The sequence below is a fragment of the Hylaeus anthracinus genome, unplaced genomic scaffold (assembly GCF_026225885.1).
Source record: "Hylaeus anthracinus isolate JK02 unplaced genomic scaffold, UHH_iyHylAnth1.0_haploid 12001, whole genome shotgun sequence".
Taxonomy (NCBI): Eukaryota; Metazoa; Arthropoda; class Insecta; order Hymenoptera; family Colletidae; genus Hylaeus; species Hylaeus anthracinus.
Window position 1 is genome coordinate 12,832,087 of NW_026534348.1, and position 60,948 is coordinate 12,893,034.

General features: G+C 31.7%; 11 protein-coding genes and 1 long non-coding RNA gene across 20 annotated transcripts; 5 read left to right on the forward strand and 7 right to left on the reverse strand.

The window, feature by feature from the left end:
* Positions 1 to 6,328: 6,328 nt before the first annotated feature.
* On the reverse strand, positions 6,329 to 12,624 carry LOC128891479 (pro-corazonin-like). Its single transcript, XM_054150982.1, has 3 exons — positions 12,521 to 12,624; positions 6,961 to 7,182; positions 6,329 to 6,892 (listed from the first exon to the last, which is right to left on the reverse strand). The coding sequence occupies exons 2-3, from the start codon at positions 7,180 to 7,182 to the stop codon at positions 6,776 to 6,778; spliced, it is 339 nt and encodes a 112-aa protein (XP_054006957.1). The 5' UTR covers positions 12,521 to 12,624; the 3' UTR covers positions 6,329 to 6,775.
* Positions 12,625 to 13,065: 441 nt separating this feature from the next.
* LOC128891473 (mitochondrial fission regulator 2-like) lies at positions 13,066 to 15,982 on the reverse strand. Of its 2 annotated transcripts, none has more exons than XM_054150976.1 (5): positions 15,639 to 15,982; positions 15,246 to 15,526; positions 15,010 to 15,146; positions 14,685 to 14,919; positions 13,066 to 14,541 (listed from the first exon to the last, which is right to left on the reverse strand). In XM_054150976.1, the coding sequence occupies exons 2-5, from the start codon at positions 15,416 to 15,418 to the stop codon at positions 14,382 to 14,384; spliced, it is 705 nt and encodes a 234-aa protein (XP_054006951.1). In that variant the 5' UTR covers positions 15,419 to 15,526; positions 15,639 to 15,982; the 3' UTR covers positions 13,066 to 14,381. The 2 variants fall into 2 exon arrangements, with proteins under 2 accessions (XP_054006951.1, XP_054006950.1); XM_054150975.1 differs by having other exon boundaries at positions 15,246 to 15,418; positions 15,639 to 15,976.
* A 724-nt stretch (positions 15,983 to 16,706) lies between these two features.
* On the reverse strand, positions 16,707 to 24,787 carry LOC128891450 (ER degradation-enhancing alpha-mannosidase-like protein 3). The gene is made up of 17 exons (XM_054150937.1): positions 23,765 to 24,787; positions 23,651 to 23,696; positions 23,409 to 23,509; positions 23,297 to 23,336; positions 23,112 to 23,224; positions 22,869 to 23,022; positions 22,651 to 22,779; positions 22,410 to 22,581; positions 22,169 to 22,326; positions 21,985 to 22,089; positions 21,567 to 21,911; positions 21,315 to 21,479; positions 21,139 to 21,237; positions 20,743 to 21,060; positions 20,463 to 20,676; positions 20,286 to 20,398; positions 16,707 to 19,825 (listed from the first exon to the last, which is right to left on the reverse strand). The coding sequence occupies exons 1-17, from the start codon at positions 23,884 to 23,886 to the stop codon at positions 18,455 to 18,457; spliced, it is 3,765 nt and encodes a 1,254-aa protein (XP_054006912.1). The 5' UTR covers positions 23,887 to 24,787; the 3' UTR covers positions 16,707 to 18,454.
* A 326-nt stretch (positions 24,788 to 25,113) lies between these two features.
* LOC128891477 (multifunctional methyltransferase subunit TRM112-like protein) lies at positions 25,114 to 26,270 on the forward strand. The gene is made up of 3 exons (XM_054150980.1): positions 25,114 to 25,415; positions 25,546 to 25,647; positions 25,914 to 26,270. Exons 1-3 carry the CDS (start codon positions 25,338 to 25,340, stop codon positions 26,106 to 26,108), a joined length of 375 nt encoding a protein of 124 aa, XP_054006955.1. The 5' UTR covers positions 25,114 to 25,337; the 3' UTR covers positions 26,109 to 26,270.
* Positions 26,271 to 26,503: 233 nt separating this feature from the next.
* Positions 26,504 to 34,453, reverse strand: LOC128891457 (uncharacterized). Of its 4 annotated transcripts, none has more exons than XM_054150951.1 (11): positions 33,929 to 34,453; positions 33,455 to 33,593; positions 33,115 to 33,237; positions 32,618 to 32,817; positions 31,845 to 32,054; positions 30,303 to 30,471; positions 30,159 to 30,225; positions 29,919 to 30,078; positions 29,717 to 29,854; positions 29,516 to 29,629; positions 26,504 to 29,443 (listed from the first exon to the last, which is right to left on the reverse strand). In XM_054150951.1, exons 1-11 carry the CDS (start codon positions 34,000 to 34,002, stop codon positions 29,221 to 29,223), a joined length of 1,617 nt encoding a protein of 538 aa, XP_054006926.1. In that variant the 5' UTR covers positions 34,003 to 34,453; the 3' UTR covers positions 26,504 to 29,220. The 4 variants fall into 4 exon arrangements, with proteins under 4 accessions (XP_054006926.1, XP_054006928.1, XP_054006927.1 ...); XM_054150953.1 differs by lacking the exon at positions 33,929 to 34,453 and adding an exon at positions 33,768 to 33,916; XM_054150952.1 differs by lacking the exon at positions 33,115 to 33,237.
* LOC128891481 (uncharacterized) lies at positions 33,600 to 34,889 on the forward strand. Its single transcript, XR_008460833.1, has 2 exons — positions 33,600 to 33,829; positions 33,890 to 34,889. It is a non-coding gene; the product is annotated as an uncharacterized LOC128891481 (long non-coding RNA).
* Positions 34,572 to 36,734, reverse strand: LOC128891480 (HIG1 domain family member 1A, mitochondrial-like). 2 transcript variants are annotated; one of them, XM_054150984.1, is made up of 3 exons: positions 36,596 to 36,734; positions 35,121 to 35,260; positions 34,572 to 35,014 (listed from the first exon to the last, which is right to left on the reverse strand). In XM_054150984.1, the coding sequence occupies exons 2-3, from the start codon at positions 35,251 to 35,253 to the stop codon at positions 34,830 to 34,832; spliced, it is 318 nt and encodes a 105-aa protein (XP_054006959.1). In that variant the 5' UTR covers positions 35,254 to 35,260; positions 36,596 to 36,734; the 3' UTR covers positions 34,572 to 34,829. The 2 variants fall into 2 exon arrangements, with proteins under 2 accessions (XP_054006959.1, XP_054006960.1); XM_054150985.1 differs by lacking the exon at positions 36,596 to 36,734 and adding an exon at positions 35,626 to 35,810.
* Positions 36,735 to 37,247: 513 nt separating this feature from the next.
* Positions 37,248 to 38,504, forward strand: LOC128891472 (MKI67 FHA domain-interacting nucleolar phosphoprotein-like). Its single transcript, XM_054150974.1, has 4 exons — positions 37,248 to 37,518; positions 37,602 to 37,829; positions 37,910 to 38,018; positions 38,101 to 38,504. The coding sequence occupies exons 1-4, from the start codon at positions 37,381 to 37,383 to the stop codon at positions 38,343 to 38,345; spliced, it is 720 nt and encodes a 239-aa protein (XP_054006949.1). The 5' UTR covers positions 37,248 to 37,380; the 3' UTR covers positions 38,346 to 38,504.
* LOC128891469 (homeobox protein Hox-C6) lies at positions 38,463 to 42,242 on the reverse strand. The gene is made up of 5 exons (XM_054150970.1): positions 41,976 to 42,242; positions 41,358 to 41,640; positions 40,744 to 41,042; positions 38,746 to 38,903; positions 38,463 to 38,586 (listed from the first exon to the last, which is right to left on the reverse strand). Exons 2-5 carry the CDS (start codon positions 41,633 to 41,635, stop codon positions 38,497 to 38,499), a joined length of 825 nt encoding a protein of 274 aa, XP_054006945.1. The 5' UTR covers positions 41,636 to 41,640; positions 41,976 to 42,242; the 3' UTR covers positions 38,463 to 38,496.
* Positions 42,243 to 45,161: 2,919 nt separating this feature from the next.
* On the reverse strand, positions 45,162 to 46,389 carry LOC128891478 (probable small nuclear ribonucleoprotein Sm D1). The gene is made up of 4 exons (XM_054150981.1): positions 46,232 to 46,389; positions 45,968 to 46,044; positions 45,648 to 45,845; positions 45,162 to 45,381 (listed from the first exon to the last, which is right to left on the reverse strand). Exons 1-4 carry the CDS (start codon positions 46,243 to 46,245, stop codon positions 45,299 to 45,301), a joined length of 372 nt encoding a protein of 123 aa, XP_054006956.1. The 5' UTR covers positions 46,246 to 46,389; the 3' UTR covers positions 45,162 to 45,298.
* Positions 46,390 to 46,940: 551 nt separating this feature from the next.
* On the forward strand, positions 46,941 to 48,928 carry LOC128891461 (probable malonyl-CoA-acyl carrier protein transacylase, mitochondrial). Its single transcript, XM_054150958.1, has 2 exons — positions 46,941 to 48,013; positions 48,447 to 48,928. Exons 1-2 carry the CDS (start codon positions 47,214 to 47,216, stop codon positions 48,886 to 48,888), a joined length of 1,242 nt encoding a protein of 413 aa, XP_054006933.1. The 5' UTR covers positions 46,941 to 47,213; the 3' UTR covers positions 48,889 to 48,928.
* A 606-nt stretch (positions 48,929 to 49,534) lies between these two features.
* Positions 49,535 to 59,601, forward strand: LOC128891466 (uncharacterized). 4 transcript variants are annotated; one of them, XM_054150966.1, is made up of 3 exons: positions 49,535 to 49,589; positions 56,967 to 57,172; positions 58,457 to 59,601. In XM_054150966.1, exons 2-3 carry the CDS (start codon positions 56,992 to 56,994, stop codon positions 59,182 to 59,184), a joined length of 909 nt encoding a protein of 302 aa, XP_054006941.1. In that variant the 5' UTR covers positions 49,535 to 49,589; positions 56,967 to 56,991; the 3' UTR covers positions 59,185 to 59,601. The 4 variants fall into 4 exon arrangements, with proteins under 4 accessions (XP_054006941.1, XP_054006940.1, XP_054006942.1 ...); XM_054150965.1 differs by having other exon boundaries at positions 49,541 to 49,599; XM_054150967.1 differs by lacking the exon at positions 49,535 to 49,589 and adding an exon at positions 52,640 to 52,761.
* Positions 59,602 to 60,948: the final 1,347 nt, after the last annotated feature.

The following is a 60,948-nucleotide window of genomic DNA, read 5'->3' on the forward strand; positions in this document are numbered from 1 at the left end:
ACGGGAAATTCAGATAATTCCGTGATGGTAAGATTATCTCTTTCTTTCTCTTTTTCTTCTGTAAACTATTTTCGTATCAACACAGAGTTCAACCATTAAACCATCACTGGATCGTAAGTTAATGTAGTTGTGCAATTAATTACGTTACGTGCTTTATTTTTTAAAATTCATGCTCGCAGAGGAAATTCAAATAATTGCATGCTGGTAAGACAATCTTTCAGTTTTCTCTTTTCCTTTTATAAATTGTTTTCGCTTAATCTTAGGTTAGTGTAGTTGTGCAATTAATTACGTCTATAAATAGACAGTAAACCCCAATAAAACACCCTTTCGTGTACATCAGCCCACTACAGATCTAAATAGGTACAGAACACAAGGAAATACTGGTAACGCACTAGTGGCGTCGAATAATATTCTTGGATAATATTCTCGAAAGTTTCTGCCAACAATTTTGCTAGTTCTTTCAAATTTCCCTTATAGTACACGTACATTGTAATAGTATAGTGTAATGTAGTACACGGGAAACAATTACGAGGGCTACTGAAATGATTATTTCGTAACTGCCGAATGGTTTAATTCTAAACTGCCCCCACCCGATGTTCATTATCATTTTTGTTTACTACCAACACATCATCGTTTTCCATATTTCCATCCACTAACCTAATTTTTGCTCGAACAGACATCAGAGTCTCTGTAAAAAAAAAATCGCCAAAAGGGCGCATTAATCTTGGAAAAATAGGGTCCGATGGAAAATCGTTCTTCTATACTTTTTTTTCGTTTCTTTTTTTATTTATTTTCCGCCGTCAGTGAGCGTAGATCATGGTAGCCGCACGCGTGTGCACGCAACGGGCGCGAAACGCGTTTATAAAATCATGAGAAGTGCGCTGCTCAGGATATTTACGCAACCGTGGCAAATTTATTGTGATTGCGCTTCAGCCCAGCCGCGAAAACCGAGTTTTTTCCCCGACTGTTGAGAGAGAGACCCTCGATCCTGGTATAAAAACGACGAGGCGAGCTTATGGAAATTGATAGTTCCGATGAAAAATAAATCGAAACAGATCCGAAGGCTTTACGAGCGGTCGAAGACAATGTTTTCCACGCGCTGGGTGCATCTTCTCCAAGCGTCGCTAAAGTAACGTGTACTCTAAGGGGAATATTGTTAAAAATATCAAAATTGTTGGCAGAAATTTTCAAGAATATTATTCAAGAATATTATTAGATTGTTAGTGTTGGCCTTATTTTTAAAATTTAAATTATATTTAAAATTGCCATAATTTTAAGTGTAGGATTTCTTTTTTAAATATCTTTTGGACTCATGCTTAATACCATATTCTATTTTCTAATATACTACACCTGCATTCTTGTCCATTCGAGTGTGACTTCAATATCAAACTATTTGATACAAAATATTACCAAAAAATATGTACCTACGCCAATTAAAGCGCACTCTTAATTTGGTTTCTCAACTGACCACAGCATCGATTAAATAATTTAACAGACAAATATCCTACAAATTTTATTTAAACAATTCCTGGCATTTAATCGTCAAACCAGAGAAATCCAACGTCGATAATTTTATGGTAATCCAGCCGGTCCACGGCAGAAAATGGCCCCTTTCCGTTGAAAAGGGTAGTTACGCGGTGATTCGACAGGGAAGGACGATCAATTTTTGTGGCCATTAACTGGTCCGCGCGTTTCCTGAAACACTATGTCTAAACGCCGTTCGTTTCCTGTCCGTAAAATTGGTCTATTCGTAACTATTTCTCCGGCTGTTTCTTTATTTCCGATCGTTTGCGGTCTCTCCGAGTCGAACGAGTCGGGGGCGTGTTAAAAATCGAGAACAACGTTCCTTCGCGACTGGTAGACAATGGCGATGGGGAGGCGGGCGGAGGGGATAGTGGGGGGTCTACTTAAATTTTTATTTCCCCAACGTTCGTTAATGACGCGCCCCTGTCTCGGAGGTTCGAATCGATTTCACTTCAGAAAACAAGCGAAAATCTTTGGCGAGGATGTAAAAACGTGAGGTGACGAAACAACGCTTGGTGTAGGAAGAAGATAATTGAGAAGTCATAAAATGTGAAACGTGCGATTTCCTTGGGTCATTGAATAACAGAGGAATTAAGTGGGGAAGATGGAAACGGTCGATTCTCGAGAAAAATGATGCATTCGATGCGTTTCATTGTTCAAAGAAGGACATCCTTCTGTTTCGAGTATTACAAGGCTAAAATCTATATCCAATTTACATTTTAAAATTGACAGTACCATGCACTGAATGGTTAAGGGGACATCGACGCCTTCAAGCTTGAAAGCGAAGAAACGGAAATGTTCATCTTCGTTTGCAGACCTCTGTTTTGCTTTGAATTAGTACAACTGTTCAATTAGCTGGAAATCGTGTCGTATAAGGGTAGATTCGGAAATCTTAGCTTTTCCTGCTTATTTCCACAACGCCCCAAACACAATTTCATCCCCTTAATTTCGTCTTCTCACACTCCATCTTACTTTGGTCTCTAGAACCATCCCTTACAAGGATGCCCACCTGTAGGCAAACCATATCTGTATACCCTTCCGTTTCATTTCTTTTCGAGTTTAACAATTTTCCCTAGCCACTAATCTCGCTAGAACATTCCCTAATAAAGGTGGAAACAGTTATAAAAAAATGCACACATTCAACGTAAGAAATAACTGCTCCCAGGAAAAGTCATTCCATCTTCGCACTTTTGAGTTTAAATTTTCGAGTGCCACTACCCTCGATCCCTACGCGAAGATCAATTCGTGGCATCCAAAGTGTTCACATTTAACGATTAATCTATTCCAGATATTTTATCCAAAGGATTAACGATACTCCTCAACCACTAATCTCACAAGAAGACCCCCCACAAAGGTCCAAACTGTAATAAACGATACCAAAAAATCACTACCCCCAAGAAAATCCCTTTTATCTTCACACTTTTGAGTTTAACCCTTGGAATGCCACTACGAATGACATCCAAAGGGTTCACATTTAACGATTAATCCTCAACCGCTAATCTCACAAGAAGACCCCCAACAAAGGTCCAAACGGTAATAAACAATACCAAAAAATCACCGCTCCCAAAAAAATCCATTTCTCCTTTCCACATCCTCGTGGATCACCAGTCGTTGAATCCAAAGGGTAAATATCTCGTCCCTGCCGACTAATCAGAACCACCCAGTCGCGTAAAAGTCGACGTCGGAGATCGTCCAGCCCTCTGGCAATTGCACTAACACCGTCCCGCCGGCACGCGTACGTTTCAAATCGGTTTATTTCGCGATACGGCTGATCCGTATCGCAAAAGAATCCCGGAAATCCAGGATAATATTTCACTTTGAAATTGCATCGCATTACGAAGTTGAACGCCGCCTGTGCCAGGCGCTTTAGCGCGGTGCTCGCTGCGAAACGAATATCAGCGATACAAGGAAACCGCCTGTACGACGGCGACACGGCCGCGCACCAACACTCCCTGTATAAATACGTAAAATCAGGCAATCATCCTAAATGGCGTTTCGCTGCAGGAAACGAGAAACGTCGCCTTTTTCGAGCTGTCGTCTGTCGGCTGTCGTTTGTCGCGCGACAAGGGAGGCTTCACGGTGAAAACGAAAAAGCTGCGAAACGACGGGTAAACCGTTTGACGAGTACAATTTCGGTCTGCGCTGATGTCACAGTCGTTCGCTGCTTTTATTACTTTCCCCCGTGCCACCTTTTTCAGACCAAAAGCGAGCGTTACCCAACCCCTGTGCGTTTCGACTCGTTGAAATCAAGTTTTAGTTGCGATGAAAGCGCGACGATCGAAGGGTAATTGCGAGATATGAGGTTTACAAGTTTGCGGAAAAATTGGAAATTCTGCATAGAGTGCGCTTGTCGTCTAAATCTATGTCACAGATGATTGCCTTCGTTATTTTTCCTCTAGGCAGCTTTCGGCATGAAAAGTGCACTTTATCAATTCGAAGAAGCATTAACAAGTAGACTGCTGACCTTTGCAAGCGTCCCTTCCAAAATTGAACCTAAACAGGAATTCATTTTGCTCAGCAAATATTGTAATATAAACATTACTTTCAATATTTTCTTATATCATTGCATACTGTGTGCATGTTTCTCGTCCATCAAAAAAAATCCGCGGTGTAATTATCCAGTAAACTCCTAATCAGCGTTCGTGCATGAATATCGGAGTTAAGCGTCACTCCGTAAAGGACATTGGCGCGGGGATGGCTGGTTATTCCCGAGGGTATTAAGACGGAAGAGCGTTGCACACGTGGCAGCGTGCGGTTCCTCCATGACTCGCTGGTGGAAGAGGGTCACCTATGGCGGTACACCTAGTCCCCATGGTACCGTGACGACGCTTTAATATTTAATGCGATTAAACTCATTTCAACCCGCCTCCCGTAATTGGTTTCTGATTAACAGCCAAGTTTTAAGTGCATTGCCCGTGCATGATAGTTACACGCATCCTGACGCTATCAACTAATAACCGTGAGTGCTCTAGCCTGTAACGCGGATCGTCGCCATTGTTTTTGCATTTTTAATTATCAAGGAATCTTCTTAATCGCGACGTGACCCCTTCCATCCGTTTGCGAACGACTAAATTGATTGTGTTACCTTGTTCATTGACTTCTCGAATTCTGTAATTATATCGTGAATAGGCCATGAATTTATGACATAAGTGACGAGGTTGTCACAGGGAACAGACCGCAAGTTTTGATGAATTTGTATGAAATTTGAATGTGCAGGAATATCAAAAGATATTAAAAGTAACATTTACGTTATAATATTTGCGGAGTAGAGTAGAATAAATTCATGGTTAGGTTCAATTTTTATTATTGGCACGTATGCTAACATTTTATTTTACATAATGATTAGCAATTTAGTGATAACAGGATATGTAAAAGAGGAGAACAAAGTATCTAAACACGTTTTATGAAGAATACCCAACGAAGACTCGCCGAAAAACTGTGTTTCGTAGGTGGTAGAATGAATATTCTTGTAAAAGTGTAATAGATCTGCACGATTCGCGCACTGGGTTAAATGAATCAATTAATTCTTAAATTATCTAAATGATCAATATTTCCTGATACACTGAAACCTATGTCCCAATTGTGATATAAATATAAAGAAATACACAAGCAAAGTGGATAGTATTTACCTTTACACTAAATATTAGAAATAAAAATATGTTCAATTCGCAATTTTCTTGAACCAATCCAAGGTCCCCCGTGGTCCAAGGAAAATTTGTTAAACAACTTCATTTCATCGGTTTCCTTTATCCCCTCTACCTCCCCTCCCCCAGTCTCTTCCTTTTCGACAACGGCGTCTTTTACAAGGCCACCCTGTATAAAGTCCGCGAATTCAGGTGCCGAATTGCAGTTCGAGATAAGTTGTCCGTAGGGATAATCCACGGACTCAGCAGGTGTCTCGATTCGCCAGGGTTTCACTCCATCTTCCGTTGACAGACAAAATCCCCTACGTCGAGCGGCAACGGCCGCCGCGATCTATCCTATTGACCGTCTGTCCAATTAGGACAGCGAAAACTTAATTAACCGTTGCGATGGTCCCGATGAAAACTGGATAACCCGCGAGAAAACTCGATAATTAATACAAATCCGGTATACGCTCAATAAAAACAATTACCAAGCTAACCATGATTGATAAACAATTAACAAGGCCGTACCGAGTGACGTCTCAACTGCACGAGTAAATTATATAAACGATGAATAAGTGATTCATTAGCGATAGGAAGGCGATGCAATCGCACGGTGGAAATAGAGACGGCTAAAAACGTCGACGACAAATTGTACAACGGCGAAACAACCGTTCGAACAACCGTCGAGTTCAGTGACGTTGATTTCAGCGGATATGGGGAGACTGGGATCACGTGAAACCGTGGGCTAATGGAAACTAGTGAAATAAGTTAAATCTTTACTGAGAGGTAGCCTATTAATCGTCATTTTCTTAAATGCTTCAACTAATAACGTGTCAACTGCCAGATAAATATTCTTGAAAATTTCTGCTAGGCTTAAGTATTATTTAAACTATTGTGGATTCATTTATGTAACTTCATCAAAATTCATGAATTTCGTTTAAATTCGTTACTTTTGATGCATGATTATCAGAATTAATTCGTTTAGTTCTTCAGTGGAAAGCACTATCACAAATGGATATAATAAAGACTAATTACTTGAACATAATTCTTTTAATTTTCTGTTTATAGATGTTTCTATTGACCCAGGCACGGGGTCATTTGATAAGTTTGTCGAGATCCTTCTAAAAAAAACTTCTATTTCAATACTATATTTAGAACCAAATCAATAATGCTCTTTTAAAACTAGGTAGCTATAATTAAAGCTCATTCCTAAGCAAATAGGACACAAAATGAAATCTGAGTAAACTATTTTGTCAGAAACGTTCCAATTGATCCCAGTTTTCCTTATACCTAGATTTTCATCTTGCCTGTATGTGAATCTAGCATCGAATCGAGCTTGAAGTTTATCAATTTACTAGGGCGCTGTGATTGGTCGGTGATTTTCGTTAATAATTCAAAAACGAAGTATCATCCGATATTCCTGCAAAGGAAATGTCCTGAAATTGTGGTTCAGAATCGACTCAGCTACCCCCATTTCCAGTTCTTACACTAATTCTGGGACATCCTGTAGACTTGCATTATAAAGGGGAACGAAAATCAGGTTTTTCAAAGGTACAGCCTTTTATTTGATCGGAACAAATCAGCGATTAATCGTAATTGGGACGAGGAACACGGTACTGGGACATTTAGTAATTGTTGTTCGCAGATGTAGATTGTCGTCGTAAATGGTCCACGTTGATGATAGCTTCTGGGAAATTTCTTCTCGGAGAGTCAAAGAATTCGCAGGGAAATTGCTGTAATATCTACAAAATTCGTTCTTTATTATATTGTTCTGTATTATATTTTATATCGCAATATTTACTAGACTTACTTGGCTGTTAACGTTTCCTTGAAGCAATAATCTCAGCTTCTGTAGCTCGCAGTTGACAAGGGCATTGTCTAATTGACCTGCATTTCTACTGGCTGATTCCTCCACCATGGACGATGATCTCTTACCGTTCGTCCAACCGCGACTGTATTGGAACGTCTGGCAAATAACCGTTGTCATCGTCAACGACAAAATGAAGAAGGTCAGTACGTTTGAGCTAGCCATCTGAAAGAATCAAGAAATGTGCATGTTGTTAATAATAGAAAAAGAAGAAGTTGCAGAGAAAGGAAAGTAAATGAAACTTTTTTATAATCCGTCTCATAAGTATTTATACTCTTCGTGTCTATTGAAGAAAGTCTAAAGTAAATGATAGGTTTTGCGTACCCAAATAAATGTTTTATTGTAAATATGTACATAAATAAACTTCACAGTCGTATATATTTATAATGAAACATTGATTTGTAGACATACAGTGGGTGTAGAAAGTATTCGTACACCGATTAATTTCCGATTAACTTATTTTTTATTATCAATGATATTCTACATATTCTTGGAAATCTCTAGAGTAGACACAGTACAAAAGAAAATTAGTTATTTATATAAAGTAACGAACTTTAAATTAACTGAATGTTCACATTATTCGAGATGGGATTTTCTTCCATTTTCCTATTTACTGGAAATTTGATTTGTACGAAGCAATTAACTGATGAGATTTTTCGTATTTTCTTATTAATTTCGCAAACTATATAAACTAATAATTGTTGTTTGGACTATATCTATTCTAGATTTCCGAGAGTATATAGAAAATCATGGATTATAAAGAGAAGTTAATAAACTAAAATTTCACACAAAACTTTTTGAGAAATTGACCGGTGTACGAATACATTCTACACCCACTGTAGAATCTGTAATTAAATCAGTGATTGAAATCAGTCAGCTTTCGTTCGTTTTCTGACGCAAAAATAATGCAATCAAGGCAGTTTATAAGAAGGAAATCTGACTGCGTTGTAATCGAATTCTCTCAAATCGCGGCTAAATTGAACGAGCCTACACGTGTACGTTCATTTCGCTTCACGACGTTCCGTCGACGACTTCGTTTGAACAAAGCGAAAATTGCGCCGTTGAATTGCATAAGAGTGTATTGTTTCATTTAATCTTTTATTGCGCCACGTCGGATATCACGTTCGATTCTAAATTGTTCTATGAGATTACTCAAGATACGAACATTCCTCTGCGCGTTCTTAGCTCCTAGGAACGGTTGTTTTTCATTATTTCTGTATTTCATTATTTCTCTCATTTCTGTATTTGAATTTTGTTTAGACTAATATAGTTCGGAAATACCCACCTTACTACTTTATTTACAGGTAACCTATTTATAGGCTTTTCAATTACAGTATTTAACTATTCGAATTTATTTACTGTGTTGATAGTTGTCTACTAGGCCAATCAGTAGAGCATTTTTGTGTGACAAAAATAGTAACAGCAAACCGATTGTGCAGTTACATAAAAGGGGATGCGTAGATTAATAGGTATATGTTTTTCACTCCCAACTCTGTTCCGTTTTCTTGTTATTTACAATTTAATGGTAAAAAATCGTGATTTTTGTCGTTTATTGCTTATAAATTTTAAACTAATGCAGCAATATCAATGCTCCAATGAGATAAAATGTAGGTGATGAAAATACCTACACAATGAAACCTCGAACGTCTCGATCGGATAATGAGGAACGGAGAAAAATCTGGAAAATCGGAAAATTTAGCGTTTTTTTCAAAAATTCGTATCTCCGCCATTTTTTAAACTGAAGCGCTGGCCTTTTGGAAACAAGTAGTGATTGATATGTCCTTTATGTGTGCAAAAAGCGGGGATTGTCGAATAGGTGGTTTTCTCACAATCGCAATTTGAAGTTTTCAGTGCGCGTTTTTTCATCGTGCCTCTATGCACAATCGGTTTGCTGTTACTATTTTTCTCACAAAAACGCTGTTTTAATTCTCTACCGATTGGCCTGTACTTACAATGATCAGTGTTTGGAAACAGACTTGGCTTTCAATGTACCCAGTAACAGTATGGAGGAATTATTGTCAGCCTAGATTGGCATATGCTACTGTAGAAAATTCTTTTTCGACTTAAAGACTGTTTCTAAATAGCCCGGTAGATAAAGTGTTAAGACAATAATAGCTTGTCGAACCGTATTCCTAATGTTGGAGAGGGTATTTCACGCTGGATATGACATAACGCGATAGGAAACTACTTGTATAGATCGTGCAAGCATTCCTGCTCCTTTCGTGAGCTCTTTCCCTGCGGTCGAGCAGCGAAAAACGCAGTTTTAACTCGCGATGCTCAGCGATCGTGAACATAAAACAATGGACTGTTCAAGTGTCACGGCTGACTTGTTGGATCAACGATCCGTTCGAAGTCGTACAATTTAAGACCGGGCATAACCCGGCCTGTTTAATACTTCGGCCACCTGTTTCGTGTTCCAAAGCGTTACGTCGCTTTTTAACGGCACGTATAAAATTCAAGTTTTCCATTCGTTAACGAACATTACTCGAGTTTAAATTTAACGACACATTTTCTGGCCATTTGGACTCTCGTATCGGGACTTGGCGAAGTTCGAATCAATTTTACTGAATTCTTTTCAGGCTGAAAACTATTATTTTAAAGAGAAATCCTTTTGTTTTCCATTCTACATATTCTTGGAAATCTCTAGAGTAGACACAGTACAAAAAAAAAAAATTAGTTATTTATATAAAGTAACGAAATTTAAATTAACTAAATGTTGACGTTATTCGGGATGGGATTTTCTTCCATTCCCATTTCCCTAATTTGTACGAAGCAATAAACTGATGGTTTATGTTACAAACTAAACTGTAAACAGTTCGTCATAAGAACAGTACGAATATTGCTTCTATATTTACAGTACGAATAAGAACGGAAGAATTAAGTGACGAAGGTATACTGGAGAATAAAAATAAAATATACAGACAGTCTCATAAGTATTCGTACCCTGTTTGTTACAGAAATTCGTCTAAATTTAACACTTTATTTACCGGGAGCCTATCTATAGACTTTTTAATTCCAGTATTTACCTATTTCAATTTATTTACTGTGTTGATGATTGTCTACTTACAATGTTCAATGTTTGGAAACAAACTTGGCTTTCAATGTACCCGGTAACAGTATGGAGGACATATTGTTAGCCTAGATTGGCTTACGCTACTTTAGAAAATTCTTTTTTGAATTAATGACTATTTCTAAATAGCCTGGTAGATAAAGTGTTAAAATACCTTGAAGAGCAAGGAGAATTAAACGAAACATTAATTTCCCTTATTTTCTAACAGTGCCAAAAGAGCTATGTCTCAAAAAAAAAAGGGGGGGAAATAAATACAAAAAAAAAAGTGAGATATCCCTTTGGCACTTAATCGAGGAAGGCTCCATAAATATCCTCGAGAATTGCGCACACTTGATTGCATCCCATTCCACAAATTAAACTCGCAGATTCCCCGATTCCCAACCTCATCGAGATGAAATAAAAAACAAAGTAAGCCCTCGATTTCACGAAAGTTAAGATGCATTTACTTAACATTCACGCTTTGGATTCGAAGCCGGCGACTTTAGGATTAATGGCCGCCTCCGTCACTCCAGAATCGCGGCTCGCGATAAAAACGTAAAAATAAAAGAACAACCGGGCCGTTTATCTGCGTCCATTGACTAGCCGGTGTGCGCACCGTCGCGTAAGGATTTTTCGAAAAATGTTAGAGTACCCTCGTACGTTTCCACGTGCTAATTTTAAAGGAACCATTAACGCTACGCGCGTCCCCGGTCATTAAGATAACAGTAAGTGCTACTAAGTGTCCCGCGGATAAGAAACGTGACCAGCATCTTCTGTCGCATAGAGACGAGCCGTTTCTGGATGTCGTTAAAAAGACGCGAAACGTGTCCGCGTTTCTGCATTGTTCGAGCATTATCCGAATAATGGTAGTGCCTCGATGCACGCGATTCTTTTGACACGGAAATCATCGGTCAGCCGCAGTTTTAACATCCTCAACGCCCGCCCTTGCGAATTATAAGCTAAAGAAAGTGCCACAGTAATATTTTCTTTAATCACTTTCCTCCAATTTGACTGTTGTTAGGCGTAGAAGTTAATTTTTCGTTATTCTATCTAGTTCAAATTTAAATATATATGTCCGCCATCTTGGTATGCATGGTAGTAAAGGTATTTATTGTTTTTAATGATTTTAATTGACTCTCGTTTATGTAAATAACCGTCTAGGGTGTAGGAAAGTACTAGAAGATTGTATTTCTTATTGAGAAGATACCTAAATTCGAATTTTAATATGAATTAACGGTAATTTATTAAAAAAAAAACAAAATTGTTCATTTACGGGCACAGTATCAAAAAAGTGCACTACATATGAGTGAATAAAGTAGATCTGTAAGCACTATGAAAACAAACTTTTTTTTTCAATTATTTTTATAGTATTATTATATTCTTTTTAATTCAAAAAATAGAAATAAAAATAAAAAAAGCAAACGAATGGTACGGTATCGCCATCTAGCGGTGAAAGGGTCGAATTAAAATTCCGACCTCCGTACAACGCACCAGCGGGAAAATGCCCAAGTTTGTCCTCGAATAGTTCCCGTTTTTTACGCTAGATGACTCCAGATGATACTTTATACCGACTTACAGTTTTCTTTATTATAATTTTGATTTAATTTATGTTTAACTTGTTCCTGTACTGTAAAATTATATTTCCCATTAATAACTACATCCATTGGATGGATTGAGAATCTACAATCCGTGTTTGTTTTAATGAAAATATATATTTCATTACGTATGATAACGAATTTGTAATTGTACTGAAACGTGTTTTAACCCATTTTTACGCATAAACTAAACATTGGAAATTCATGATATTGCCGATTATGCTTAAGTAATGTAGAATTGTAAAACATGCAAGAAAAATTAAAATAATTCATTAAACTGTAAAATCGGTAAAAAAGTATCCTCTGGCGACAAACTTGACCATCTTCCCGGTAGGGGCGCTGACCAAAGGCGGGAATTTTAGTTCGACGGTAACCGTAAATGAACAATGTTTTTCTTTTTAATAAATTAACGTTATTTCATATTGAAATTTGAATTTAGGTGTCTCATCAATAAAAAAATACGCCCTTGCAATGCTTCTTTATAGCCTCAAATACTTTTTTTCTGCAGAAAACTTCAAACGACGAAATTATACATGAAATTTTGATATTCTACAAAAGTATAATTATTACAGGAAATGGAATAAAAAACAAGGAATGAAATAAATGAAGATTTTTAAATTGTCTTTGTTTGTAGTTTATTCGAATTCATACACAGAGTAACACTTTAAACCAATATCTTTTATAATGAAGAAATTTGTTTTAATTATAGACTAGTCTATAATACAGTTGTAGCACCTCTGACTGTACAAAGAAATATAACTCTACAATCATAGTACAAAAATCATGTCAACGTATAAATTAACGATTTAGAAAAATAATATTTAATATACGTAATGTTAACATAAATTTGTATTGTTACCTTAAAATTAATCAGAGACAGCACAGAGGTCGGCAATAATGTGACGAGTAGGTATCGTGAATTTCAGATACTGATACGTATGATAGTTTGGTCAAGCTTTATATAGGGAAACTCTGAATCATCCTTAATTTAATAGGGCTCTTATTAAGAGCCTGTCAATTGATTCACTCTATAACTTATACCATATTATCAAAAGTTTGGGATATCCTCCGATAGTAACTGACAATAAACCAACAATTTGGCATTAATTATTATTAAGCCATATTGTAGTCAACCATGTCAGCTATAGGAAATTGTATAATAAATTTTAATTGAGCCATTAAAAGTTTCAACAGAGTTATTAAATCCTTAGAATAATAATCTATTGGAGTGTCTCTTAAGCTTCGTTAGCTCATGACCCCTTCTAACTAAGTTTTATTTATCCTTGTAGCCCCCACCTTTTATAATACACAACATATAATAAAATAGAAATCTTTGGTTATGAAACAGTCAAGCATAAAAAAAAAACATGAGTAAAAATACCAAGTAAGGAAATAAATGTAAGGTTTGTTGTTCAACAATAACGTTTATTTTTCAATTATCGATAAAAGCTTCGTGTATAAAACAGATATTCTGTACATTTGTAATATCGTTAAAGATTCACTCAGTCTCCAAAATCTATTATGACGTCCCTTTGAAACGAAAATTATACATCCTAAAAACGTAAACATTACTAGTTACTTCTATAAAGAATATAAAGAACTTAAAAATGTTCGATTCTTAACAGTTTGCATACTACAGTGACAATCTTGTATTAAGATAGTTCTTAAATTCTTTATAAGAGCAGCTGTAAGTCAATTAAATGTAGAATTCATCACACAGTGATATTTCAAGAGTATAATGTCGTAAGACATAATTCGTGTTATCTTCTCATTGTGTGTACATACTATGTTCATTCCCTCATTCTTATGAAACCATGTTTCACATGACAAGTGACACAAGTAATAATGTGAGTATTTATTGTGTGACAAGCCTGTGCTAATTATATCTATTGAGATTATATGTACTGTTTTCTATGGCTGGATCTAATGCTTGAGAAGTCATGGTACGACTTTGATATCACAACATTTTCGTCTAGGAATCTGAACAAGAAATGTTAAATATACTTAATATCAAATAAACTATCGTGGCTCTATTGGACAGTGCTCGAGTAGCTGCATCTTATCAAAATTAGAATAAAAATTAATTCTGTTTACTAAATTCAAACGCGATTCCCGCTTAGAAATAAAAATTATATATTGAATTGTGAACTGTATTAAAGTATTACGGTTGCATATATTATACAATTTTATTTGCATACGTTAATATAATGTGCTTGAAATTATTTTTCTGTTAAGAAATAACAATTATACTTCACGATTTGAAAATATTGATATGTAGTATTATTCAAAAATTTACTAATAATAGTATATATTTTCCATTCTTAAAAACAAAGTTTCTCGTATTTGTTGTATGAGAGTTAAAAAATAATGAAAACCTAATAGTTCACAACTCAATATCTTTTTCCATGCAAATATGTAATAAGTTATGTCTTTGGTTACTTTATATACATATATTTTGATAGCAATACTCTCTGAAAAATGTGATTAATATTACATTTTGGAAATCAGCTTGCAATGTGAATTTATTAACCACAATTTCAAGAGTGTCGGCCACGTTTGTTTTCCATCCCTTTTACTGTTTCCCATATGCTACTCTTGTCTTAACATTATTAGAAGACCAATCAATCAGATTCATTATCCTGTTGTTAGTATAGTCCGAAATGTTACATGGCACGTTAATTTCACACAATGCACGTTGAGAAAATATCTATAGAATGTCTTTATGCATCACTGGAAAATGAATCATCCATTGTCAAATTAGTCGAAGAATTCCTGCTATCGCCTGAATTCATTGCGACATATCGTCTTCTTAGTATCTCTTGTAAGTCGTTACATGGACTATTCTCACGTTTAACACGAAGAGGTCGTCCTCCAGGTGATCTAAAAAACAATTCATATTATGACTCATACTAAAAAATAATAAATAAATGTGGCAACAGAGTTAGGCATTATGCAAATAATGTATCTGAATAGTTGTCTAGATATGCTCAACTCTGCATAGCAATTATAATAATAAATATTACTTAGCAACTGGCTTCAATTGAACGTTTTCAATATTCTTAAGCACATTGCCCATAGACCCTTGAGAATTTAATAGAGCCTTTCTACGTTCTTCGACTTTATGATCTTGCAAACTTGCTCTTCTTGCAATATGAGGAGTTGTAGGTGGTGGTAGTGGGGGTGGTGGCGGTGGTGGTGGTTGCATTTGCATTACATTTTCACTATCAGTTCCATTTGCTAAAGATGCAGTAGATGTATCTGAAAAAATATTTAAATTAAAGGTATATTTAAGATGTATTTATAACATAATAAATAGTGGACTGAATATTATTTCTTATATATACATACATCTGGACTGTTTGTTGCTTTTAACTATCGCTGAAATTTGTTCCCTAAGCTCTTGAAGTTCTTGCTCTAGCGCAAGCAATCGAACTTCTGACCCAAAACTGATGGGTTCTAATAAATCTGGCCTAATACTAGAAACCCTAGTACAAACAAATATTATCAAGTTAATAGACTGCTAAATTAGAGAATTAGGGAATGAGATTTAACAAAAACTATACAGAAGCTGTGCCTGTTCATACCCATTTGTGTCTTTATAATCGCTACTGGTTTCTTCGTTAATCATAGAACTTGTCATTGAATGCAAAGGTGTAACACTGACATATATTTTCGGTGGAGGTTTCAATGGCAGTAATGAACCAATTCTACGAACGATACTTCTTCTTCTCCCATAGTATTTTGGTGGTTCACCCATCTAATACAAAACAGGTTTGCCTTTCACAAATTTCGTAATATCAAATATTGTCAATAATTAGAAACGAACGAGGAAACAGTGTAATACAATACACAAACGCCCACTGATCTACGATGAAAATACAATTACGTAAACACAATAAAATTACAAATTCGTGTTAGTAAATTAGATGCATGGTTAGTAACACATGGTATTCACACACGAAGATACGATATCTCACCTTCGAAATGGCCTGTCCCTCTGGAAATCTTTGATTTTACTGCTCGATCATTAAAATGTATTACTAATGTGCCGAATATCTGATTTAGCACATCAGGGTCGTCGGAAATTCGAAATTAAAATAGCTCCCTTACCATTGACGCAAAGCCAACATCTGACGACAGGTTGTCGTAACTCGAAGACGCAAACTCCATTGCAAAGCGGCCTAAAGTAAAACCGCTAAAATATATTTTATTCTTTAGAATATAATTCAAAAATGAATATGGAATCTTCCTATTGCTTCTAATTTTTATCTAAATGTTTGCTATATGTATTCCCACAAATCAGAAATTAGCAATTTCCACAATCGTATTATACGAAGATTTAAATATTCAAATGCGATGAAATTTTGAAACTCTGCACTTATTATTTCAATTATATTATATAACTACATATTGGATATTGTGGTTTAGATATACCTGATTAGATACGCTTTCATACGTATGTATGTATACTGAACTTTGTATATCCTGTCTTGCAAAACTTAACGCAATCGTCATAACTATTTTTTTGCGAGAAGAAAAATTCCAATAAAACAAGTCGAAAAGTTTTAATACTCTACTTTCATCATACATAATTTATATCATTCGATACAAAATTAAAAACTCGATGGTTATAACATATATTAACTTTTAAAAGAGAATAATTGTAGTTTAGTTTTTTCCATTTTATCACGAAGATAAAAGAACTAAGATTTCATTTGTATTAAAGAAGATGGAGAGAAAGTTTATATAATTTTGTTATATGAAATTTAATTCTCTTTAAGATTTATTTAAAATATTTCGAAACATATTTACAAATAACGTCTATCGTTCGACGTTATCAATCGTTTTAACAGACACACATACATATAAACGTATATTGGAAAAATTATTATGTACTTGTCAAAACGTTATCAGATATTTTCACATGTATTTCTGCAAAAAAAATGTTTTTAACATTTTTCTCGATTACAATACTTTCTTTCCTTATAAATCGAACAGTAGATCTAATATTAATTATAGAAAGAGTGGGATAGCAAATGAAAATATTTTAATATAAGTAATATACATTTTTACTCTGTTTGATACTTTCTTTGTAACAAGAAGTTATGTTTCTCCGTAACAAAGATTTTATTTATATTTCTCATTATGACGTTCTATTTCTGTACCAAAAATTGTTAACATATTACTTCTATCATACATACCTATTTTTCTTATGTATTTTTATATGATAGACAACAAACAAATCAAGTGATACATACATAAATACACATATATACAAACGATATAATATATATGTATGTATGTGCGTACGATGTATGTTATACACACAACTTATACAAAATTGTAACTAGTTTAATGTACAATAAACTTTTCAGTGTTCATTTTGGCAATCATTATACAAACTTTTACATAATAATCATAGAACACATACTTATTACCTACTTATTTATATAATATTTACATTTACAGTCAAAGTCACATATTACACTGGCTTAACTCAAATACACGCAGTATCATTCCAAATTGATTTAGTTTAAAACATGCGTATTTTTTGTGCTTTTATATGGCACATAATACAACTAAATTCTTGCATTGCAAACTTAGAACTGTTTTACATGCCGTGTAATATAAAGATTTTAAACTTAGAAAAGAGAATAGAAGTATATAATTGTAAGGAAACTTAAATATTTTTAATATTGACCATTATTTAGACTATTATAATTTCCACCACTAATAACTTTGTTACATACCATATAACATGTATATACACTGTTATTTGTACAATTTTATGTACACGTAAGGCATATATTAATAGATAAATTTCAAATTAAAGAATGTTTGAATCACGTATAATTGTTGCAACAATATTGAATCAAAAATATATTAATATTCTCAATATTGGTAAGTGTAATTCAAACCAGTAGCAAAAATTTCTATAAAAGGACATACTTTTGAAAAAATATAGAACATTACACTTACTTCACATATTTGAGAGTATGATGTGATATCTTTTCTTTTGATATTAACAAGATATGACATGTTTTAAGCGAAACAAATACATTTAAGTAGAAAACGAATCTACCACCGTTCTATCTAAAAAAATAAGATATAAATTGCACAGTTATACATAATTTAAAACTATTTTCTAACAAAAATTATCTATGTTTTTATTAAAAATGTAAGATAAAATTGCACTTCGCAAAAATAGCACAATAACCGTTATTTGTTGAAGTATTCATTTACATATCATGGCACATGTTTGAAATACAGAAAAGTGAAGAAAAAAGATAGTAGAAGTATAACCCTTTTCCTGAAGAGAAAACAATATGTTGTACTGTGTTGTATATAAGAAATATACTATATTAATTATTAAGTAGTATATATAAAATTTACATCTGTTGAAGCCTTAACTTTTATACTCTTTCACAACCTCGTTAGGAGAAATATTTTGCGCTTGCTATTTAATTGTATCATACATTCCCTTGTAATTTCACTACTCTTTTTCAAATAACAAATGAAATTGGATTCTCTTCTGAGCACCAGTTTAACAGACTTAGTAGTATTCTGATATAATCTGGTCGTTCATATTATTTTTTCTTTATTAAATAATTAATTCTTTTTTTAAGAGAATTTTTTGTATATATAAACCTTAAAGCTCACTGCACATACATTTGAGTTTTAGTGCAAAAATATGAAACGCAGTGTAGGTAGGATTGCCAGGCTTGTAACATTTAGAAATCTATTTATTTTGTTTTTAATATTTATAATTCGTCCTAACAGTTGAAAGTTTTTATTATAATTCATCGTCGATATGTTTGCCACCATGCTTCTCTACATCGACTTTCTTACTTTTAACTTCGTTTACATATTTTTGATTATTTTGTGATTTACTTTTTTCTATAGAATTATAATCTGAAGTCAAAGTTTCTGTTTCTTGTTTAACGTGAATTCCTTCCTTTTCACTCACCCATATTCGATTTTTAAATTCTTTTGGCAATTCATTATTTCTCATAAATTCAATGTGATACTTTATTGCGTTTCTTAGTTCAGCAGATTCGCTTTGGGAAGAAATATTTAATATAATATTGTTCAAGTTAACAACTTCTTCACTCGTATTATCTGCTGTGTCTCTCGAAACATCAATATGTTCTTGGTATTTTTCGAAATTATTTTGTTTTGCATTCTTTATTGCTTTTTCTATTTCTGTTAATATAAAGTATTCAAAGTCTTCGAAGTTCCCAATTTTAATATCTTCATTTTCTGTAGGCATTTTAAAACTGTCTGTAGATTTAATTTTGATCTCTTTCATTTTCTTTAGTATGTCTAGTTTTTCTAAATTTTTTGGAGAAGCTCTCCCCCAAGTAGCGAGCTGTTTATAATAATACGAATGTTGAGGTATTACTGACTTTTGTAAAATTTCTTGTACTGCATCAGTTAATATCTCATTATATTCTTTATAATACACAACACTGTAATCTAATAGGACAAAATGATTCTGAATAATTTCATCTTTTATGTCAAAGATACCTACCAGCAACTGTTTCAGGAATTCATAATTATTAGCTTGCGAAGTAAAAAGTTCCAGAATCTTGAACAATTGTTCAGTATTTTTTGGGCTTTCAGATTTTATTGTTTTCAGCATTGTCATGGTAGTTTCCATATTTAAAGCCATAACATCCATTTTTGTAAGTAAATATTGTTTTAGCAATTTTTGCTTATTCAAATTCGTTAATTGGTCCATTTTCATAATGGACGGATTTGGTACAATTTCAGCTAGTTCTTCTAAGAACCATAAAACTTTATTTCGTAGGGGTATGTTTAGTACATCGCGAATTTCGCCTCGCGACTTTACTATCCAATTATAATAACTCTCTAATATAAAATTTCTGATTTGTAAACCTGTATTATGCTTTACATCTGAATATATCTGATTTACAAATACTTCTTTCAACTGATGCCATTCTTTTTCTACTTCTAATGTGTTGTCTTTCGACTTCCTCGTAAGACGGCTAGGTGTGTACGTCGATGTAATTCTTACTTCCCCTTCAAGTGAATCTTTGATCATTTCTGCACGTAAATCATAATAAATGACCACATCCTTTTCATCTTCTTCGTATTTGATTTCAGGAACCACATCCAAATTTGTTCCACTGCTTGAAGATGTCTGTTATAAAAAAATATCTATCGATCTTTAGTTTCACTTTAAAATTACATGATATATGTAAGCATTTGACTTTGGAAAATACTTATATTAATTAATAATACAAAATGGAGTTATTGCAATCGTATTTCTAAATTACTACTAATGAAATAAAGAAGTAAATAAGAATATAATAAAAATATAGTAAATATAAAAAACAATTATTTAATTTCTTTAACAAATATAAAACCTCAAATAACAATTTGCGTTAACAATATTGAAAATAAATAAAAGATATATATCTCGTTAACATAAGTTATAAATATTAAATAAGAAAATATAATCATAAGGTATTTGATTCCTATCATATAGAAATAATCGTTACAAAATTATAATTATTAGATCAGTGCCGTTTTATGTGAATTAAAATCCATAGGAGAACATATTCTATGAAAATTATTGCCAAACACCAAGGGATACAAACCTGTGGTGTCATTTGTCGTGTAAGGAAAGATTTGAATGATCCCTTCAATCGCTCAAACATTGATGGATCAGTGGGCGCTTTTAATTGAACGTCGTCTTTTGGGAAGAAACTTCCTGTAAGATAAAATATAGTTATTTATTCGAAAGTAAAAGAACGTTTGTAAGTATAATCTCTTACCAAGAGTAACTGTGAGATCGCCATGTGCAGCACCAAGAGCTTTAACTAATTTGGAAGCCTCAATGTCAAACAAAAACACAACCGGAATCGTTACATCGTCTACTTCTTTTCCGTCTCCTGACATTGCAAACATCGGTGAAGTTGCAGCACTAGACCCTGCAGCATTATCGAACACGATTCCAGCAACAGCACCAGCTTGTTGAATTCGTCTTGCCTGTAATAATAAGTACATCAACATTGTTCTACAAAACATTTAAGAATATTGAAAGACAATGTTTACCTTTTCTATAAACATACAATTGCCACGATCCATTATTGCTATTTTGCCCACAAGTTCATCTGCATTAAGGAGATCGGTACACGCGGCAGGTGGATATGTAAAACTAACTTTCCCGGTTACTTTATTTAACCCTTGTAATTCCAAACCAAAATGTGCAGGTCCAGCTAATAATGTAACTTTTTGAGGTGGATTTGTATTTGGTTTTATAAACGAAACCGCTTGTGGTTTAGTTTCAGCTTGTTGGGTCTGCATTCTACTTATCTCTACCATTTCTTGCATGAAAAGTAAACCTTCTTCCGAATCTTGTGGTGTTTTTGCCTGTAAAATTAGTATAAATATACTCTTGCTTTACTATTAATTAATGAAAATAAACGTAATAAACAAACTTTATTTTACATTAGAAAATGTGTGCAAAAGTTGAACGCGTCCATCTGCCAAAGTTAAAGTTGTTATTCCCATATCACTTAACAATTTTAAATGCTCCAAATTATTTGCCTACGATGAAGAAAAATAATTGTTGATATTTATTTAAGCGATACAACTAATTAGAATGCTGTATAATATTTTTTTACTTGAAATTGTGCAGCACTTAGTCTTCTTTTTATTGCCCGTCTTGGACATACGTCTTCAACCATATTTCGCAAAGGTTGCCGCACCGATGCAGGAAATAAATGTAGACTGTTAGGACAAGTGCGATCCATTTCGTCCACGTGTACGATATCACGCTCAAAATCTTGCTTCATTTTGTAAAATATAAGAATTGTGAAATTGTAATATACAATAAAACTTCTTAATATTTTTATTAATATTATTTATTTACTTACCGAAGAAACATTAGTCCTTACAGAAGCGAGTGTCAATGGCAATAGATGTCCTTCGGTTGTAAAAATAAATTCATCCAAGTCTAAAACTAGTTCGCCTGGCTCCGCGAATAACAGAAATAAGTATTTGAAAGTTTCTGATAATACAAAACTATCCATTGTATCATCATGTTTATTAGTTCTAACATCTGATACAGCTGCATAACCGCACGGTACCCTCGCATAAGTTTGCAGACTTTTGAGTACCTTACGCCCAACGCCTAAATAATAGTGATCGCCCGTAGCACGATACAGGAAGTACGTTGATTCTAAGAATTCTGGCCTTAACGGATGATGTCCCCAGTGTACCTAATTTCATAAATTGAAAAATATTTTTAGAAGCAAATAAAAATTGCATTTATTAATGAAAGAAATTATTAACCTGAAAATCGGTAGTAAATGCCTCTGGTATAAAATTATGTCTCTGCATAACTTGATACAACATTTCATGGGTTTCAACAGCAGGCTTAATATCACCTTTTAATACCTGAAATATAAGACAACAATCAAATAAATAAAACAATATTAATAAGAAAGGCTGTGTCAAAATAATGACCAAAATTTACCTGCAGCCCAGGCCAAAAGGCTAACAAAGCATCCATGAAATTTTTGGAATTTGTATTTGGTCTGTGCATATGTACATCTAGCAACATCGGTCCTTGACTTACATACTTCATTACAGCTTGATAATGTTTATTAAATCGCCCAAGATATTTTTCATCACCTAGAGAAAATTACAAATTAAATTATCTTATCATAAATTTTATTGTGAAATTATAAAAATACAAGTAACGTCGTAATAATTACCTAATAAAATATATGCCTTAAGGCAATATTCATAGTAGGAATCTATACCCGCTCCTACTCCAGAATCTCTTCGTACCCAATCACCAGAATGAACATTTAACACAGAACCCATTAAATCGGTACCACGATGACGCATTCTCCATAAAACGTCCATTGCTTTTTGTGCTTTTTCCTATCTCATTCAATAACATATAATAAAATTTCTAATATATATTCGTGAAATGTCAGAACAATACTATACCTCAAAAATTGATTCTCCTGTTAATCTCGACAATGCAGCCATTTCTAAAATCATGCTACCTGCGCAGGCTGTACATGTTTCTCTTGATACCTCTATAGATACACCTTTCATACCATGCTTTAAATTTACCTATAAAAAATACATTAGATAGGGTCTTCTAAATGTTAACGATTTTTATACTTTACTAAATATAATATGATAAATAAAATTTGTATTACTCTTCCATATGGTATTCCTGTAGTTGTGTTAAATGCAGGTAAAAATCTGTATCCTAAATCTTTGGCTAAATTTAGAAGTTCACCACGATACCATGGCATTATATCAGCCCTTTGTTGTAAATACTCTGCTAGTATGTGACCACTTAAAAGACCTCTAATAAACAAATTGTATAAAAAATATTAATTGTTAAAAAATAAATAATGTAAAAAGTTGAAATGTATCATATACTCTATCTATCTTACCCAAGCATCCTAATATTAGTCTCAAATAGGGAAACAATAACATCTGTGTCAAAATTAACATCTCTGGCAACAAGCTTAACTGCATTTTCAAATTCCTCTAAATCTCCCAATACCTAACATATGTTAAATATTAGTAAAACAATGTAAATTACCAATTAAAATAAATAATTTTCAAATACACTTACCACAAGTGTGTCTAATGTGTCAACCAATGTAAGCGAAAAACTGGAAGTAGATAATACATAAGCATGGTAATATATTGTTTAATGCAATTATATAATAAATAAATGTTCTTACTTTCCCAAAGTTGAATCTATATCACCTCTATTTGGTTCTGATCCTCTATACCGTCCTTTGCAGCTTAATGGCATTAATTCATCTGCAGGATATGCATTATCCTTAAACATAAATTTTTATTGCCTTTAATTCTTCACATTGAAGTCAAAAAATAGATTCAAGAATATTAATTATATTTATTTTACTGATTTATCTTTAACTTTATTGAACTAAAAATTTATCAAAATTTGTATTAACTTTACCATATAAGCATTATATGCATGATAAAACATATCCCTTGCCTCTTCTCTGCAATTAAAATGATACATATAACAAACATCTGACAAAATTACTTCATAATACATGATAATACAAACTTTAATGCTTCTCGTTCTTCTTTGATCATATATTCCAATGGATCATCTTTGGATGCAGCTAACAATGTTTGTATGCTGCATCCAAACATAAGTAACCCCAACATGAGAGAATCGTAAGCCATTTCTTTATATAAAACAACGTGTTCCTTTTAATATCAAGATCTTGTGCTTGTAATAGTACATATTGTCTTTCATAGGCTTTTGTGATTTATTTCCTCAGAGAATCACTCTTGAACAAAAATCAAATACGATCCATTGTAGATTGCAAATGCACCGATTTGTGGCACTCTTTCGTCTTATTTGCAATCTTTATCTTTCTGTTTTCTGCAGCATTTTTTGTAAAAAATTACACAGACACCATAAACTTATCAGAATATAAATCTTCCATGAGGTATTAGCTCATGAGGTAACAGTATAATGAGAATTTACACCGTTTAACCATCGACATTTATTAACAATAACTCGAAGCACACGTGGAAGAATGAAAAATTAAGAAATTAATTTCAAGTGGTTACACTGCCTGTGTTAGGTTATAAAATTCTCGATCATTTTTCGCACAAGTAGGTGATGTGTCAAAATATGACTGACAGATGGTAGGAGGAATATATATTTAAATATGATACGACAAAAGATAAACAGGCAGTAACAACAGCTGATTTCGTATTTTCATCAAGGCCAGATGATGTGGCTACTGTCAGTTTGCTATTATTCAAACGATTTTCCACCTCGACTATGATATATACATGTTGCCAGTAACACCATATGTTTCATAACACTTATAATATTTTTCGATTAAACATAATATTTCGTTGATTCGATGGAATTATTCTAATAATTGTATTCGAAGAAGATCGAACGAAATGCAATGGACGATTCACAATTAAGACGACAAGCGTTTCCTTTGAAAAACTAACCTCGTAACAAGAACAGAATTGAATACAAGAAATCACGTGACTGGTCGGCAATTTGTGGAAGTTAATCTTAAATTTAAACTATCATAATGTATTTTGACATTACCACATTGTACTGAAAATATATTAACAATTAGATACATTAAGATGTAAACTTTCAGATACATATAAAATAGAATTTCTGAATATTATAGAAAAGATTCATGTAGTACCTCTTTCTAAATAGATTACCAGAAAAGATTAATATTTTATAAGATAACTATTGTTAATTTATGCAATATTTTTATAGTATTAAGTCATTGCCATTAAATGTATATAGATATTTGATAATGTATGCATTCTTATTTTGTTAGTATATATTTCATTAATGTAAAAGATTGGTCAAGTACTTTTTATTTGATCCACATCACTAATTCGTGTGCTACGTTTAAAATGTAAAAAAACGATTCAATAATGTATTAAATTAATACAATTAACTAATTGGACGTTTTGTAATAAAATAGATATCGAATGCGCATAAGCTGCAAAGCCGGTATCCTGCGGTATCCAAAGTGGCGTGCAATGAACTCTCAGTGAGAATCTCTCACTTCTAATACAAATCCTTGGCGACAGAAAATAAAATTTTCTATATTAATCGTTAAATTAACATCATTGATACAAAAATGAAGCTTCTAACGCATAATATGTTGACATCTAAATGTTTGAAAGGTGTAACTGTTGGATATCCCTTAGGAATTGTCGTAAGTTTTCAATTTTTCTACAATGTTGAGGTTATATTTCATTCAAATAAAATTTACCATATCTGAGACAGTTTTAATCACTGTTGAAAAGCTTTTCATTTAGCAATAAATTGTTTGTATGAATTTTTAGGCAAAAGATATTAAAGTATCGGAAGTGGATTTCAATTCAGAATTCATTGCAAGAATAATTCCGAAACTCGACTGGGCTACGCTTTGGAAAGCCGCGGAAAGTGTAAGTTACTTGTTATACTAATTTTTAAAATCAATCATTAATAGTTCTTAAACATATTAAATAAATAAAATAAGACTATTATATTTTATGATTGATCTACCAAATGATTTTGCAAACAATTCTAAGGGACCAAATGAAATTAAAAATTTGGAATAAATGGGTTACTTTTTAACTTCTATTGTAAATTTGTTTGCTTCAAACTTAAGCAATAAAAAGACTCGAATTTTTATTTATTTTCACAAGCATTGTATGGATTGTTAAAACAGATAGGCCATGTTGGAGAATTGCCACAAACTTTAATTCAAGACTTTGAAACAAATGAGGATTTTCTGAAGAAAGTTCATCACGTATTACTTGAAGTTGAAGTTATTAATGGAGATCTGTTATGCCCAGAATCTGGTAGAAAATTTCCTATTAATGATGGTATACCAAATATGCTTTTAAATGAAGATGAAGTTTAAACACTGATATTACATTAAGAAGAGCTTAAATCCTATCATATACTTTTCTTTGTATAATTAGGAAATGTTTACATGTATATAAAAAGTTTGTTTTTATTCCAATATGTACAAATTTGATTTAATATTTGTGTTAGCAATTAATATTGAGTAGCTAAAAATGAGTATCATTTAGAAATATTCTATATGATAAGGCTAATAAAATAAGTATGTTACATTGATCAAATTGCATTTTTTAATATTATAGACTAGCGACAATTGTATATTATATATTAGTGTGTAGTACGTAATAGTACCAAATAGGTACTATATCATCTCTAGATATATATCGCATTATGAATGTAAAGAATTACAAACTATACTTATAAAACTCTATTAATAAATTATTACACAAGAACAATGGTTATGGATGTCTTTATTGTACAGATATGTGTAAATACAATGAAATACAACTTTGCATTAATGTAATATTCAATATATACCATCTGCATTTACATCACGTTTATATTTCTAGTCATGGGTTGTTTTTGTTCATTTTTAAGTATATCATTTAGTTAAAGGTATCTAGAATATAATCTTTCGACCTAAACATTTACCCAAATACCAGGATAAACATGATTTTTAGCAATATTGCAGTGACTATATTGAACAAAAAATAATTCTCAAAATATCTAAATATATTTCACGTATTCTTATCACATAAAATCTGTTAAAAATAGTTTTATTTCTGCAAATAAAATAATGCATATGTAAGAGAAATTGCTTGGAACTTGAAATCTTAATCGCGAAATAGGGTAACACCATTAATATTTAACATTATTGGTTGAGTATATGAATATCTTATGTCATTAACATAACAGAAAATCCACCGTAGATCAACAAATTTCATATGGTAAAATACACTTATTAGTTTAATGATAGCATAATTGAACTAACATCTATTGCACACAACCTCCTATAACATCTAATCTATATTTATGTAACTTGAAAGAATAGTATAACCTTGTAAAATAGTATTTGAAAAAAGACTTTTTGGATGGAAGAGTTTCGATAGAAACGAATTTGGCCATTTACGTATGACTAATAGTCACTCCACAGCAATACATCCCATACACAAAGTCCAAACCAGTGTGTATCTAAACAATTATATGCGAGAGTATGTTCCGCATTGAATATCCAATTATAATAGTAATCTAATTGAAATATTCATTCATCCACTTTAATGTTAATGTTCTGCATGTAATATGTGGCAATACTCAAAATATAGTCAAAATAGATTATTTTATCATTCCTAGTTTCTTTAAGAGTTAAAAAGCTATAAAAATAGCTCTCAACTAATGTTTCAGCCACAGCCCATATGTTATTAATTTTTATTCAACATTAGGTTTTCTCAAAGGCAGGATTATTTTGGATTAAGCTATGAAAATACTTCTGTACATTGATTTAATTACAGCACATATAAATATTAAGATTTTTTTCTTGTTTGTTTAGTTTATTATTAGAAACCCTACTTTGGTTATGGCCTATATTGTATGCAATAATCGACTGGGAGTTTGCATCATGGATATGCAAATTTGTATTCGTATCATTTCTACTTGTTATCATTCAAAATTCTTATAGTTTATAAAAACTAATTAATTTGTCGAATGTTTGTCGCATAAGTAAATTTCAATATACGCCTACATTTATTTTAAACATTTGATAATACTGGATGTATTGGCTCTAGATATAAATTCTGGTTATAAACTTCTGATATCTAATTTAATTATTATGATCTTAAGGAATGCGTTGAATTATAAGTTATCCAGGCATCTGTAATAAGATAAATATTTGTCTTTTTCAAAGAACTCAATCATTATATGAATACCTCGTGTAAACGTATGAGGTATGAAGTACTTTCGTTCTTTCGTACTTTCAGTATAGATACATAATACAATCAATGAATTTCTATTATACTTAATGCTTTAATTTTGTAATTGACTTCAATATATTTCAACGCTTGTTTCCTTAAGATAAGGTAATTATTTAAGTTTAAATTTAAGAAATAAATTATACAAATACATTATACAACAAATACTAAAATTGGTATTAATACTGTAGAACAGGGCTTTCCAACCACTACTATGTACGTTTTTTCAAAACGCAATAAGAAAAACCAATAAAAATGTTATAAAGTAATACAATATATGTATATTGATTCATATACTTTACTTTATAATCCATTGTTTGCCTTTAGTTATTAATAGTACATAACCTTATTACATGACTAACTAGTGTGCAAAGTGTTGCAGGATGGAAAGCCCTACTATGGAATGTTCAATCATAAGATTAATTTCTATAACTATTATAGCTACCATCATATCGTAATCGAATTAAAACGATTAGAAACTTCGTTCATATTTGCAAAGAAGTTCGTCAATAATTTCATCTTCAAATACAATGAATTTGGATATTTTTACAGGCAAAACAGAAATTCTTTCAAATTATTTTGTCAATATGTAAAAATTTGGACACATTTATGTACATATTACAATCGACAAGATATGTCACAAATGGAAGCATTAGAATACTCTCAAATTGATAACTAATAAAAGAGTATGATAATGTGATATATTTTTTAAACAATATAAAGAGTATATGTAAGTAAATTTGAACACTTCTTTGCACATTTTGTAATAATAACTTATTTACTACTTTGTAAACATTATTTTGCCAAATACTTTTGTGTACTTAATATATTAAAAAGATCATCTTAAAACAAACAAAAATCTAATCAAAGATAAATATTTGCTAACAACAAATTGAACATAACAAGTAAGTACTTATTTATTGACATAACGTCAATATAAGCAATGAGTCAAATATAGAACCTACCAATAATTACATACCTAAAGTGATATTATTTTTAAAAGAAACTTCTTACTAAACAAATAAAACATTGCAAAACTGATACTTAAATTGATTAACGATCATCAGTTACTTATTTATACTTAAAAAATTATATAATTTATATGAACATGTTAAACGAAAAAATACGATTTATATGAAATTAAAACATAACAATATTTTTTTTTTAACAAATGTAAAAATTAAGAAAAAAGCAATTACATATGTTTCATTTACCACGACTTTCTGTATTAGCCACATTTCTTTGAGAATAAATGGAACCTTGAGTTAATCCTCGTAGTGGACCTTTCCTCAATTCTGGATTAGGACCTTTGGCAACATAACGACTTCCAGAAACCAAATTTGTATCATGTCCATTTGCTACTGTTTTGCTGAATGTTTCGTTTGTCAATAAATTTGGATCTGGTCCTGACCATGGTGCATAGTCAGGTCTAAAAAGTTTGCAATAATAATAATGATTTCAATATTTTTATTAAGTTTAAAGTGGGAGATCTAAAACTTACAAAAGTAAGTCGTTATTAGCTCCTTTCGGTAAATCAGGGTTTGGTCCTACAGGTTTTGTCAAATATGGAGACTTATATTCATTATCTTCTGTGGTACTGGTTCCTCGAGAAACTCTAGAAATGTTATTGCAAATTGTGTCATTGATTATTTTATGAGAATTAAAACCATTATGTTATTATAATATGTATAATATGTCTTACTTTGGTATTTCTATCTTATTTTTAGATCGTTTAGATTTTTCCGACTCTACGTCCTTCACTACTTTCTTAATTGGTGATGCAGTTAATTTTACAGCTTCAGTTATTGGTGGACTGTCTTTCCTTTCATCACTTCTACTGCTACAAATTGTTTACATATATTTAATATACAATAAAAAGTTACATTTTTATGACATAAAGTTACCTCTGGCTACTGGATGTACAGAGTGGTTTCGTAGCTTCTTCTGTAACCATAATGCTCAATATATGTATTGCTCTTTCCTCATCATAATCAACACTATCCATAGCAAGAACTATTACTCTTTCTGGTACTGACTTATATTTTTCCATTAATCGTGCTTTCACTAAAGGATTATGATTTCATATATAATAAAACGTGAATGTTAATATTAATATCTTATAAAACATTGAAAAATATACTTACTTTTATTTTTCTCTTCTAAACTCTTCATACGTGGTGGTGGAGTAGGTGCAGTTTGTTCATTCTTTGCCTAAAAAAATATTGTCTAAAATTAATTACAAATATCAAAGAAATCAATCAATAATGTAAGAAAATGTGATACATTACCTGTTCTTCTTCCCTTCTTTTTGTCAATGATTTAGGGGCTGTAGGGTTTCGCTTCTCATAGCCTAGATCAATCAGTTTTTCAGAAGCTTTTTGAACATTATTATCGCTTTGTTCCAAAATGTCAAGCAACATAGTCTCTTCCACCTTTGGAAATATATTTTTCAGGTACCTGTACATACATTTTTAACATATTAACAATTTCTAGAATTGGTTAATTTGTTGCCAAGTACATATATGGACACAGTCTACAATATAAAATTGAACATTATGCAACTGAGAATTTATCCGTAAATCAGAACAGATATACGAACAGTCATTGAAATAAACTAAATATTAATACACTAGCTTTGATGATTAATAATTGAAGTACATATTTCGAAAATACTAATTATAATAATTTGTATGATATGCACATGTGATGTAAAGTCTTGCAATACAAAATAGACAAGATAATTGTACATGTATTGCAAATAACTTAAACATTTTCAGAGATAATAATTTTGTTTGACTGCACACAAAGTACATGGACATTTTAAGTCATAATACACATGCACATATTATCATGCGTAGGCCACATTTCTTTTAAATAAATGAGTTTTCTAATGCATGCATAACATGTCTTTATTTATCAAGATATCTGATTTGAAACTTTGAATCTGATGCACATATATTATTCTATTTATTATTGCATGTGTATATGTAAGTATGTATACATAAATATCCAAGTAACTCATTTATTATTGTGAAGGTTCTTATAATAGCACACATACAACATATTAACAAAAAACATAAGCTTCAATTTTGCCACTAAAAACTGAACAGAAAATACATTGATGATATAAAACTGAAACCAACCTATCTATGATCTGTGTAAATCTTACACTATCCAACATGTGTTGTACTGTAAACCAGGAAGAAACTGAAATGAAAAAATGAGTCCTAAATGATATATACCGTGTATAAAAAAAGAAACATGAAATGAAAATTGTGAACATAAGAAACAAAATATCAATCAAAACAATAAATAAAAACTGAAAAAAATATTTTACTGGCCATTTTGATAATATCGTTTTGTTTAAGACTACTTCATACAATTTTTTCTACTATGCATCATATATATCTTCGCAAAATTTTACTAGATCAATCACACTAAAAAATTTTGCATTCCCTTATTACACTGACATTTGAAATATTAAAGTTTGTACAAATTTTAATTGAAGAATTTTAACACATTGCAGATAACAGTAAAAAAAAATTGTAATTATTACGAGTGAATCATACAATGTGAAATACAAAAATTAGTATGTAAATTGATTAAAAAAATTTCATTATATAATCTGCAATGAGTACTAATACATGCTATTACTACACAGTACTGAATGGTCATATACGTATATGAAATATATCAGATATTCAAAATGAACAAGTGAATATAGTGCTTCATTTTCTATCTGATACATTTTTATGTGACTATAACAAAATACAATATCAACATCTAGCATCCATATTCGGTGAAACTGAAATTGTAAGTATGGGAAAAACCTAAGTTTCATTTTTGGGGAGTTGGGGGCTGGCCGGAACCCCCGAGGTGGACTCAATGTTAGAGCTGCATGTATAGCATGAGCCGGTAATCGCCATCTTGGTATTGCATAGTTTGAGTGCACTCCAATAGGTGTGCATGGTCCTGGAGCACACAGGGGATTCTTTTCCACTTGAAGAGCGCTGACAACCAAAGCTGGTCTGTTATGGTATCTGAAAGACATCAGCTACTACCTTAGCACTATACCTGACACTGTGCTATTAAAACTTATCGAAGAAAACAATATATAGCCAGCATAAAGATAACAGAATACACAAGAAAGTAGAGTTTTATGTAGTACTTAATATGGTCTGGATATAAAAGTACAAGAAACCAAACTGACAAAGAAATTATCGATCAAAGTTTGTTTAATTCCTTAACATACTATTCTGCATCCTATATGGACCTAATAAACCACCCAAAGGACATAAACCCATATCTCACACGACGAACATTGAGTTAATTTAAATGATGTAAATAGTACCTTTTTGTATACAAATATTTATAAAAATGATATCCTCAAATTAAGGAAGTCTATAATCTATGTTATTGTACTGGTGTTTGCAAGGACATAGGGACAGTGTAAGTAATTAGTTGCATAGGTCTGTATCTGATACTGATACAGGTAATATATGAAAAACCAGTATCTGTACGAGATACAGAACTCAGTGTTAATAGTAATATATAACACAAATGGACTCCTAAATATTTAAGGTTTTTAAATCTTGAAACTTACTTTCTTAAAAGAAATCGAATGTGGATGTCAGAGACTGTTGGAAACATGGCATTGATTGTAGCAACTTGTAGCTCAGAATCTGAATTTTGTGTTAAACTTGTCTCCATGTTCCTTATTGGTGTTGGTGATCCTATTGTCATATCTCCAAATCTGTTTGTCATTGCGCTAACTGATTTCAGTGATAATGGAGTTTTCAGCTCCTACATAAATTATGTGTTCTAGTTACTATGGATTTTGTTATCAATAACATATCTAATGTTAAAAAATAAATTTATATATCAGAAACCTTTGATACAGAAATGTTTGATCGATCATTTAATACTACGGTATGTAAAATCTTGTGATACATTAATGTATTCAATGTTAGTGAATTCTCACTTTTCATAGAGTTTGACATTTGACAGATCAGTTACAATCTGATCAAAATTTCATTGTATCAGAAACTCATATGTAAAATCATACAATGTACAATGCGTTTACAATTAAAGTTTACCTACCTGTAAACTAGGAGGTAAAAACGCAAATTGTGGATTAAGATAGGGAGACGGTGTTGGATAGATTTGCGGTGCTCTGTGAGCCCCTGCATAACCTAAATGTCCACCACCTCCATTTCCTCCGGACTATTATTTTGCGGTATATTTTATATTTTTTATCCAAATGCAGCATGTGCGTATGATAAAAATACATATATTGCGAGTGCATTTACAAACACTTTAAATACGTGCATATGTGCAATTTAAATATATATATCCAAATATTATTTTTAAGTGAAAATGGATGTGTCTGTTAGATGATAATTTAACACATTTAATAGATTATCAGGAATAATCTACTGACCTGCATGGGTATATCTTGAGAAGTTGTAGCAGAACTCAGTGCCATTGAATTTTGTGATTGTACATACTGAGCATACTGCCAATACCTTACTCTCGGGTCTTCCCATGTTGTCGATCGATTAAAATGATTTATGAAATATCTGAAAAACGTTTGATCTAATTGATTTACAAACTAACTGACATGCAAGAATATTTCCACTTGCTATGTCATATAAAATTCAAATAAAAAAGTTTTCACTATGGTTATTATATGTTCCACGTTCGTAGAAACACGAAGAAATTTAACAATGAACAATTTTAATTATTTGTATTACGTTTCATTAATATTTATGCAACGACAGAGCTATATGTCGATGTGATATCGTCATTGCATAATGTAAGCCGTTTGCAGTAATAAAATTTCCTGATCATTGATATTAATTTATCGTTATTTTAGGTAGTGTAATAGGAGATGTTTTTGCAAAAATTTACATACGGACGTCCACTACGACAATCGTATCTGCATTCCCAACCGGGTGGCAATTGACTCCTGTCACTTTCTTCAGCCATCTTTACGTATTTTGTTAACTCAGAGAAAGCCCTTCCGGCTCTTCCTAGAGTTAATGCTATGTATTTACTGATCACGATACTATCTAATTACAAGACGTTATTTATTACACGAAATCACCTACTCTAGTGATAAATTGTTTCGTTCATTACATAATTAAGCGTCGAATGTCCCGCAATACAAACTATTATTTATAGTGCGTGAAAACTTTGTTTATATTTTAATATCGATCACTAATACAAAGATTTACGCCTCATATTGGTGAGCAAAGTATATTTCAAAATATATTGACAAATCAAGTTAATGAGTGTTGTGTGATACTTTATTTGTTATATTAAATTTTATTATATACATAAATATCTTATTTGTTTCTGAAACTTACTTAAATTCATATTTTTTAATACTTACACATGTTGAGTACATAAATATGTTTCATATCATGTACATGTAGCATATAAAATTAACTAGAAAGAATAGAAATATATTATTAACATTTATTCATTAAAACATACAATTGATAATGTATCTATAACATAAGGGAAAATAAATTATATCATAAAAGAACAAAGAGTTTTTAGTAAAATATATATTTTAAAGAATAATACATAAAATTAAATATTTATTGTGCTCCTCTATCATAGAATTTGAGATTAGATAAGTTCACAATTTTTTAGAAGTATAATGCCAGAAATGGTTTGTACCATAAATCCATAATTACATGTTTAAGTTAATATTTTTGAATTTGTATTTTAAAAATTGAAATTTCCTACTTCTCATTTTCTTTATACCATTGCTATATAATTAAACACTAAAATAGTGACGAATATCATCATTTATTTTTTTTTGGTTTTGTTAAGTCTGTGTACATTTGATATAGCATTCCCATGGTTAAACATCCTATTGCTGTACCCTGAGCTGCAACTCTGAGTTGTATAAGGAATATTGAAGGTCTGATTGTTTTTGTTCTCCATTTGTAGACACCTACTCCAGCTATGATAGTAAAACCTAACATACCTATAAGAGAAATATTATTCATAAATATCTTAAATATTTATATATATAGGAAGATCTAAGAAAAGTAAAAATCACTTTTCATTATTTAGATCTAACAAACACATACCTGCTACAAGAAAGGGTGATCTTTTTGCTGCTACATACAGCTTGTCTTTCATTGACTCATTATTCTCTAATGCTAATCTTAGAGCCTCGTCTGGGATTTCTATTTCTTTAGCACTTTGCCATGAATCATCCATTGTTTATCTTGCAAAAATAAGTACTTTTATTTAGACAATTCATTTTATTTACATGTGTTTTACTTAACATTTTGAAATTAATGTACTGTTAATATCTTAACTACTCAGACTGCGACTTTTCTCCCTTTAATCAATAGATAAAAAAAATTATCAGTTGGCAATTGCCTATCTGTATATACACATAAAAATCTTATATTGTGTTTGTACTTTATCCATTAACACATTAAATTTATATGCTAGAATGACCTATTACATCATATAATATAGCAATTACACATTCAAGGATACTTTACAGAATTCTCATTAAAATTTTAATTAAAATTACCAGTAATTTATACATAACAATAACAATAATAATAATAATAATAGTACCTTTTCAACAAGATTTTCAAAATTTGTATCATCATAAGTTACAATTTATTGAAAACATTACAACTTTTATTTACGATTTTTTTATATTACATTATTTCAAATTTCTATATAGTCGACACTCATTGTTATCTACATGTATTCAATGTATTCCTTGTGCAGTTATAAAGTTAAGCATTTAATATTTTGTTTTATACAGCACGAAAAGAAAGTATATTATTAATATACAGGTATAATTATTTATATATATATATAAATAATTATACCTGTATATATATATATCCATGATTAACCTTGCACGTGTTTATTACATCATAAGTATGTCATCATGTTCATTTATTAGTCCTTTCTAATGAAATATAACTCAAAGGTTTTTCACATTGACATGATAATCTTTGTAAACTATAAATATGTTCAAATACAATGAGCTCAAATCAAATACTTTTTTATCTCATAATTCTAATATCTCGTATTTCTATTGATTTTCAACATAGCACGCGCATGTTCAATGTTATGATAATGACATTGAAAACTATTTAAGTCCTTTATTTTTAAAGTTACTTCACATTATGAAATCGATATTGATACTTCATATTAATCAAATGTAATTGTTCAAACACCAAAAAAATTCATATTTTATCACACGTGGGACACTTTTGTGTAAATTTTCGAGATTATACACTTTAACAGTTTCGGTCGATAAAATCACTTGCGACGAAATATTATCATTGAATGACGCACTGTACAATAGTTACACGACATTGTAAAATAATTAAAACTGTAAATTATAATAATGTTTCACATTGTGTTATGTTCATATCAGTGTTGAATCGTACGTTTAAAATAAGTTTCAAACTTCTTTTATCAAAATGTGAAGTATTTTCTGTTAATAATTCGTTCAGTTGAATAAATTCGTAATATTTAAATATTATTTAATTTCTCAACATCTTTGCAAGTGGATACTGATGATTACCTTTGTTTTTTAAACAACATGCGAAATTCACTACCGTTTGACTAATACTGATCGAAGAAGACTATCTACTATACCAATCCTTCTTTTACGACTGTCATGAGGTGACTGCCAGTAACTAGCATATCAATCCACGCATGGTTCTTTCCTGCCACTAAATTTTCTCTTGATCAAGCAGAACGATACGGTGCTGCTCCCAACACGTTTCTCGCAAAAATCATGCAACAAACGCTCTCATGTTTGGCATATATAATTTTCGTCTTTGAGTTTGTTAATTCTTGCCGTCTAAAGGTTCGCTCTTACGTGATATGCAATCACAGTTTTTAAGGCGTGCTAAAAATCGCGATTTCTAATAACATGAGAAAAGTCACGTCTTCTTTTTTTTTTTTGTGATATTTAGAATGTTACAAGCCCTAAGATTTTCGATGATGCTCGATGACGTGCTCGATGTCACGTAAAATAGTTGTTTAAAAAGTATGTTACCCCTTCTTTATAAAACGATATCGCGCGTAAAAAAGGCTGTGTAAAAGCTGACAGACGTCAAATTGCCTCAAAAAATGAAATTGTTTATTTTTATGCTTGTAAATTTGTAGTGAAAATAGCTCCATCACCCCCACTGCCTGTCTATAGTGACATTGGTAGAAAATTCTGCGTTTATTGCCATCTATCGCCAAATTATTTGTACTCCTTTAGTTAGGTTTGGTTAGGTTAGGTTAATGTATTTGTTTTCTTTTACGTTTCGTAATTTATCATAATTGAGTCGTAGGAAATTGATAAATTTCTTCAACATGAAAATAAAAAAGAAATCTAATGCCGTGAGAGTTCCACCACTTAAAAAAATTATAAAAGTCAAACGTAAATCGTCAGACGTAGAAGAGGAATCAACCGTGACCAAAGCATTAGAAAACATTAAAAAGGTTTTGGAGGTTAGATATCACATGTGAATATAACCTATAATTTGACATTTTATTAAATTTGATAGAAGTGAAATGTATGTTTGTTTTTACAGAAGAAGATTTCAGATAAAACAAAACCAGTTTCAAAATCGAAAACAATTAAATCAAAGAAAGTTAATAAAAGTAAGACGAATGTATCGAAACCGAAACCGCGAAGACAAAATACAAAAGGCGTAGTGTACTTGGGTCATATTCCTCATGGTTTTTATGAAGAACAAATGGCAGATTATTTCAAACAGTTTGGAAGAGTAACAAGGGTACGAGTCGTTCGATCGAGGAATGTGAGTTCATTTTTCAAATATTGAATAATTGAGTATATGAAGTACATAGTTGGTATATAAACATATATATACTCTTTCAGACTGGTAGGAGTCGTGGTTATGGATATGTTGAATTCTTACATTCTGAAGTTGCAAAAGTAGCTGCTGAATCAATGAACAATTATCTCATGTGTGGTAGATTATTAAAAGGTGATACATGGAACTTTATACAATATAGTAACAAACAATTGTTTCAATTATTTTATATTCTTAATACAATAATTTCATTTAGCTACTTACATCCCACCTGAGAAACAACACCCAGGATTTTTTGCTGGCACACCTTGGACAAAGAAAGCTTATCCTAAGTTAATAAATAGAAGTAATATAAATAAAAGGAGAAATAGAAGCATTCAGGGACAGGAACATAAAAGTTTCAAAGAAAAAACTAAAAACAGATTGGCTGCTCTAGAAAAGGTATTAAAAGAGAAAGGTTATGACATAAAATTTATTCCAACAGATGATGTTAAGGTTTAACAACTATAAGAATTTCATTAATATTGATTCAGCAAAAAAAGAAGATGTAAAATATATTGATTTTAGTATTACAGAAATTTTTTCTCCATATGAAACACTATTTACAATTACAGAATCCTGTAAAAATATTTTATATTAGTAAAATAATTTGTCACAAGACATTGAGCTTTCCCTGTCCATTTTCTAATCCACATTTTGTTCGTTTCCATTTCATTCGTCTATTTTGAAACCAAACTTTCACCTAAAACATAAATTCAATGCTTTACTAAGAGATAATGGTTTTTTCTATATAGTAAGTTCTTAAGTTCGTGGCTCTGTTCTTATTTACGTATATTTTGTCACAATATTTGAAGCAAGGAATATTTTTTCAAACATTTTTTAATAAATGATATCAATTCACCTGGCGTTCTGTTAAATCTAATGCAACGGCTATTTCATAACGTCGGAGCCGTGTGAGGTAATTGCTATGAGCGAATTCATGCTCAAGATGTCGAATTTGTTGCTTTGTAAATGATGTTCTTTCTTTCCGAGGCTTATCACTGGCTATTCTTTTGGTCCCTGAAATTTGACGATTTTATGTTTTGCATATGTCATATTTACTATGATATTCTCTGAAATAAGAGATACAAAAGATTGAAAAGGTAATATCCTCGCGTACTCGAGGATACAATTTTTGCGGCGAAAAATAATTTTCAAAAATTCTGTTTCAAACACAACGTTATTTTTCCTAAATAAGTTGCAAGCTAGGATTCTAGCATTAATATAATATTATGTTAAATATGTATTAAGTATTGTGTTGTGAGGTAGTGTTATTCTGCATGTTATGTTGACACAATTAGCGTCGCCACAGTAAACACCGAAAGTTATAGTATTTCAATTTAGGAAGTTGTAGATAATTAATCGACCCCTTTAGGAACAACGAAATCCATTAGTGTGGATTGCAATTCTGTCGATCTTGAAAAATGTGTTCGCAACGAATATGGTAATCATTAACTGTCCTGGATTCGCTGACAGCTTCTTGATCTTTAGCACTTTGAGGAATAGCGGAACCGCGGTAGCGTTTTAGCAGACCTCAACTTTTTGCAGTAAAGTGGCGGTTAGATGAAAATGGTTTCACATTCGATGCGTCACTGCCAAGTTGAACTCATGTCGACTGATAAACGTGCCGCTCGCATAATGTAAGTTGCTAGTATCGTAGGATCATCTACGATGATACATTAAACGTGGTCGGATCGGTGGCAGAGATCTTCGTTTTACTTCCGTATCGCTATCCATAATTGCTAACTGACATTAATCGGACTGTGGGTGTTTATGTAAATTTATATTTTTATATATACAAATACAAAAGAGAAACATAAATTAAAGTATGTTTTCTTTTCTACATGTAACGTGTATTTTATTTATTTATATATGTATATTTATATTATACATTATATTATTTTATTATGTTATAGTTATTTATATTATTAATTATATTATTGATGCATTTATATATGTATATCCTTGTATATTTTTGTATATTTACGCTTGTCGTAAACGCAGTTCAATACTAGATAAATATTTAGACTACATTGGCTTTATTACGGCCACATTGGCGACGGAAAAGGCATAAACGAGACTAGTATACGTTAATTGCCAACGTAACACCTTATGGGCGTGCGATATGCTATTTTCTTTATCTTCTTCCAAATGATGATCTCTTCGATAAATATTCAAAAAAGATTATTTCAAGGTCGAAAATTCAAAGTCATCGATAGTTTTGTTTTAATAGAGATTGTGTATTTTCATTATTGTAATATTGCAATTGATAAAAAGACAAATTCAAACATATATAATATATCGACCTTCGGATGACCTTGTGAAGAGTTATTATACAATCATACTCCAACGTTCTCTTTATCCGCTACAATACTGTAATAATGAAAATACCCCTTCACGTTTAAAAAAAACATTGATGCCCTTGAAATTTCGAAAAATGTGAGCTTGAGATACTTTTCGCGCAGATGGTAATATTACCCCTTCGGAACTGAAAAGTTTTTATTCGAACAATTTGTTCGTATCGTTTAAAGTAACGAAGATATTTGGGGATACCTTAACTGGGACACTTTACATATAATTTTAAACAAAAAAACTGTCATTACTTATTTCATGTCGAATAACAATTATTAAAAATAAGCGTGAATAAAAGTAAGAAATCATCTATCAAACATTGTTTCCGTAATTCTCGTATCTAATAAGCATACTCGTGTTTAAAAAAACAATTCATGAATTATGTGATTGAAAGAGAAGTAGAAATTCCATTAAGAGCTCAAAGAGAAGGCATAGAAAGTTCGTTGCTACGTTAATTGTCGAATTTTTCAAACATGCATGTCTCCTACAAATTTCAATTTTATCTTACCAAACTCTTCCGATGTACGACGAGTTTCATTTTCAAAGGAAGTATTAGTGGTGCTCGTACTCTGTAAATCTTGCGATGAATGATACATTATTTCACTTTCAATGTTCTCTATAGTGTTTTGACAAAGTGGAACTTCCCATGTATGAAATATTGTCGTTGCAGTGATTTGACGACTTTGAGTTTTCTCGGAAGTAAAATTCTGGGTTTCGTCCATAAAGTTTGAATATTCTTCTTCAGTTGACCGTTTAATTGCATCGTGTTCATTAATATCGACACCTTGGCGAGAATAATGCTCCCATCTTGTTAAAAAAACGACACGTCCAATTTAATTGTACTATTAATGTTTGATAAGTATTGTTTTAACATTAATACAAATGTACACTACTGTTTTTAAGTATTTCAAAAGTTATTATAATAGAATTATTGAATCCAATAGTAATAATAAAATTTAATTAATTTAATCAATTATCAATTTAAATTGTTGTTCATGTGTTAACTGTACGCGCGATTTTTCCTCAACGCCTATTGTTAGGAAAATGTGAAAATTCGTTGGACTAGTTAAATAATTAATTTATTAAAAATTTAGTACTCAAATGATGAAATATTTGTTGTACCTGTTTATTCGATTATTTTCGTTTGTATCGGCATTCACGGTGTAAAGTGGAAACTGATTAATTTCGTTGAAAGAATTACGTGATGTCGATATGTTGCAAAAATTTGATAAGTCATTCCAAAGCCACCTGTGATTCCAGGTAGAGTCTAAATTTCCAGAAAAACAAGAACCCTGAAAATTCACCTGAAGATAGGGTAGCGTTGACGATGTTGATGGCGAAACGAAAACATTTTCACAAGATCGCTGACTCGTTGAGGCCATATCTTTAGGCCGATTCATTTTATCTAAATATAGAATAAAATAAATTATAATGTAACTTTAGTTTATACGTGGAGCCACTCTTAAATTTACGTAAAGCTTTTTAAGAAATTGTTGGGCCCCCCTGTGGCCTTCATAATTTACGTAATTTTTCCCTTCGTCGTCAATTAAAGTGTCTCAATAATTTAATTTTCTTTTTAGCATACTGATAACCTTTTAACAATTAATAATGTATGATATGTGATAAAGTTATTAAAGCTAAGCTATTTAAATAAATTTATTAAAATTCTTTCGTATCGCACGACTATGTAATTAAAGAAGAGACGGTAACGTTGCTAGAAAATATGATCATAATTCTTACCTTACATAAACCATTGACACACGCACAAAACGTTAAAATTTATTTAAGACTTCAAGAACACTGATATGCTCCAACACGACTTGGAATCTCTTTAGAAGAATGATATCAAAATTGATAAAAAAAAAAAAAACAATTATATACCGAATTAACTGAAGTTTAATTTCACTTTATTTTTCTAACAATCGAATGACGTATCAAACTAGAGAAGGAATTATAATAGAATAATCATTTTGTATTAGTCTAAGATCGCGCACTGTTTAATTTGTGAGTCGCCTAAGCACTAACTCTGAAATGTCAAGCGAGTATTCGTAAATGCCCTGCGATAGGCTGCTGGAACTCGATGTGACTGAAGAACACGCGAGTGTGGGAGTTAAACTGAAACGTCAGACAATTTTTTTTCAGAAAATTCTTCTACGATTTAATCCACCCAAGCAAACCTTATGACATTAACTGCGTTATTTTCATTTGCCTCCAACCAGTTCGGGGCACTTATGAAATATCGTTTGAAATATTATTTCGAATAACACGTAATTTCATTTCATAATTATTTCCATATCTGTGAAAATAACTTTTACACATATCCTTTATAATTGTTAGGAAACTATCAGTATACTAAAAAGAAAAATTAAATTAATAAGAGACTTTAATTGACGCAAAGGGAAAAGTTACGTAAATTAGAAAGGCCGCAGGTGGATCCAAAAATTTCTGAAAAAGCATTACGTAAATTTAAGGGTAGCTTCACGTATAAACTATAGTTACATTATAATTTCTTTTACTATAAATAAATCAGTAACAAATGTGAATTCACTCGTGATCGTTCTCATCAGAGTATCATCGAACGTCACAGTCATTACTCCGTCACGAGTGCGTAAATCAATGTAGAACCTGCCTAAGAAAACATGAAACGAAGAATGGTGGCCACGAAAGTGTTCGTATATCCCTGGTAGTCACGGACATTATTTAGTTTTCTTTTTCTTCTCATTTGTATCGAATTACACGTGTTTGGGAAAGAAAGTTTTCGTTCGTATACCTCGAACGTACGTTTGACAGGAAACGGAATTCCGTGAAATATGAGAGACTGCTATGTGCCAGGCAGTCTGCAAAGATCTGTCTAGGGGTAAAAATATTGTTTCTTCTTCTGTTTCCGTTATCCCAAAATCCGTTCATAACAATGTCTATTATCTGTATTTCTTCTTAGTACATCAATAGAACATTTTGTTATCTATACGAATACACTACGCAGCTTAATTATTTATTTTGAAGGCGCTTAACTGATTTTTTTTTCGGAAATGATACTCAAAACCATTGTATCTGTACGCATGGGGGGCTGTGCCCCCTCGATCCTCCTGAAACCAATATATTAGGTTGTCCCAAAAGTTTCTTTCGTTTTATTAATAATTAATACATACACAATATTTGATGTTTTATGTTACATTACAAAATTGTGTACAATTCATTTCGCTCCATTACTGTTACAGTGTCAATGTCTAAAAAATTAGATTGTCTATTTATATAATAAACACTGTCACAGAAAATAATTGAATGCAACTCACGAAAGAAACTTTTAGGACAACCTAATACATCCCTCGGTGTAACATTCCTCATGTATGTACAGTGTGTTTCGTTTAACTAGCAAAGTAACTATATCTCGTGACGCACTGAAGTTACGAAAAAAATTTAATTACAAAAATTGTTCGGTTTGTAGGGTACAATCATATGATGTAATTTTTGTCGAACTTGGAATAGTAGGGAGGGTGGATTTCAAAGCCAAAATAAGTTTTTTAAATGGAACTATATATTTTTTTTTGTCATGACCTGATAGCTTTTTTTCGAAACGAATTCAACGGTATATCACATTATTTAATTTGCTGTTTCCAAACGTTAGAAATTATATTATAAACTTGTAACGTTTTGAATAGGTAATGGTAGGACATGTCGGGTTGCCGCGGCTATTAGCTGCAACACTGTAAACAAAGATCGACCTTCTTATGTCTCCTGAAGCAGATCATTTTATGTTATCGAAAAAAATGAATACAATATTTATATACTAATTTGGCATTTTCCTGAACTGTTAAGGACATTTTTAGGAAATCAATCATTTCTCTAGTATTGCACTTTCTCAAAATAAATGAGACTCGAGCCAAACATCACAACTCATCAAAACAAATGACAACAGTGTTACAGCTAATAGCCACGGCAACCCGCTATGTCTTACCATTACCTACTCAAAACGTTACAAGTTTATAATATAATTTCTAACGTTTGGAAACAGCAAATTAAATAATGTGATAAAAAAATATATATAGTTACATTTAAAAAACTTATTTTGACTTTGAAATCCCCCCTCCCTACTATTCCAGGCCCGAAAAAAATTACATCATATGATTGTACCCTACAAACTGAACAATTTTTGTATATAAATTTTTTTCGTAACTTCAGTGCGTCACGAGATATTTACTTTGCTAGATAAACGAAACACACTGTATGTACATATTTGCAAGGTACGCTGCAATACGCATAGTGTGGGGTGTCGTGGCCCAACCCCCGATCGGAGGCAAGCCACCTGACAAATATCTCGAAAACTAGAACCGGCCGGCATGTACATGTATAGGGAAAAGTTGTTCAAAATAATGTTCTTCATAACGTACTTCATAACGAGTTTTTGGCAATTTCATCATTATATTTATTAAGAGTTGTGCAGCTAAGGCTGTAATTGAACTGCCCCAAAAAAAAAATATAAATATACCCCTTCGATCATCGGAGTTATAGAAAAAATACACGATTTTTTATATTATAAAATAATTCACAAAGAAATGAATTATAGGTCATAAATTATTTTACCTACGTGAATAATTAACGCAATCTAGAATGCAACATAGAATAGGAAGAGTACTCCATCTGGGTGAAACGTGGAGCCAAGTTACGTTATAAATTAATGTACTCCATAGGACGTACCCATCCAAACAGAATATTTATATTTAAAAACAATTAAAACAACAAAATTGGTCAGTTTACGTAAATCACTCTGTACCAGAATGGATGTTGGTTTAAAAACTTACATCAGACTGATCTTTTGGTGACGCATGTTAGAGGTATCACTAGATATAAAAGAAACACTCTACATATGTATATATATTTATACAAATATTAAAGCTATCAAGGTACTTATAATAAAAAGTTCTGGCATTAAGTTAGAAAATCAGTGCAGTTTATTGGGCTTTGATGATGTCGTATAGTATGTATTAACATTACGCGAATATAAATCCTTTTCCTTAATTGTGAAAATGTTGAATTCAATTTTCTTAATTACATCATACTTGTGCCTAACGCCTGCCTCTTCCTCTACCTCGTCCACCACGCCCACCCCTGGTACCACGTCCTCCTCGTCCTCGGCCACGTGCAGCTCCTAAAAATAATTAATTATGACATTATTTACATTATTGTACATAATATACATAATACAGAATTGAATAATAAACATTACATAAAATCATATACAAAACATAGTATTTATAATACGAATAAAAAAATAATGTTTATTGATAAGGAATAATAGGAATGATTTTTCTTCTAATAGGATCATTCTTACAAAGATGTGAAACTTATTTAAAGTAATTTGCCATAGATCTCAACAACTTCCAATTATAGATAAAAATTTATAAATGTATAAACCTCTGGCAGCTTCCTTTTTCTTAGCTTTTGCTTTTGGTGTGTCATCTATGAGTAATGTTTCAAGTGGTAATGAATCTGGTAAGATGTAATATCTTATATTATTGCCTCGTAAACTTAGAGTATCTAACTGTACAGGATCCCTATTTTTTATAGTCATTTTTACTGTTTTCAAATGAGTGTTCATTGCCACATCCACTCCTGAAAGCAAAAATAATATGAAACATAATGTGTTATACTGTAAGTTTAAATTAGAAAATGAAAGTACTTTTCATTCAACAAGTAACAAACATGCAATTATGAAATAGGTTATGTTGTCATACCGGTAATAGTGCCGTGTACTTGAGTACCATTCTTCAATTCTATCGTAACAGTCTCGTGACTGAGTTTCATCAAAAATCTAAAATAAATACAATATTATTCAGCTAGTAAAATTATTTCAAGTTAAAACACTAAGAAAAGTTTGAATGTAAGATTTTATACTATAACCCCAAGTTCTCCAAAATCAGTAAATTGCTGATATACACAATTTTATGCGAACATTTTAAATACTATATATTTATAAAGTTTGTTATTAACTTACATACCTTACAAGCTTCATGTTACTATTATGTTTTCTATGTCACGTTAAAATTACAATTTCATCTACTTTCATATCCTCTTTCCTTGTTGTTTAATCGTAAATCGTAAGCAACAGTAAGCAATTGTACCATCATAGAGTAGCGTCAAGGGTGGAAAATTTCAATGGAACCAAGTGGAACCAGAGAATTGGACATATCAGTGATGAGCAAAACCCTAGGATTCGAATAAATCTGAAGTTCGCCGATATATTTGTCTCTTTTACTCTTTCGAACATTTCCCAGAGAAAGAAACAAGACAAACACATCGGCAAACTTCAGATTTATTCGAAGTCTAGGGTTTTGCCCGTCACTGAGCTCTACTAATACCAACTGTAGTGGTTATCATCAGTTGGCGTAACTGGTGCGTCCACTTGCTAAGCAGCCCCATCAGTGGGAAAAAGCTCAAGTTTGTAGTAAAAATAGTTTCTATTCTTGCTACTAGATGGCACAATTAACTAAAGGGTCGATATTTAATGTTGTATTAAATAACTATTCATCAAAATAATACATTTCTAAACTATTTAAATATTAGTAAATCGTATTAATTACGCATTTATGAAAAATAAAAAGCGATTGTTTAAATGTATCGGTGGCGGCATCTTACAGAATCGGTGTAAACTATTTTCACTACAAACTTAGGCGTTTTCCCATCGATGGCGCCACTACGAAAACCCATATATATATGTAGTATTACATATATACTAAACCAAAGCCGAAAATTTTTCAAATCTTTTCCTACATTCAGTGAATACAAGCAAAGAATTTATTTTATTTGTTTCTTGAATCACTTGAATTTTGTATCTACCTTGTCTAAGAACTGTAACTATACGTATTCTATTATTGTTTTGTAGATAGTTAAGTGTTAACCTTAAATAGACGATTTTTTTTCAATGATACACATTGTTCTAAATATTTATCAAGTGTCAAAGATATTTCCAAATTAGTTAGAATGTTTCAACGAGTGGTATGGAACAGAATACTTACTTCTTTACCAAGAAGTTATAGGTTAAGGCATATCAACAAATTTTCAAGTGATGTAACTAAAGATGAAAACAATACATCCAAATTAGTAAATGCAGAAGTATCTTCAACAGACGATTTTGAATCTACATGTAATACAGAACATGTTTCATATCTTCTTGAAGAATCCACAACATTCAAAGATGCTAAAGATAAAAGTTGGGCAACAACTCCATTTCCTAAAGATGTGTCGACAAAGCAGATGGGAGATAGACCATCTGTGAATCCAGAAGATACCTCTGTAATAATGTTTCCTGGACAAGGTACTATTAAGGTTGGAATGGTTAACAATTATATGAAGTTTCCTGCTGCTAAAGAACTTTTTGAGATTGCCAATGAGGTACTTAATTATGATTTGTTGGATATTTGTTTGAATGGGCCACAAGAAAAATTGGATAGGACTGAATTTAATCAAGCAGCTACAGTAGTTTTATCACTGGCTGCATTAGAAAAACTTCGTGAAGAAAGACCTATAGCATTTGAAAATTGCATGGCTACGTTAGGTTATAGTGTAGGGGAAATAACTTCTTTAATTCTCTCTGGTGTTATATCGTTCGAAGATGGAATTCGATTAGTTTGTGTCAGAGGAAAAGCTATGCAATATGCTTCAGAAAGAGTACCCCAGGGTATGTTATCTGTAAACTGCACACCATCAGCAAAAATTGTTAACAGTTGTCAAGAGGCAGAAAAGTGGGCAATGGAAATGGGTGTTGACAACCCAGTATGCAGGTAGAATATGTTTAAAATATTTTAACCATTTGAATGCCATAGGTATTCCTAAAAAACTGGTCACAAAGTATTAAGAAACATGATTTTGTTTTTGTTATTTTATGTTTATAAGTGCCAGACAGCATTATTGTGCATCACTAATTCAATATCAAGGAATGTCATAATTGTTACAAAGTTTTTGGTAGTACAAATTCCAGTTTAGTACAACCTCGATAAATCGTAACATTAAAGAGAAGCATGAATAAAATCGGAGCATGTAACCACTTAACTCAAATTAGCATGGGCAAAAGAATGAGCTGGCACTTTTGGACCCTGAAAGCAAAGAACACGATCACACCCCATGGCACTCAAACTTGTTAGTTAATAACTAACAAGTGGTATAAGAGGATATAATTTTGTTACAGAATTAATTATGTAATTTATTTATTTTCAGAGTTGCTATTTATTTGTGCACACAAAGGAAGATATTAGCAGGAAACATAGAAGCATTACAGTATATTGAAAGTAATAAAAAAGAAATGGGGTTAACAGATGTAACTAGGCTACCTGTATCAGGAGCATTCCATACACCACTAATGGAACCTTGTTTGAAGTCCGTTTTTAAAATATTAAGTACGATAGAATTAGATGAACCTAGATGTCAAGTGTATTCCAATTACAAAACTACACCATATAATAATTTAAGACTAGTGAAAAAGTATATATTAAAACAAATCGTTTCACCAGTCAAATGGGAACAATGTCTTCAAAAGGTATATGAGAGAGAACCGGGCAAAGCATTTCCAATGACATACGATGTAGGATCAGGAGGAAGAATGAAAACTATTTTAAGAATGGTTAATGCAAAAGCATGGCAGTCGTGTATTGTAATTTAATTTTGTATTATCAGATAATAAATATATGATTTTTATTACATTCTCACTCATATTTCTTTCTTAAAATGAATATATCAAAATATAAATATTAATAAACTTTGTACATTGGTCATTACAGTATTGTATCTGTAGTTGCAATGAATGAATAGTCAACATTTTCATTGTTATTATCACGATTGTTTCTGTCAGTTACAAGTAATTATAAATGAAGCAATTTTGTTTGTTTACATGTCAATTTCTCACAAGGTCACCTGAAGGTCAATATATTATACAAGTTTGAATTCGCCTTTTTATCAGCTACAATACTGTATTAATAAAAATACCTCATCCCATTTAAGAAAACCATTCATGCCCTTGAAATTTCGGAAAATATGACCTTGAGATGCTTTTCACGAAAAGTTTTTATCAGAACAATTTTTTGGTCACTCCGTATATAACATAAGACTTGAATAGTTTTATTTTAGTTTCAACATTCGTTGGAATAGAATACAGAGGGAAGGAAGAAAATTCGGAAGAAACTTTTGGTTCACCCTAATAATGTTCACCGGGTGTAAATAAATCGCTAGGAAGTACATCTTACAAAGATGGAACAACAAAAGGGAAGGGGTAGTCACCGAAAGGAGTGGGAAATAACGGGCGTTGCAACTATTGTGGGAGTCGTGCCGCTACTTCCGAAGAAATAGCATCTGAAAGGATACCTTGTAAGTTCAGGTATAGAAATTACAATTTTTTAATGCTACTTACACGGATTTATATATTTATGTATAATTTGTGCGCGTATCAGGGATCGATCACACGTCTAATCAAATTGCTTTGATATTTTAGAGGTATCACATATACTGTTATAACGAGGCGCTAACCATTTTGGAAATTATTCTTGCTGAAGAAGTACAGTACAATAAATACAATACCGAAAAGAACATTAACTTGTAACATCATAACATATATTCCCTATTTAATTTAAAATTATTTTCTATTAACCAGCTTTGCAATATCGAATTATTGATTAATGATCAACTAATTATCAATAACGATAAATTAAGTATTGATAATATAGTAATTAGTGAAATTTCAATGGCATTATATGTGTGTACTTTTTGTGTGATAAATTCGGTTATTAAACGAGAATTTAATTAATCATTTCTGTTTCAAAAATAATTTCTACTTTTCGTATTATTAATATGTAGATTTTAAATAATATATATCATTTTTCTTTGGTCGTAAATGACTTTTATTACCACTATTTCAATTTATTTCATTATTGACGATTTCAACCTGTAAAAAAACAAAATTCATAGTTTGTTAATTAAATATTAAGTATTTTTGAAACCTCTACAAATTTTAAAAACGGATTTAACAGGTATACTTTGACGCTGCAAGCATCTTTACTGCAGTTTTGAGATTAACGTATATATAATTATGTATTGACTATATTAAATTTTTAGTATTTTACATTAATTATATGTTACAATTAATATCTTTCAATTATTCTGTTTGAAATGTCATTAGTATTCTAATTATTTCTAAAACATTGATGTTCTTTGCGTTATAGAAATATTTTATTTTAAGTACATTAAACATTCAATTAGAACAATAGTTAATACTTATTTATGATTATGCATTTATGAAGATCGTTATGAAGTACTATTGTTTTGTAAACAAATAGATGATGTATTATATTCGAAACTATTGATTAACGTCACAGTTAAAATGTTTAAATAACATTTGCTTTCATTATTTTCAATTTTACACTACCAGCTGAAGTAAAATATATTAAAAAAAAATTTGTTGTTAAATTTGTCTTTTGCAACATATTATGGAGTACTCAAATGTCAAGTATAATATTTTCACGCAGTATTTATTTTATTACTATTTGACCGCTATTTTTCTTATTTTCTTATGATTATTCTCATATTGCTATTTAAATATTAGTAAAAAATAATTAATAGTGTATTATATATCGTACTGCTAAGGAAGTTATGAAATTGAATGTTTACGGTACTATAGTATCATTGATATCTAGAGATAGACATTCATTTATAGTCATTACTGAATTTATTTTTGTTTATGTGTTAATAGTATTTTCTTAATGCCATAACTAATTCCAGCCACAAAATGACACATCATGTAAATAGCAATACCATACAAATATTGATAACACAGACAATAATAATAATAATAACAATAACAACAACAACAACAACAACATAATGTTCAACAAAGAAGCCAAGTCAGATCAATCAGGTACATATTTTCCATACGATAATTTACGTCACACTGATTGGAGTTTCTTTGTAAACAATAATATTTTTAAATAGATAAATGTTACCTTTGGAAAGGATCACAAATAATTGTTTAAATACTAAAATGAAATATATACAGGAATCATATAACCATTACACAGAATATGTTAATAAACTACAAAAATTGATGAATTTGAAATAAAAAAAAAATATATTTTACATACTTATGAAATGGAGTATAATATTTTGATTAAAGATTTTATTATTTAGTTGCATTGCATGCAAAAAATACTAACACATACAGATCAGAGAAACAAAAGCATGGTATAAAAATCGAAACGTGAAAAGTTGTATTTTTTCTTTTATTTACAATTTTTCCTGGCAACTATCGTGAGTGCTTCAACGTATTTCTATTAAATAATAAACTTTAAGGAAACATTTATATTTAGAATAGTCTTATTGTAACACATAATTAAATTAATTCAGTGCATTAACGTTTAACACTGTTTAACAACGTTTACACTGATTGCTATTATAATTTCATCTCTTTATGTTTGAATCTTCAAAATAAATTTTTATTTTATACTAACATTATTACAAGTTTTAAATATTACTTTATTGTTTACGCTCTATTTTAGGTTGCTTACAAAAATATGAAAGTTGATAACTAAAAAGTTGATAATCATATTAGTTATATTACTTACGTCTAATTATTCGTAATATTTTTTTCGAATGTTTAATATAAAATAAACTTATAACGTAACGAATTAATAATGTTAATTCCATTATGAATTGATTTTTGCCTATGTCCAATGCCTGTCATTTTGTATTAAGCATTAAAATACCAATCTTCTGAATTCTTAACATATTATCCGTTAAAATGGATCAAAATACACAACCCGAGTCTCAACCTGATAGTCATTACAATCTAACTCTATGAAGTTCAAATTTTACTAATTGTTTTTCTTCTAACAGATTGTACTTGATAATTGTTAGGTATAGAACATTTCATGGCTACTAAAGTTCGTATTCATTGCAAGATAGATCCATCAGGTTGAGACTTGGATTGCGTGTATAGATACATAGCAATAGAGATCAGTTTGAGGATTTAGAAGGTTGATACTTTAACGTAATAAAAATGGTGAGAAAATATTTTTGATCTAAACTAGAATTATAAATAATTAAATATAAAGGCGGAGGATTAATTTCGACACCTAATAAGTACATGTATACATACAAAATGTTTATACGAACATAAGTTCGGCTACCTAGAAATCAGCGTAACTCGAAACCACGTAACTCGAGGACTCGATTGCAATTGAATCAACGCTTTATATTTAAACATCAGAGGAAAATGAAACAAGTGGGTAGCATGAAATGATTGGGAAATAGGGAGAAGAATAGAATAAAGAAAAGTGATAAGAGGTAGCTCTGGGAAAAGAATGGTAGACCGAGATATAGGTAGATGACTTCGTAATCGGAGGCGGTTGTCCGGGACTCGAGTGTGCTGTGTGCCAGTTCAGTTCACGGACACCAAATTAGACATGGTCTATTTTTAAGCAACATGTAGTTGCTCGTTCCAGTTTACTGGTTACTCATAGTAGACTCCCTTGAGCAAACCTAGATGGAGGTATTTGGAGCTCTGTATTAATTTCATTCATACACGGCTCAAGTGTTTATAATAAAGCGATGGCAGATTAATAATATCACGCTTGAAAAATTCTCGCGCAGCCTTATTAAACAGAGGTTTAATTACCCCTAATTTTAGTTATTTCTAAATAGCTTGCACTACAAACGAAACATATACGTGTGTAATTGTTGCGAAAATTCTATCCTTCTTTTTAGGTTTAAAAAATGTATGCAACAAATTAGACCGCACTACATTCGATACATTAATTAAATCTTTAAATTAAACTTTGTCAATGTTTTAATAACAATTTTACACTATTCGTTTTATCGTGTATTAATTACCGAATGTTATTTCAATATGACATCTTATTTCAATGAAATTTTGTACTTTATTTTATTTTTACTTCACGTTACAACAAATTAATTCAATTAAATAACTGGCTAAATTATTATGCAATCTTTTTTCAATTTACACAGTGTTTCATATAAAAACGACATGATTTCAGTCTTATTTCTTTTCTTACTAGTTTTATTTTAAATTGGCTGCTGTACGAATACTTTTTACACTGACCATAATTCCCAATTATATTAAATTGCACCAAAAGTTTCTTTCGTTTTATTAGTAAGTAATCCATGCACAATATTTTATATTTTATGTTAAATTATTAAGTTGTATACGATCTATTAGGTTGTCCCGAAAGTTTCTTTCGCGAGTTTCTCACACAATTATTTTCTGTGGTCGTGTTTATATAAATAGACAATCAAATTTCATAGATATTCATGTTGTAACAATAACGGAGCAAAATGAATCGTGCACAATTCAGTAATGTAACATAAAACATAAAATATTGTGCATTTATTACTTATTAATATAGCGAAAGAAACTTTTGGGACAACCTAATACTTTGTTCTATTGCTGTTATAACAACAACTCCTAAGAAATAAAATTATCTATTTATATAAATACTGTCACACAAAACGATTCAGTAATCGCGATAGAAAACTTTGGGACAACCTAATATAAAAACAGAATTTTATCTTCGTGAATGCTTTCATGAGTATTTGTCTGGCACTCAAAGTGTTAACGTTTCCACTCCTTCTTTTGGAGCCATCTTCGTAAATCTATAAGCGAATTAATAATTTGAAATCAACTGAAAAGTAAATTTATCCAACGAGTTACGCTATTTAACCGTGAGCTTGCTAGATGTATTATTGCTTACATTAACCGATATAGTTGTACGATTCGTCATCTAAGAAAATTTCATCGAATAGCGTCAGACGGTCACAGATAAATTTAGTACAGTTTGCATTCACTAGACACGAGTGGCAAACTATAGCAAGCATTGCCAATTGTGGTTGCAAGTAAAATTAATACAATTTGGCAACCTGTTTCACGTTTTACCTTGATTTAGGTATCTATTCTCGATGGTACATTGCCTCCGAGCTTCATGTAAACTGATTTTCTTCTTAAGAGGGGAAACCACATTAGGAGATCAAGTATTAAATGTTTTCCATGATTTCTTTTTACGGAGGAAAATTTTATTAATTCTTGATTAACTTAGAGAATGTCTAAGGTATGTTTTAAAGTATATTTGGTCATTTTTTCGATTCATTTCATACAGAAATCTTCGAGATATCACCTATTCCCTATAGCAAGTTTTCACCCGAGTCTGCTTGCTACCGGTAGGAATTTCAAAGATCACAATTTTTATTTGAAAACAATGAAATTTCCTTTTTATATTATTAACATGTTTTCTAAAAATGAAACTGAACTGCTGCTAAAAAAGTTGAAAATAGTATTGTTTTAAGAGTGATTAAGGAGAAAGTATTATTCCAATTTTTTAGTTCATATTCATGGCATTTAAATAAAGTAGGAGTACATCAAGTTTGAAAACGATAGGTCAATTAATTTTTCAGTTATCATTCTCACGAATCGAAAAAAATGTTGTTTAAAAGGAAAATACGATATCTCAAAGATTTTTGTGTGAAATGAATTGAAAAAATTACCAGATGTACTTTAAAACATTCCTCCCTTAAGAGCAAATGTGTTTTCGATTTACGATGGGTACTTAGAAAAACAAAATCAAATTTACACTACAAAGTGTGCGCTAAATATTCTGTGGAATTTGTAAAAAATAGGAAAACATGGCTGGATATATTATATAAATTGTATTTCTACATAATCTAGAAAAATCGGAAGATTTTATGATATCCTAGCGTCGGTTTCAAGAATAACGCGATTGAAATTTCAATTTCGGGTATTTCCGTGAAAATACGTGTTAACTTTGCAACGCACGTCTCGTCAGCTATTCTTGCACCATGCATAAGTTCGTGTGCAAAGTCGTAACTCGTGTAACAAAATTTGTGTATTTTGTCTAGCGATTCTGTTATGTTCATACGAAGGAAGCAATCGGTTCACATTCACGAGGAAAAGTAAAAATATTTCGTTACTCCTCTTTTTCATTATAATCTTTCACTGTTCTGTACTTGCCAGACCTACAAATTTATTTATTTAATCTATTTTAAAGGTAGCTTTTCTTCTTTGTCTTAAACGAGTTGAAGTTGCAACCTCTGGTTAAAAATTTTGAACATTTTTTCCTGAAAATTGGAAATTGAGTTTGAGTTGTTTCTTTTTTAAATTGGACACCTTTTATAAGTCATTTGACTGATTTGTTAATATTCATTAATATTTTTTAAGTAACTCATATGGTCAGTTTTGAGAAAAATTACATAATCTGGTCCAAGTGATATTGTATATATTAGGTAGACTGAAAAGTAATGTCGTTTCTTTTACATTAAATTCAAACTTTCCAATAAATTTCTATCTTTAATTCATTAAGTAATCACTCTCATTGTCAGCAGCCTTTTGTCACCTAGTGTGCAAATTTTCAATGCTAGAGAAATCAATGAGCTGATAAATGATAAACAAGTATCTAAGATAGCAAAAACGACATTACTTTCCAGTCCACCTAATACATTTACTATTAGAATGCCTGAGTAATCTTTTTAATCCTAATACCTACATGTATTACCAAAAACAGGCAGTCGAGCTCATTCGTAGGGGTGTTATTTATAAGACCGTGCTCCGAGAGCTCGAAATTACGTAAATTTACGCTCGTAAATTTTCTATTCCTATAGATACTATAGATATATTCGTGGTTACTCAAAACATGTGGAGTTCAGCTTGCATTCTACTGTCTGATTTCATCGAATATTTACTATTTATATTTGATCGTTTTATAACATTGTATATGATAAGGGATACAGTGGTTAATTTATAGGTACTGTATAAAAGAGTATTAATAATTGAATAGAAGAAAATTGTTGTCCTCTATATCGATCTTATAAACCTATTACAGTTATTTGTGTCGAGTAGGAAGACGAGTAGACAAACAAACATACCAGTAATAAAAAGAAAGATATCGTAATGTTTCTAATGAATTCTTAAAATTTCTTTCTCTATAATGATTTTATCGACTTTGTACAGCTATTTATAACGAGTAGAAAGACGATTAGACAAATTAATATATCAATGATGAAAGCAAAGACAGACATCGCAATGTTCATAATAATTTTTTTAAATTGTTTGTCCCTATGGTGATTTTATAAACCTTGTACAACTAATTATGACAAGAAAACGAACGAACGTATGAAAGGAAAGACGGATATTGCAGTGTTTCTAATGAATTCTTTAAACTTTTGTTCTCTGTAACGATCAGGGCCGACGCAAGGCAGGTTCAGCGCGTTTGCCGGAACCCGGCCCCGCGTTTTAAAAGGCCCCACGGTCTACGAAAATGACTGAATTAAAAGGCACCGATTTTGATTAACTTTTTACAGACTGATGATACCATTAACAAATGGAAGCAATTTTTGTTGAGATGCAAGACATTTTTTTAGTAGCGATGATTAAATTGAAAGGAATGACAAAAATCATCAAAGTATTATTATTTAATATTCATCTTATAAAAAATATACAGCATTTGTAAATAAATAATTCCGCGTTGTAAAATTCAAATGTAGGATTTGAATGTGAATTTAGGCAACGCAAAATTTTTGAACCCGGCCCCGCAAAAGGTCACGCCGGCCCTGGTAACGATATTATATTAACTTTGTCAACTATTTATGACGAGTAGGAAAGACGAATAGACAAACATCGACGATAAAAGGAAATCGAGACATGCGCCTAATAAATTCTTTAAATTTCAGATAACGACAAAGCAATCCCGTGAAGATGTCAAGACCAATTCTTAGCAGGCCGCGTACGCGTGTCTACGGATGCAACTACGACAAAGGAGAATCGTATTATAAGCCAATGGTCGATCACTTAGATCGAAAATACAGCTCTCGACCGCTCTTCTCTGAACCAAGAACTTCGTTAGCCGACGAGATCGCGGCTCGCCGAGGCGACATCGGTAACATCTTCAGTCGTTTTCCAAAATGGTTTTAAGGGGTGAACGTATCCTGCTCCTTCTTTCCTTAACCGCTATGAACGTAATCAGTAGCTTTTCGATAAGGAAATACTGAACTATCTTTTGACTCCTTGAAATCACGTGAGTGGCATGTTCAAATCCAAATCCTGATGTGAAAGGAATTGAATGTACTGTTTCTTGAATCTAGTATTATTACGGACACAATAAATTTTATCACCGTAAAGAATGATCGCTAAAAAAAAAGAAAAAAGAAAAAAAAAGAAGAAAACAAAAAGAACCTCTGCATTCGTAACAAAATAAAATAAAATCGCAACATGAAGCAGTGCTGTCTAATGATTTATTGTATCCCGAAACACGAATAACATCTTTTTTAGTATACGAACGTTATCTCGTAATATACACGACACAGGTAGTGTTCGTAGCCTCGTGAAAACGATGGTTTTTACCTCGGTCAAACTTTCAGTCTTCCACTTCTTTACATTGTATATAATCCATCTGTACCGTGGTTGTTCGTATTTTTACTTCTATTGGCCGTAATGTTTGTATCATTGTACCTGTTAAATAAAGCATTTGGCCATTGTGTTCCTTCCAACGATCGAGATTTTCAATTGCTTATATGTCTTGTGATCTATCGTAACGTTTATCGAGCGTCAAGTTAATCATACGGCTGGCAAATATTTCAAATATAATCATATAAGCTGATTAAATTTGTTGTTTAATAACGGAACGTGACATATGAAATTAAATTAAACGAAAGAATGATTCAGAAATGTTCTTCCCTCGAAGAATGTTAACTAAATATCGAAAACATGGCGAACTTGAATTATTAAATATATTTACTTTTTATTCAAGATATATAAACATGATTGTACAATTCTTATGAGAAATGAAGAAATGCACGAAGATGAGAATTACCCTCTGTGGGCTCGTATAAAATAATTTCAGTTTCTTCACGAGACGACGTATACGTCTTCGTTGTATAATGTCTCTAATCAATAACAATATCGAAATATCAAACTAATATATCAAAGTAAATGCCTTGCAAGTTCGATCCATAGACGGTTAACTTGCGATTAAATCGCTTCTCGAAATTGATTTAAGAATGATTCGTTTACTATTCGAATAGAAATTTGTCGTGAAAGGCGATCACCACTCTAAATGCTTCCATTACATTCTAACAGTATGTATCATTCTGAAAGAAGAGTTTTTAAATCATTTAGAACCCATCGAGACAATGAACGTATCCTGAGGTATCCGTTTTTACAGGCTCGCGTGACCTCCCCGGTCCTCGCAACAATTCTCTTGGACGTGACCTTGACCCCGAAATAGATCCCTTAATCCGCGCCCCCACAGTGCCTTTGTCATCCCTGGCCAACGACCCTTTGTTCCCCGAAAACGAGGAGATCGTCTACGACAGCCGTGGCCAACGAAGACGTCGATTCGCTGAAAACTTTGCTAACGAAGTCGCCGCGACGACGCAACACCTCAAAGCGAAACTAGCCACGTTCGGATTAGACGACGAGGTTGACGCCACGTTGGGAAAATCACGACGTCTGCGACAGGAGCAGGAATTTCTCGAGAATAGCCTAAACGCGAGAAGGGACATGCAAGACATGAGATCGACGATCGAGGACGCGGAGAGTGCTTTCAGCAAAAGACGTTCGAAGCTTCTCGATGAAATCGATAACATAACGGAGACCAAGCCGATGCTGACGAAATGGTCGAAGCTATTGAACGAGGACGAGAATTTGTTACCGGTTAGCGCCGCCGCGACCAGGGCCAAACAGACCAAAGCCCGTTTGAACGATCTGGAGTCCGAAATGGAGGAGCTTTCTGAGAGACAAGCGAAAAGAGAGCGCAGGGCAGCTGCTCTCAGGGCATTAGTTAACGAAAATATCGCTCATGCCGTTCAAGATCAAAACGTTCAAGATCAATCTATCGTTAGCAAGAAGGTCTCCATTCGTGAACGCTCTGAGAAACACGTTGCCTTTTAAATGTTCCGTGTGATTATATGAGCCGATCATTATGAAAGTGGTGTAAGTAAATCTTTCTTTGTTTCGAGATAGAAAAGGTTTTTATAGAGATGTTATTGCTAGAACGGAGGAGACATCCAACTGCCTGCAAGTAGGAATGTCACAATGTTGAAAAGAGAACAAAAAACGCGGTAATCTATCTATGTGACTTATAAAATATAAACGATAACCATTTATCGTTAGCATAAGAAACATGAGATAGGTAAGGTACCACGGTTTCCTTTCTCGTTTTAGCTGCAGCGTTCCCCTACTCCATCTACATACATATAATATCTTTATAAAGGTTTTGCATACGTTTCAAACAGCGATAGAGTGTGTTTAAGGTTCTTGATGTAATAGTGGTGTGGCTGGTGTGTACGATAGTAAGACCATTACGTCCTTGTATGTAGCTGATGTTATTAACCTAGATACTATACAGAGATGGGAAAATATCAAGTGTTTCCGTGATTTTTTTCTGACAGAAAAATTTACTCAATCTTTTTGTGACTCTGAGAATATTTTACGTATGTTTTAAAGTACGCATCATAAATTTTTCGATTCATTTCACGCAGAAATCTTTAAGATGTCAGCTGTCCCAGAATCTACTTTTAGGATTTATTCCAAAGGTCGCAATTGTCATTTGAAATGAACAAAACTTTTTTCTTACATTATTGTGTAAAATGTTGAAAATTGAATATTTTAAGAATCCAACGATCCTAATACGATCCAACGACAATTTACCATCTCCGAATAGTACATAAGGCTTTTATTATAAAAACGTACGATCATTCGAGTTCATAGATCTACACCATTTTCATAATGAATGGTTTTCTCATTCTGTATAGCAACTGAACTTAAGTCGATACTCTCATGTGGAAATATTACCTCGTTTACGAAGAAGCTTTTTTTTACAGACAAGTACAACATAGTATTTTAGCTTTACCCGCAGAAACTGTATTTTCGTTTTGAAATGGGTTTACACGACTTTCATAACTAGCGGCTCATATCTACCTGAAAAGTTTCTAGTCCGAGAGGTACGACAAGGCCTCGTATTTTTTAACTGAACTATCATCTTCGAAAACATCATGTTATTTGACTGATATTTGTATTATTCAATTGACTCGTATGTTCAGTTTGGATAAATTAGATATCGTCTAATCCTGGTGATATTCTATACGATACGTTTACCATTGAAATGATCTGAGCGATCCTTTATCATTGCTCGTATGTGTATTATATCGAGAACAAATATTCATGTTACATAGGCAATAAAGATACTTGCACGAAATTGTTTCACGTGGCAGAAATACATTAACAGTATCGTGAAATTACAATTTCATTTGAAATAACGCTTATTTTATACCCGGAAGTATTTGAAAATACATGTATAAATTATGCCACTGATATGTTTTCTTTCATGTACATTGCTGTGAAAGTATACAAGTATAAAATGTTATCAAAGAAAAGACAATCATAAAGACAATTAACATTTATTTTTTTAAGTAAATACTAAAACGTTGTGCTTTTAATCAGACTTTGTCGAATATTTTATTTTATCGAAACTAGAAAATTAACAAAGACAGAATTAGAAAGAAAAAAAAAAGAACAAAAGCGATCAAAAAAAAGGAATAATCGCATGAAAAGTGGTTTGATAATACCAGATGATAAATTAAGTGAAAACGAATGAAATGAAACAAAATTACACGAAAAAAGGCTTGACGAAGAATATTGAATAACTAGAAATGA

Bases quoted from the DNA above. Each gene is read 5' to 3' on its own strand.
- LOC128891479 (XM_054150982.1), bottom strand. From the start codon at position 7,182: ATGGCTAGCTCAAACGTACTGACCTTCTTCATTTTGTCGTTGACGATG. The intron at 6,893-6,960 runs GTAAGTCTAGTA...CGAATTTTGTAG, and splicing joins AAGGAAACGTTAACAGCCAA to ATATTACAGCAATTTCCCTG.
- LOC128891473 (XM_054150976.1), bottom strand. From the start codon at position 15,418: ATGGGTGAACCACCAAAATACTATGGGAGAAGAAGAAGTATCGTTCGT. The intron at 15,147-15,245 runs GTATGAACAGGC...TGTTTGTACTAG, and splicing joins GATTATAAAGACACAAATGG to GGTTTCTAGTATTAGGCCAG. The intron at 14,920-15,009 runs GTATGTATATAT...ATATTTTTTCAG, and splicing joins AAGCAACAAACAGTCCAGAT to ATACATCTACTGCATCTTTA.
- LOC128891450 (XM_054150937.1), bottom strand. From the start codon at position 23,886: ATGGCTTACGATTCTCTCATGTTGGGGTTACTTATGTTTGGATGCAGC. The intron at 21,238-21,314 runs GTAAAAAAATAT...TCTTCATCGTAG, and splicing joins TAAGTGCTGCACAATTTCAA to GCAAATAATTTGGAGCATTT. The intron at 19,826-20,285 runs GTTTGTATCCCT...TTTTTATAACAG, and splicing joins CACGACAAATGACACCACAG to ACATCTTCAAGCAGTGGAAC.
- LOC128891477 (XM_054150980.1), top strand. From the start codon at position 25,338: ATGAAGCTTCTAACGCATAATATGTTGACATCTAAATGTTTGAAAGGT. The intron at 25,416-25,545 runs GTAAGTTTTCAA...ATGAATTTTTAG, and splicing joins GATATCCCTTAGGAATTGTC to GCAAAAGATATTAAAGTATC. The intron at 25,648-25,913 runs GTAAGTTACTTG...TTGTTAAAACAG, and splicing joins TTTGGAAAGCCGCGGAAAGT to ATAGGCCATGTTGGAGAATT.
- LOC128891457 (XM_054150951.1), bottom strand. From the start codon at position 34,002: ATGGCTGAAGAAAGTGACAGGAGTCAATTGCCACCCGGTTGGGAATGC. The intron at 32,055-32,617 runs GTAAGTTTCAAG...GATGTCTTTCAG, and splicing joins ATTCGATTTCTTTTAAGAAA to ATACCATAACAGACCAGCTT. The intron at 30,079-30,158 runs GTAAGTATATTT...ATAATCCTTTAG, and splicing joins TTTAGAAGAGAAAAATAAAA to TGAAAGCACGATTAATGGAA.
- LOC128891480 (XM_054150984.1), bottom strand. From the start codon at position 35,253: ATGGATGATTCATGGCAAAGTGCTAAAGAAATAGAAATCCCAGACGAG. The intron at 35,015-35,120 runs GTATGTGTTTGT...TTTCTCTTATAG, and splicing joins ATCACCCTTTCTTGTAGCAG to GTATGTTAGGTTTTACTATC.
- LOC128891472 (XM_054150974.1), top strand. From the start codon at position 37,381: ATGAAAATAAAAAAGAAATCTAATGCCGTGAGAGTTCCACCACTTAAA. The intron at 37,519-37,601 runs GTTAGATATCAC...TTGTTTTTACAG, and splicing joins ACATTAAAAAGGTTTTGGAG to AAGAAGATTTCAGATAAAAC. The intron at 37,830-37,909 runs GTGAGTTCATTT...ATACTCTTTCAG, and splicing joins GAGTCGTTCGATCGAGGAAT to ACTGGTAGGAGTCGTGGTTA.
- LOC128891469 (XM_054150970.1), bottom strand. From the start codon at position 41,635: ATGAATCGGCCTAAAGATATGGCCTCAACGAGTCAGCGATCTTGTGAA. The intron at 38,904-40,743 runs GTAAGATAAAAT...GTCAAATTTCAG, and splicing joins TCGTACATCGGAAGAGTTTG to GGACCAAAAGAATAGCCAGT. The intron at 38,587-38,745 runs GTGAATTGATAT...TTTATGTTTTAG, and splicing joins TAGATTTAACAGAACGCCAG to GTGAAAGTTTGGTTTCAAAA.
- LOC128891478 (XM_054150981.1), bottom strand. The intron at 45,846-45,967 runs GTATGACAACAT...TTTTGCTTTCAG, and splicing joins AGTACACGGCACTATTACCG to GAGTGGATGTGGCAATGAAC. The intron at 45,382-45,647 runs GTTTATACATTT...AATTATTTTTAG, and splicing joins GAAAAAGGAAGCTGCCAGAG to GAGCTGCACGTGGCCGAGGA.
- LOC128891461 (XM_054150958.1), top strand. From the start codon at position 47,214: ATGTTTCAACGAGTGGTATGGAACAGAATACTTACTTCTTTACCAAGA. The intron at 48,014-48,446 runs GTAGAATATGTT...ATTTATTTTCAG, and splicing joins GTTGACAACCCAGTATGCAG to AGTTGCTATTTATTTGTGCA.
- LOC128891466 (XM_054150966.1), top strand. From the start codon at position 56,992: ATGTCAAGACCAATTCTTAGCAGGCCGCGTACGCGTGTCTACGGATGC. The intron at 57,173-58,456 runs GTAACATCTTCA...CCGTTTTTACAG, and splicing joins GGCTCGCCGAGGCGACATCG to GCTCGCGTGACCTCCCCGGT.